The sequence below is a fragment of the Danio rerio genome, chromosome 3, assembly GCF_052040795.2.
Source record: "Danio rerio strain M-AB ecotype USA chromosome 3, GRCz13ab, whole genome shotgun sequence".
NCBI lineage: Eukaryota > Metazoa > Chordata > Actinopteri > Cypriniformes > Danionidae > Danio > Danio rerio.
Genome location: NC_141023.1, coordinates 41,414,762 through 41,481,987, shown reverse-complemented (window position 1 = coordinate 41,481,987; position 67,226 = coordinate 41,414,762). Strand labels below are relative to the sequence as shown.

The window sequence follows — 67,226 nt, the reverse complement described above, 5'->3', positions numbered from 1 at the left end:
AAATTGACCCTGTCGAGCTCCTGACAATGAGTTTTGGTAGAAACAGGAGAACTGAGGAGCACATTTAATTCCGCAGTGAGTTGGGCAGCTGTGGTTTTATTTATTTTTTTGTATACAATCCGGGTTAGCACTGGACATCCCTTTTAGACAGATTCCTTTTGCATCCACAGGTACACCTGTTGGATGTGGTTCGTCCTTCTCAGTGGTATGCTGACATTACTCTGGATATCATGGCTCTTGATACATCACAGAGAATTGCTGTCTTTGTCACAGATGAGCCAGCGAGACGTGTACCAACTAATTATCCTCTTTTGAAATGTCACCCACATGGTTGTGAGAATTGTAAAAATGTGTTATTAAAAGAAATGAAGACTTCAGATGCAAAAACCCTAAATTCCTACACTTAACTCTAAATTCCGTCTGAAATTATTTCTTCTAAAATGAGCCTTTTTGTCAAGCTGCTGTGTTTAGGTTCACTAATGTCACTTTTGTGGCAAATAATAAGAAATTTATTGTCTTTATATACTTTATCTTTACATTGTCTTTAAAGTGAAATAAATCAACATAAACAAAGGAGGCTTGGGAAAAAAAAGTTTAGTTTTGATAGAAAAAAAATCAGATGGCATTTAGAGGTTTTTGCATCTAAACTCTTCATATACTGTTCCATGAACAGGTTGTGTATATTTATTTCTGAGAAGGGTTTAACTACAAAAACCATAGTTTCCAGTGTTGTGTAGAGCTTACAAAAGCCGTGGTTTTTAATCATTGTTAAATTATGTGCTTTATCATTTTATGAATGTGTTGCTTGTTTCTTAGTTTCTGCTATTAAATTCTTTTTTAAATGTAACCATATGGTTTTATTATATTAAAATGCTAATGTTGCTTACTTTTTGCATATAGCCACGCTAGCCTAATATCAAAGTTAAAGGATGTAACAACCCAAACAATTTTGTGTTTAATAGACATCTAATAGACATCAAAATGTAGACAGCTAGCTTGGCTAAAACAAGGCTAAACTTTCGCTGTCAGAGAAAATCTAATAGAGGTCTAAGAATAAAACTAAACTAGTCCTCAAACAGTCAGATTAGACAGACTTTATATGTGTAGTCATTCATTTTCTGTTTATTTGATGACTAGTCTGTTTTGGCCTATTCCTACGTCTGTCAGATTTTCTCTGACAGCCCAAATTTAACCTTGTTTTAGCCAAGAAGACGAAAATGATGATCAACTTCCTGAAGATTTAACAGACAGAAAAATGCAATTAAATAAATGTGCTATTGCTAGTAGACTAATGCCATTATATTTACATAAAAATGAAGATACCGCCCCTTCAAACATATAAATCGAGATCTTCCTCTTCTGTTTGTTTTTTATTCTTCATTTCAATCAGGTCTACTTTATTTTAATGACACGTACTTAAAAAAAATCCGTTCGTTTTGTTAAAAAGTTCTCAATTATCAAACATCGGCGAGTGCAGCTTTAATTGCGCAGTCTCTGCACCTCAGACGAATGAGCAACTGCTCGTATCACATCAGGGATACACGCTTCACCTTCGCCACATCCGCAGACGCTCATTGGAGATGAAGGAGAAACACTGAACACAGCGCGTCCTCTCACTGCACAAGACGAGCGCGCACCTGCTGCTGATGCACGCATATCCTCGGTATGTAGGCTATTTATATTTCTTTCCATCCTCCGTGATTACAAGTGTGTGTTTTTTACATTGCGGACTGAATAAATATAACGATAAATTGCGGAATTGAATAAGCAAAAAGTGATTAAAGTTGCTGAGGCAAACGCGCGGAAAGCTTATATCAGTACATAAAACATCCAGTGCATATCATTTACTGTTTATTCAGCTTGATAAGAGTATTGTGACTCTACAACCTTGAGGTTGCTTTCACGGTTTAATATTGCATGATTTAGAAAGGAAATAAGCAAAAGATAATTATTTGCGACTCCGTTTGCTGAGAGTTCCGTTTTTAATTTCCACTTATACAAAGGCTTGTTTTGATTTTAATTGATGGTTTCTATTGCCAAACTCAAAACTGTCTGAAATGTGAATAATTTAGCAAAATTGTTACCTTGAGCAACATCACACATTATCACACGCAATTTATTCTGCTTAAGCAGCTAATTTATTGTATCAGCGACTGGCTGTGTCTTGCATAATTCACAATTTTATCTTGCATGACAAATGTGGGGATTGTGAAGAAAATTGAAAACGGAAAATTAAAAGATAAGAATTATTTGAAAATATTCATCACTGTCTGGCAGTGGATTTTAAGGCTTACAGTTTAGCCAGTGCAATTGCTGAGATTTCTTGCTATCTAGTAATTTAATTTTCATCCTAATGTGTGTCATGTTTCCGCAGAGGCCGGTTGGCTAAATGATGGATTTCATTACCTCACTCGTTTTGGCTGAAGATGAAGATGCCTTGAGCTTTAGTAATCGACTCTGGGATGTCTGAAGCAGCGTCCGAAGCCTACTACATATCGAAACATCACATAAACCTGCTGAATCTTTAATGGAAACAACAGGAATTATGAATATCACTGCAGGCTTGCTGAAAAAAGAGCTTCTGCTCTCGAACGCCTTTCTGTCCTTGAATGCCTCTTTCCATGGTCTTGAAGACTTCGCAGGTGATGTCTTTCTCCACCAAAGCGGTGAGCTGGAGAGACTGCTGCTGCTGACGATTAAAGAGCCCACCACCATCGCTCTCACAGTGATGTATTCAATATCATTCGTAGTGGGCTTCATTGGAAACCTAATGGCCATCCGAATGCTCACCTGCCAAAAGAGTAAGAGAATGCAGAGCATCAGTGCCACCCGGAGTTTGCTCATCAACCTGGCCGTGTGTGATCTGATGGTGGTTTGCATCTGCATGCCTATCACGCTCGGCCACACCATTTACACCGCTTGGGTGTACGGAGACCTCCTGTGCCGAGCCGTTCCCTTCATCCAGGCTGTGTCCGTGTCAGCGAGTGTCCTCAGTCTGACCGTCATCAGCATCAACAGATATTACAGTGTTCACAGCCCACTGAACTCCCTCTCGTACTTCACCCAGAAGAAGATCTACATCACTATTGTGTGCGTGTGGGTTTTGTCCTCAGCTATTTGTGCTCCTCTGCTCTTCATGATCAAGTTAGACGAGATCCACTTGATCGATATCATCGTGCCCATTTGCAGGGAGCTGTGGCCACAGGCGAGACTCAAGCAAGTCTACAATGTGCTCCTTTTCGTGGCTCTCTACTGCATACCAGTAACATTTAACCTCATCATCAGTTTTTTGACTGGCAGGAAGCTTTGGAGGACTTCTCAACATTTCTCAGACTTTGATCCACACAGCCAGATTGTGCACGCTTCACAGCTGAAGATGCGCAAGAAGATCGCCAAGGTAGTGGTGACTTTGGTCCTCCTGTTCGCCATTTCCTGGCTCCCGCTCTATGTAGCCGACATCCTCATTGACCGCGAGGTTCATCCTCCACACTGGGTTCTGCAAGCTCGTCCTTTCGCACAGTGGTTGGGTCTCACCAACTCCAGTCTCAACCCCATCTGCTATTGCTTCTTAGGAGATCTGTACCGTTCTGCCCGAGCAGTCAGGTCCAGGTATCAGGAGAGGATGCTCTCCGCCCTCAGATCCTCCAGCACTCTTAAACTATCCAGTTTTCTGTCTCTCAAAAAGCAGAAATCTGGCCAGCGAAAAGCCGCCGTGAGTCAGGTGTCAGTGGAGACTCTTTCAGATTGGTGTTCAAACAACAGCCAGATGGTGTCTCTCCAAAGCCTGTCAGAAAAGATAGCATCTACAAGCAATCCCGAGTTATCAAATTTATAGTCAGGATGTCCTGTGCATTATCTGAAAGGATTCAGGTAACTTTAAAGTGATAGTTCACTCTTAGTCTATAGAAGTGGTTCCCAAACTGGGGGGTTGGAGCCAATGACAGGGGGACGCTTGGTGATTTAAAAAAAAAAGTCAAATAAATGTTATTAAACTGTTAGAATGATCATATTTTATCCATAACCCACAGAAGATAAAAATTGTAAAATAGTAAAAATCAACAACATGCAAATTAAAAGCCATCGACCTTTAAAATATATATTTTTTAGGATCAGTGTGTTTACATTAGATTAACAACACAGCAAAAACGTCAGCTGCCGAGGATTGAATTTATAACACCAGGTTAAACTTTCTGACATCTTTATGGCAATCAAATACATTTAAAATATACAGGCCACAACTGAATATTAAGAATGATCTCTGAGTGGCGGTCTCCAAAATTAAACCAAGAATAAACCAGTCTCATTAGTTGAGGTTAATTCATTCATTCATTTTCTTTTCAGTTTAGTCCCTTTTTTAATCCGGGGTCTCCACCGCTAAATGAACGCCTAGTTGAGGTTAATTTATTCATTCATTTTCTTGTCGGCTTAGTCCCTTTATTAATCTGGGGTCGCCACAGCGGAATGAACCGCCAACTTATCCTGCACATTTTTGCGCAGCGGATGCCCTTTCAGCCGCACACCATTAGTTGAGGTTAATATTAAATTAATAAATGACTATAAAAGTTAAATGGTTGTTGGCCTGTTGCACTTTTTTGTGTTGTCAATATGCTCATGTTTATATTGGCGTACTGTTGTGTGCACATTGCTTGTATATTTATAATCATCTGAGAGGAATTTGGGGGTTGAGAGCCACTGGCATTTTTATTTTAGGGGTCATGGGCTGAAAAGTTTGGAAACCCCATGTTCTATAGAAGAAAAGAAGTCATATAAGTTTTGCGTGAGCAAATAATGACAGAACTGTCTCTTTAATTGTTGTAAATCAATTGAAAATGTACTAACTATTTATTCTCTCTCAAAGGGTTCCAAAGCGTTATGAGTTTCTTTATTCTATTGCACACTAACAAGGATATTTTGAAGGAAACACAAATACTGTGGAAGTCAATAGTTACAGGATTCCAGCATTCTTCAAATTATATTTTTTGTGTGTGTTCAACAGAAGAAAGTCAAACAGGTCTGGAACAAGGAAAGATTGAGTAAATGATAACAGAATCTTTGTTTTGGGGTGAGCTCTCCCCTTTAAGACTGTGACCACCATAGACACTGAAATGTTAAAAATGTGGACAATTTGGACTTTTGACCCAACTTGGAAATGTCCAAATTTTCCATAATTTGAAATGTACTCCATTACAAAAAGATCTATTGAAAGGGTTGCAAAATGTTTAAAAGGTTACACAGTTGAAGTCAGAATTATTGGGCCCCCTTTTAATTATTTTGTCTTTTTTAAATATCTGCCAGATAATGTTTAACAGAGAAAGGAAATTTTCCATGTATGTCTGATAATATTTTTTCTCCTGGAGAAAGTCTTATTGGTTTTATTTAGACTTTAAGGTATATATTTTTTCGATAGTCTACAGAGCAAACCATCATTATACAATAACTTATGAACCTAGTTAAGCCTTTAATTGTCACTTTAAGCTGTATTAAAATGTTTTGAAAAATATCTAGTCAAATATTATTTACTGTCATCATGGCAAAGATAAAATAAATCCGTTATTAAAACTATTATGTTTATAAATGTGTTGAAAAAATATCTGCTCTCTGTTAAACAGAATTAGGGGTAAAAATAAATAGGGGCGGGGGGGGGGGGGGGGATGGGGGGGCTAATAATTTTGACTTCAACTGTATAAAAAAAAAAATTATATATATATATTATAGTATATATATATATTGGTCTGTCAACACATCAGTTAGCCGATCAAATTAATATAGGCAGGGTTTACAATTCACAGAAGCAGAGTGCAAATTCCACTGTAAAGTGTTAAAGCGAGGTAAGATTGGACTATTTAATAATAAAAGTGTTAAAGAAGTGCAGGTAAAGAATCTGGTGAAACAAGGAATGTTTCTCATTTTCAACATATTACTCATGCAAAGTTTGAGTGAATGTGTGCAGAATATTCCCAACCAGAATTCAGTCAAAAATTTTCTTCACCAGTCTACTTTCATGTACTATATAAAAGTAAAACATGTTCAAGATGGTTACATCCTTGGTTCAAATACCATAAAAAGGGCACATGACTGTGTGATTCGATGCAGCATCAGCATAGTGTGTGTTTGTATATAAAACCTGCATTGCATCACATCGCATCACATAAATTGTACATGAAAAAAGTAGCTTGATGTAACATGGGGCTTTCTGTAAATAAAACTGTTTTGTGTAGACGTTACTGATTGTACAAAAAATGCTGGGTTAAGGCCTGTTTTCACACAGTTGCAGAAATTTGGTGCAATAAACATTTGAACTTGAATGAAAATCAAATGCAGTTGTTGATCTAATCTCTAATCAACCGATAAGTTTCATGCTTTTGGCCAAAGAAAATGCTGACTTTGTGGCACTACAAATTATTTTGTGACCTGATACTAAATATAAGATGAATCAAGAACTGATTCTTGTTTCTGTAATATTGTATTAAATATCTGATGATAAAAAGTATAGTAAAAACAAAATGTCTTGTAAATACTGTTCTTTTCTTCACTGTGATTTCTGACAGTTGTTAGCCAGGACAGCCAGAGTAACCAAGGTATTTCTGTTTTTCTATAAGCCTATGTTATTTTCTGTAAACCACAGTGCTTGTCCAGTTACCGTAAATTAGGTTCTGAGACCTAAATTCCTTTAAATGGTAACACTTTAGTTTAAATACCAATTCCCACTATTAACTACTGGCTTATGACTTGCCTATTATTAAGATATTGAGTGTTTATTACTTTTTACCCAATAACTAAGCCCAACTATTACCTTACTAACTATTAATAAGCTAAATAGTAGTTTATTGAGATAAAAGACTTTGTTAATGGTTTATTAATAATGGAATTATTCATTTAAATAAAGTATGACCTTTCATATATATCAAAACTTGTTTGCATTTATTGTTTTTAACTCCAAATAAAGCATGAGATTTGTCAGCGAATATAATGAGTGCAGACTATTTTTGTTATGTTTTTCCATAAGCGCTATACTATCTGATAGTACCTCTGCATATTCTTTAAAGGGAATCATGAAAACCATGAGAAGAAATGTGTAAACAGGCCTTTGCTCATAAAAATGCAGGAAAGATTGTATTTTAAATCAGGGGTTTCAAACTGGGATCAAGGTCACCATAACTGCGAACTGAATAATAACTAATATATCAATGATATGACTTCTATTGTGAAGGATGTGGCTTTTGGTGCATATTATATTTAACAAATTTGAAAAACCTATTTAACATACTTAACTGAGTCCTAAAAACATCAGTCAGAAACATTTTAGAGCTTTTCAAATGAAACTATCTTACAGTTACTGTAGAGTGTTTTTATTATTGTTGTGATTCTGTCAATTTCCCCTGCTCTCGGCCATAATGGAGAACCGAAAGGATCGGACAGAATTCTACAACTGAATTATTTTTTCTCTGCTTATTTATGCTGTCTAAACCATGGTGGGATGACACTAAATCATATAGAGAAGGATGAGGTGTAATATTATGACAAAATGAATTTAATACGCAGTATTCTTCTAGATTTGTTATGATTTTGGCAGACTTTAGTACTCTAAACCTTTTGTTTTCTTTGTTCTGACCAATTAGTACAGGCCAAAACATTATTGGTTATAATTAATCAATAAAACATTTCAAGAACGGCAGTAATCAGCAAAATATGCTCAATTTAGAGACATTGTTTACATTCCAACGTGGCCGACGTGTCATGATACAACACTGTAAACAACACTGTAGTGATTGATGATGAGATTAAACATCAGTAACTTTAAACACATTTAGATTTGGTAACATTTAGTAACACTTCACTTAAAGGAGGGTGTTCATAAGACATTATAATTATGGCATTACACATGAATGATATTTTATACATGCTTATGTTGTGACGTCTAATTAAGTGTAATTAGTTCAGTTATGACATTTTGATTTAAGATTGTCTGAAATGTCTTTTTGACAACTAAATACATCACAATATGTCTTTGTATTTGCTGTGACAACTTAACATTACAATACAGCACAACATGTCATAAATCTGTCATTAACATGTGTGTCATGAGGCCATTATAATTGTTCCTTAAACATTTTTTTAAACAAAATTAATTTGTATTTAATAATTTGCCAGTATAATATAATTTTATAAGAGTTTTATTGATATTTAATGATAATTAATAACCTGTTAATGACTAATTCAATTTGCATCACTGTAGTAAAAATATTAATCACACTGTTAACAATTCATGACACACAACACAATTAAAATGCCATCATACAGTATGTATCATGTTATATATATATCAGGGGCATAGATTTAGCATGGACCGAGGGGAAGTGTCCCCATCCACCGCTTACTAAAATGTCCCCACCAATAATTTAATTTGTGCTATCAGTATTAACATAGACATGCAAAAAGGGTTAAATCACATTCTGTTTTTATTAATACTGATAAATGAGACATGTTTCATTTGCCCTATGGCTAAAATAAGCAGAAATCTTTATTAAACTTTTTATTAGTTTATAAACATTCCTTTAACAATACACTATTTCATTTCATTTAATAAATTGTATGAAGAGATGATTAATTAATAACATTTTATTTTAATAGCATTATTATTATATAATTTGGGGGTCTAATTCATCAATGTCAAGAGCAAACCTACGTCCTTTATATATATATATATATATATATACATTTGATTGTTGTTTGTTTTTATTGAGGATTTTTATTTAAATAAAAACAAACTTGCATTGAGTATTATCAAAATAATCTTCTTTCAAATGCCTTGTTTAAAATGAATGCCACTGTTGCTTTTATCCTGCAACTTCAAAGGCATTATTAGCTCATTTGATCAGATGCTTTATTTTGCGAGTCTTCCCTCGCAATTACCATATCTGCGTGATGAACCTTTTGAATCATGAAAACCCCTGCTTTAAATTATGTTGGACATGGGAAAATTGAGTAATTGTACAGTGTGGTACATTGATTTCCAGTGCTTCTGTGCATTATTGTGCATTGTCATTGAAGAAAATATCCTATTTTTTTTCTAACGTGCATGACTAAAATGAAAAACAGGCAGAATGTACAGGTCCTTAAATGCCTTGTGAAGATTCAAAGCAATTCATCTGAATTAAATGTGCTGTGCTTGATTGTGAATGATCATTTGTGCTTGCCTTTTTCAATGGAAACTGACAAGAATCAGAGATGGTTCACTAAGTAGGTCTGCCCTCAGATCTTCTGAAGAGGAGAATATCATGTACTGTACCACATCAAGCACAAATACAGCCTCTTCAATTCTGTTATCGTCACATATTACAAAAGATGGACAAACTGAGAACATATTAGGTTCATCCTGGGGACATATGTGGAATGACGTAGTGGGAAAACTACCATAAAAATATTTAAATAAACTTCCTAGCAGGCACACTGTTGTCAAAATTATGTCAGATTAACATCCAGCATGATGCCAAAAACACGTCAAATTTTGCTAATTGATCTGATGTCAAAACGTTGACATTCGTTTGACATGCACACATGATGCCCCTTTGACCACTAAAATAATACCACAAAAAGTATTATAAAATACGAATAGTTTCATTAACTGGAAAGCCTTAATTACAAATATACACTGAATTTTGTATGTCCAACAAAGCATGTAACTACACTGTAAAAAAATATAAGCCAGTGCACCAACAAAAAAGCATAACTCTTATTTCCTTTTGCTTTTTCCTGTTCACTAAACTTTTAAAAACATCAGCTGCACTGACCTAAAATTATTGTCAGTAGTACAAAAAAAAAAAAAAAAAAAAAACATTTAGTTTGGTTAATATAAGATTATTAGTTTTCTGGAGAGGTAAAGTACTCTGTAACAAAGCTTTTTTCAGTTTTCAGTTGTGCCAACTGAACATGTTTTGTCTGCAGAACTGGAATGCCTGAAATTGAGTGAACAAAAAAACATAATCCTGATTTCCTTTCATTTTTTTCTTGTGTACTCAACTTCTGAAAACTTCAATTGCACTGACCTAAAATGTCTGAAGTTGAATGAACCAAAAATTGGAAATAAAAAATAATACATTATCAGAACAAACAAACCTAGTTCAATTAAAAAAATAAAATAAAACAGAAACAAATGTTAACAAAACATTTACTTGACACAGAATAAAACAGGACAGGAGGCAAAACAACAATAACGATAAACATGACAAGGATTAAAACATGGCGGGACAAACACAGGGAAAAACAAGATTCAGGAAAAAGTCTGTGTACGAGATGTCTTTATAGTCCTAGTAATCAGTCCATCATGAGCCTCCAGCTGTGTGTGTGTAATCGGGAGACAAGAAACTAATTCCTCCTGTTGAATTGTTTGAGCATAAAAATTAAATATCAAATACATTTGATTTCTCATTTGAGAACACATTTTGAGTTATTATTTGACTGTTTGAGCATTTGATTTATCATTTGGTTTGTTGTTTTGAAAGTTTGGTGTATTATTTGATCTTTTTTAGCATTTGAATTTTCATTTTGTAAGGAAAAAACTTCCTTATATACAGTTAGGGTCAGAATTATTAACCCCTCTGTTTATAATTTTTTTCTCCAATTTCTGTTTAAAGGAGAAAAGATTTTTGCAACACATTTCTAAACATAATAGTTTTAATAACTCATTTCTAATAACTGATTTTGTTTCAAGGCGACGCAGTGGCGCAGTAGGTAGTGCAAAAAGGTTGCTGGTTCGAGCCTCGGCTGGGTCAGTTGACGTTTCTGTGTGGAGTTTGCATGTTCGCGTGGGTTTCCTCCAGGTGCTCTGGTTTCCCTCATAGTCCAAAGATATGTAGTACAGGTAAATTGGGTAGTCTAAATTGTCCGTAGTGTATGTGTGTGAATGCAAGAGTTTATGGGTGTTTCCCAGTGTTGGGTTGCATCTGGAAAGGCATCTGCTGCGAAAAACATGTCCTGGATAAGTTGGTGGTTCATTCCACTGTGGCGACCCCTGATAAATAAAAGGACTAAGCTGAAGGAAAAAGAATGAATGAATAATTATGTCAATTTGGCATGAAGGTGCCCGCTGCGTTATATCCTCATTCAGACCTTCATACTCTCAACACAAGCTCCATCTTTGCCTTCCACAGACTTGCAATCAAAACACAAGCAATGCACTTGATATTCATGCTAATTCTGATTAGCAACTGTCACATCACTCGATATATGCAGAATAGGGCTTGATTAGCTGATAATACACAGTGGTTTTTCACTTAGATCGAGCGACTGAGAGCAGATTTGGGAGGATGATGAATGATTCTTCTGTTTGGGAGAGATGGAGACCGCAGGCAGTTATTAGCCCGAGCTCAGTGGCACGTCTTTCACTGGAACGGGGTGTAATAGAGTATGAGAGAGCTCTTGGATAAAAAAAATAAATAACACAGGATCAGTGATTATCTGAAAGATAGGAGATGACTATAATCCCTCTATAGGTGCACTGGCATCAGATCTGTTATATATTTGACCTAAAGAAAAATAAATGAGGGTTACAGCTACAACTAAAAGGATCACCAAAATATTTTTTTACAATACATTTGTTATATTTCAGGAGTCTTTGTTGATGTCAATAAAAATATAGCTCTTTATGTTAATTTGGGCATCATAAAAAATGTTAACAGATAAAATTTTGTATTTTAATTGATGAATTTAGTAAAATACAGTACATTTTAATTAGCATAAAAAAATAAACAAATACATTAGAACTGTTGGTAACACTGTAGTTTAGGTCACAATTCATGGTATTAAACCATTAACTAACATGGTATCACTTTAAAATAACAGTAGATGTGTTAATATGTAAACTAAACATTACTTTATTATGAATTAATGATGAGTTAAGGTGTGCGCCAATCATGAACTAACTTTAACTACAACAAGAGTCACATGAGTCCCTGTTTGAATAACGGCTACTTTAATTACTTGTTAATTCATGTTGTTAATTAATGTATTAATTAACATTTATGTTTTAGCTAAATGTAACCAACATGGACTCATGAGCTGTTAATGCTAATGCTGTTAAAGTGTCATGACTTTACTTGGAGGGGCACATCACCATTAGCCCATCCTTAACATGTTGACAGAACACTTTTCTATTGTTATTCAGTGTTATTGCACTAGACAGATGTGAACAAGGAGTTCATATAGTTAAGAATGGGTTAGTAATGATGTACCCCTCTGAGTAAAGTCATGGCCTAATTATAAATATATACCTCATAAGTCACTACCAGCTAAATGAATTATTAATTAGCTGTTTATTAGTTAGTAAGGTATAATTTGGGTTTAGGTTTTGGGTAGGATTAGGGATCTAGAATAGGATCATACTTAATTACAGATATGTCTACTGAGAACATGCGAGTCTTTTAAAGAGAAATCACACACTTCCGCAGTAAAGTGCGTGAAACCACAACATGGTCTAACACAAGAAATACATGGCCAGCAGGGGGCAGTTATGTAACATTGTGAGCACACTGTACTGATGTACAGTACAGTATGTGTGCATGTGAGCTACCTGTAAACGGTGTGAAAACAGTATTATTTATGCAGCTGTGTGTGTTATATTATATAGTTTAACTTAGGGCTGCACGATAACAGTAAAATTGCTAATCACAATTAATTTGCTCAAAATGTTAATCATGATTATTAATGACGATTATTCCTTTGTTTATATGTGTTAGGGATGCCACGGTTCTCAACATAATATTGAACCATACGGTACGACCTCCACGGTTCAATACGTGCTTGTGAATTAAAGTTTTCTCGGTTTTGCGTTTAAATCATTTATGTGCATTTTATATCTCCCCGAATTGACTGTGTGTGCCTCTAAATCCATGAGCTGAGATGAGGAAACTCCTTCCCGCGAGTAAATATCCAATCACTATGCTCTAAAGTTAGGGGGCGCTTGACCATCATTCCACACTTTAACATTGCGAGCGGCGATGAAATGAGGCTGAGGCAACAGTACAAAGAAGCGCCGGCGAAGTGAGGCAACAGTATGAGGAAGCGCCGGCGTCTTTCAAATCTGCGGTGTGAGGACATTTCAGTTTTGCCGGTAAGCATAATGCCAATAAAAGAAAAAACGGTAAACAAAAATAACTGTGTGCAAACATTGTTTTACACATATAACCATGACTGCACATCTGCAGCGCCATAACCCAGCAATATCACTGTCTGAAGACAGAATAGCAGAGAAGGTAATAAAGTCCTCCAAATAGCAATAATCCCACGCTGAATCATTCAAGCAAACATACCCAACTGGTTAAGAGAGACACATAAACATAACAAAGGCAGTGCGGGTGTTTATTTCTAAAGATTTGCAACCGTTTTCGGTGATTGGAGATGCAGGCTTTTGTCATTTTATAAAAGCACTCGATCCGCATTACAGACTACAGTCTCGCATTTTTCCAGCACCGAGATAATTAAGATGGTTTATTTATGCTTACCTAAGTACAAATATGTTTATTTGAAATGGCCAATTTATCTTTATTTACTTCACATGTATGTTTATTTTCAAAGTATAGAATTTTATGTGTGCCCTAGTTTGTACATGGGCTACCAGCATGGGCTACTACCATTTTTTTTTATACAATACACTAGGAACTAGTGAACTTTTCTTGGTTTTTAAGTAAAACAAAATGAGTATTGCAATAAATCGTTTTTATTTTTTTTTCTCTTTAACCTCTTACTGTTCCTATTGCCTATAGGATAAAAAAAACACACGTGTCAAGCCATAAGAATCGAACCGAACCGAAATCCATGTGTTAAAAACCGAGGTATGAATTGAATTGTGGGCTAACTGTATTGTTACATCACTAGTATATATATATATATATATATATATATATATATATATATATATATATATATATATATATATATATATATATATATGTACTTCTAATGGACAGTTATGTCCTAATAATAGTCAGTTGGTAAACTAGTACTTAACAGCATGAATTGTGGCCTAAACTAAAGTGTTACCGAACTATTATGTGTGTGTGTGTGTGTGTGTGTTGTGCTCTTTACAATGTAGGGGTCAAATATCCACAAATTTTGTGGGGACTATTTTTTTTATTTATTATTTTTTTTTTTGGTCCTCACAAGAAAACTGCTTGTGAATTACACAGAATGAAGTCTTTTTAATATTAAAGAAAAAAAATTTAAAAAATGCAGAATGCTGCTTGTGAGAGTTCATTTAGGTGGATAGATTATAGTCTGTACAGTATAAAACATGTTGCATTTATGTAAAGTCCCTACAAAGATAGCTGTATGTGTTTGTGTGCGTGTGCATGCATGTGTGTGTGTTTTGACACAATTCAGATTTCATATTAACGGTCACTAATGAACGCAGCAAATGTGTGACAATACTCATCATGTGACTGCACAGAGTGCCAGATACTCAAACTAAAGATTGTGTTAGGATCATCTGAAATCATGCAGCTCTCAAACAAACTAAAGACAGAAAATGTAATACTGAAACATTATAAAACTCCTCGCTGGAACTGTTATGCTGATAATGTCATTTCCATGAACAGAATGTTTTTAATTTAAAAGAAAAAGAGGAAGTCGGGGTGTGAGGTGAGATCTGCTTCTGGAATTATCTATAACAAATCAAGAGTGCCACGATATAAATATTTAATCTCAGCAGAGTCTGTGCCGTGTTGTTGTTGTGTATTATTAGAGAGCAATGACTAATTACCCAGCAAATCCTCTATTCTCTAGTCGCTGTCCAACCCATGTGTTGCATTTGTTTATCTCATTTTAATTATGCAGTCCGCTAATTCCATTTACTCAATCTTAGCATGGCTCAAATTAAAAACACAAACAGGCATTCAAATGCATCCTCTGCACACATTATACCTAAGAATGTTATAGAGTTAAACCTGCTTCACATACAAACAACATGTTAAAAAAATGGTAATCATTAATGCTATTAAAAGATTCTGATCAACTGTTTATGTGTGTAAATAATTGAAATAATGGCTAAAAAGTAACACAGACTATTTTTTTTATCAAGTTTAACTTTTTAATTTTCGAAAATGGGCTATATGCAAGAATTATGCATCAAATAGTTTTATATTGAGGAAAACATTTTTAGTATTTTTCTATTATAAATAACATAACTATAAAAATTGGTAAAATATTTTAAATATTGTGTGGTTTTTAATTATTTGTTTTTCTGAACATTAAATTTAGTCACTAGCAAACCAATGTATGCACAATAATAGTATCCCCCCCCCCCTCCCCCCCCCTGCAACAATATAATAAATCTAAAAACTATGTAGTAATTTCAATTAACCTTCTCAATTTTCTCAATGGCTGAAACAACAGCTTAGATAAAATGGTTTTGAAATTATAGTATGAGGCAGATGCTATGCATTGAATGGACAGTGGAAGCGAGCTCTTACAGTGAGAATATTGGTAAATCTGCTTAAATTATAGGTGAAAATTATATTTACTTGGGGTACTTTTGTAATGCAATAGTGACTGACAAAACATTCATGTATTGGAGGATTAATTAAGATCTATAAAGTCAACAGTTTTAAATGACGTCTTTGAATTGCAGAGTTTGTTCATTCATCTTCATATATCGTCACCTTGGATTTATAAGGTTCTATCTGCGTTCTGAATGATTTTGAGATACTGAGCTTTAAGCGTTTGTATGTGTGTAACATTTGTTTTTTAAATAAAACGTCTTGAAATGTAAACAACTTATGAAAACATCCCATAATGTAAATAAGTTGTCATTTAATAAGAATATGTTAATAACTCAATTTTGACAGAAGTGTCAGATAGAACCTTATAATTCTAAGATTACAATATATATATCAAACAATTTAATGCAGTTTTTTACCGTTTTTTTCTCAGCAGTCCTCTCATTTTTACTATCTGTTTTGTTTTTTCTTTTGTTATTAAGAGGAAGGAGTACAGCATATACAACCAAGCATTTATTAGTTAATTTTAGCTCAGCATTGAGTTAATTGTTTTCGATTAAATTTAAATGACAAAATTAACCAAATGCTGAGTTTGTCCATATCTGCGACAACAAACCCAGCATTTTTAAAATAATATCTTTATGTATTCATCTAAATGATCATCAGTTTCACCTTTACATTTAACCTGTTTAAATCATGCTAAACTATCTTTAATGGTTATCTCTTGCTATATGTCAGTGGGCTCTGATCTACTGAACTGATCATTTTAAACCTGCGGGTATTAAAAAGCTGATTCTCCCAACTGTTTCTACTTGGCCTTTTTCCACATGATGTCAGATGATGGCTGCAGGGATTTGCTGGCATTCAGACAGTCGGCATCAGTGCACTGATGTTAGCTGATGGGGTCTGGCTCTCTGTCATTCCAATAATTCATCCTAGAGGCCTTCAGAGAGGATCAGGAGGGCGGGGGACAAGTTCCTTAGTTAAGGAATTATTATCAGTTTACGAGGAGTTTATATGCTGTCTGAAATTTTCATCGAAAATGAATTTTTTTTTACTTTTAAGACCAGGATAATGACTTATTCTTTGCCATAACAGTGATATTACTAAACATACACACAGGAGCCTGATAAAAATGCTCATTTTAGAGGAAAATGTCAGATGGCATTTAGGGGGTTTTGCATTTAAATATATATGAATACATTAATAACAATGATTTGTTTCTGTAAACAATTGAAAATAATATTCCTCAAGGGGGGTAAGAATGTTAACCCTAGAAAAAATATATATATATATTTTTTCTAATTATTCCAGCCAATAAAACACATAATATAGGCCTCGTTTGATTTGTTTTTTTCTTCAAATATTTGCCAAATTATATTCAATTCAATTCAATTCAGCTTTATTGTATAGCGCTTTTACAATGTAGATTGTGTCAAAGCATCTTCACATAAATGGTCATAGTAACTGGAACAGTTTAGTTCAGTTTTTAGTGTTTCAGTTCAGTTCAGTTTAGCTCAGTTCAGTGTGATTTAAAGTCATTACTGAGAGTTCAAACACTGAAGAGCAAATTCATCGATGCGCAGCTCTACCAATCCTGAACCATGCGAGCCAGTTGCGACAGCGGAGAGGGAAAAAAAACTTCATCTGATAGGAGTGAAGAAAAAAACCTTGAGAGAACCAGACTCAGTTGGGAACGACCATTTTAATTTCTCCGCTGGCCAAAAGTCTTGTACAGAGCTTCAGTCACCGTGGTGGAGGCTTATATCTTATATGTTTTATTTTGATTGGAATATATATATATATATATATATATATATATATATATATATATATATATATATATATATATATATATATATATATATATATATATATATATATATATATATTTAATTATTTTAGGATTAATCTTATTACCCCCCTTGAGGATTTTTTTTTTCAGATTGTCTACAGAACAAACCATTGTTATACAATGAACTTGCCTTGCTGGTTCAAGCCCCAGCTGGGCCAGTTAGCGTTTCTGAGTGAAGTTTGTATGCTCTTCCTGTGTTTGTATGGGTTTCCTCCGGGTGCTCCGGTTTTCCCCACATGTCCAAAGATATGCGCTATGAGTGAATTGGGTTATTATTGGGTTGGAAAGCTAAATTGACCCTAGTGTATATGTGAATAAGAGTGTGTGGGTGTTTCCCATTGATGGGTTGCAGCTGGAAGGGTATCCACTGTGAAAGACATGTGCTGGATAAGTTGGTTCATTTTGCTGTAGTGACCCCAGATTAATAAAAGGACCAAACTAAAAAGACAATGAATGAATAGTACGTCCTGTCATAATTTCTGTTATCAAAAATTAGTTATTAAAATTCTTATATTTTAAAATGTGTTGACAAAATCTTCTTTCTGTTAAACAGAAATTGGTGGACAAAATATACATATATAATAATAATAATAACTCAAACTTTAATTTACTTGATATGCTAAATGAAAACATTAAGGATGTTTTCACACCGATAGGTCGTTTGCTTTGCTCTGAAACAGAGATTTATGTTACATTGTTATAATTTCTTCTTGGTTAAGTTCAGGTGATTTTCCAATCAAACCAAAATTTGTCACATACAAGTAAACGTTCACGTCATTTGTCACAGCACTCCAGTTTGTGTTCGGTTCATAGTTCAGTTCAGTTCATAGTCCAGTTCAAATCAGTCACCTGTCATAATGAATAGACATCAGCCATGGGCTTATTGTGGCTTTCTTTGTAATGAGATGGGGGAAATGTTTTCAATGTAAATCTCATTTCCTGCATTTACATCAATTTAAGGACTATGGTGATGCAAAATACAGAACATTATTAAGTTCACCAAATAAACTTTTATTTTAAACTAACTTGAAATGTAATAAATATATATACATTTAAAAAGTTTCTGAACACAGACACATGCAGATTATCTTCGTTGTGCTCAGTTCTGTTCTATACACTCCCATGTGGCAATGATTATTTTTTTTTAAATCATTAAAAACATTTTGACACAAATGAGATTTTGAAAAGTAGAAATTCTGTAGTAAAAGATGTAGAATTTAGTAAAAGTTCCAAAGAGTGCAACACTTGCTCTACAACTTATGAACTTGCATTCATTCCTTTAAAACAATGACATTTTAGCCAACTTTAATGACACAAAGCTTGATCTGCGATGAAGGTATTGAAGCTTTTAAAGGTTCGTGTATGCAGAGCAAGTGTTGAAACCCTTATGCATTTTTTCATGAGCAGAAATCTCAGAAGTTCAAAGAAATCTTTTGATGTGGAAACCTTTTTAACATTATAAATAGCTTTACTGTCCCTTTTGATCAAATTAGAGACAGTTGAAATGTAAAAGGAAAGCTTATTCAAAAATGAACATTTTCTGTCACTCTCAGGTCATTCAGTAGAAGATTACAGATGTTTGACTTTCAAATACTTGGTATCTATTGACTTGCATTTTACCAAGGAACCACACTTTCAAATTAAAATCTTATCTAACATTTTCTATGAAGTCCATGCTTATAACGAATAATAGTTATTTAAATAACGCATTAAGACACAGCAAGACATATACTGTAATGACAGTTAAAGGTAAATTTATAATATTATTAATACTTATTAGGCACATGTTCATAACACATGGATTTATAAGTATTATTCAGTCATGATTGCATGTAAAGTACACATGAACTAGAAGCTGTGACTGTTTTTTGTTTTTGTTTTTTTCGTATTGTGACGCAGTTTTCTTAGAGAAGTGGACTATCAAATGAGAAAACAGTGGGTATGGCTTTTTTTTATTTATTATTATTTATTGCGAGCTGAATAAATGTAAAGTAAGCATTTCATTCAGAAAGATGGAGAAAAGTGTTTGGGAAGAGTTAATACAACCTAACAGACTCCTCCTGCTCACTATTTCTGCTTGTTGTCAAAACTGACAGTTGGAGGCGTGGTTAAATATAGGCCCAAGACCTAAGATATATGTAATCTGACAATTTAACTGAAAAACAAACATTTTCAGATTTCAATTAATGACATGCACAGATGAATTGTTCATCACAAAACTAGCAAGGTGAGCTAACAAAATCATAAGGTTAGTTTTGATTTCATGTGAACTTTGAGTAAATACATGATACAATGTTCCACATGAAGATAAGCTCATTATTGTTTGTTAGTTTGTTTGTTTGTTTACATTTGGGCAATGCACAATAATCAACAGTACTGTAAAATGTGACAGAATTAGAATAAAATAAAAAATAGAAAGTATAACACAAAATAAAAATGATAAAAAAAAAAAAAAATATATATATATATATATATATATATATATATATATATATATATATATATATATATATATATATATATATATATAAACACAAGAGACAAGGAGGCAGCACAGTGACGCAGTGGGTAGCACAATTGCCTCACAGCAAGAAGGACGCTGGTTTGAGCCTTGGCTGGGTCAGTTGGCATTCCTGTGTGGAGTTTGCATGTTCTCCCCATGTTAGCGTGGGTTTCCTCTAGGTGCTCCATGCCCCCACAGTCCAAACACTTCTGATACAGGTGAATTGAATAAGCTAAATTGTCCGTAGTGTATGTGTGTGAATGAGTGTGTATGGATTCATCCCAGTGATGGGTTGTAGCTGGAAGGGCATCCACTGCGTAAAATATATGCTGGATAAGTTGGCGGTTCATTCCGCTGTGGCGACTCCAAATTACAAAAAAAGGACTAAACTGAAAATGAATAAATTAATGAATGAAGGCACATGGAGATAAAGCTAAAAATGATTATGCATTCATGGTTTATTGCAAATATGACTGATTTTTTTTACTTGTACCTTTAAACCTAAATTCATTCATTCATTTTCTTGTCGGCTTAGTCCCTTTATTAATCTGGTAGAACGAAATGACAACCTACACAGCACGTTTTTTACTCAGCGGAGGCCCTTCCAGCCGTAACCCATCTCTGGGAAACATCCACAAATACTCATTCACACATACTGATACACTACGGACAATTTAGCCTACCCAATTCACCTGTACCGCATGTCTTTGGACTGTGGGGGAGACCGGAGCACCAGGAGAAAACCTACACGAACACAGGGAGAACATGCAAACTCCACACAGAAACGCCAATTGAACCAGCAGAAAGTCATATGAGTTCGGGAACAAGTGGAGACAAAGTAGATGATGACAGAATGTTCATTTTTTGGGGGGTAAACCTTTCCTCTAATGTATCCTTGCTATAAAAAATAAATAATTTCTTTGAACTTATTGAGCTGGTAGCATATATAAGGAATAAAGGGTCACAGCCGCCTGCACTCTCTTCAACATAAGAGTGGAAGAAAGCCCTTGAAAAGCTTTCAGCAGTAGTCATATCAAATACCCTTAAACATGCATTTAGAAACTGCATTAACATTATTCAGATGCATTCAGATGTATTCCTACAAACAACAAAAGAGTTCCAAAGCTATCATTCAATGAAATACATCAAACATGTTGTATAGAAACTCTGATTTTAAATAAATGTATTGAACAAAGACTAGATTGTGGACATAATGGGAGTCTCTAGTGGCTCCATTCTTTACCTCATCATCATCATCATCATCATCATCATGTTGGATTGACCTCTATTGATCCATCCAGCAACAATCAGTTCAACGGATAATAAATCCTCCTCGTTCAATGTGCAAAAGTCACTTCTATGACTCATTTTAACCTTGATTTCACTTCAATTAACCCCACTGAGTCCATACATATAATTATAGACATTCACACGTCATCCATACAATTTCATCCACCAAATTACATTCAATACCATTCATTTGCAAAGAAGATATCTGCCAGAAGTGTAAGCTCATGCATGAACATGCTTTGAAAAAATTATACTTTGAACTATATATCAGCAATATATCAACAAATTATTGTTAACGTGATAATGATAAATGCAATAACTTAATTTTATGTACCAAGCATTTGTTTGCTACATAGGCAGTTTATCTAAATGTGACCAATCAGATAGGACCTTTACAATCTTTATCCCCACCTAGGTGCTGTTAGGTGAACATAAACCTCAAAATAAATATTAATACCAAGAGAATAGAGAGGTAAATGACCAAAATCTGAATTTTCTCCAAGATTTTGAGTCATTCGTGGTGTTTTACAGTCTAAATGTTTGCGCATGGGAAATCATTTTTTAATATATAATTAGCACAGAAAAATATCTATTAAAGGTGCAGTAGGTGATCTGGCAGAATGCTAGCATTAGCATGATAGCTTAGAACACTGAACACTGCTGGGTGAAACAAAGTCTGGAAAGCTGACCAGCCCCAGAGAAGACTTGGAGGCATTCTTAAAAGAAACCCACAATGACATCTTCAGAAACCAGGCCCTGGATGCTAACCCAGACATTGAAATCATTGATACACCTGTAAAGGAGCTCAACATCAGCGAACCCTCCTGGAAGGAAATCCAACAAGTGGTTAAAAGGCCAGGTCAGGTTCTGCCCCCGGACCAAGTTTCATACCCTATAAGGCACAGGTGTCAAACTCAGTTCCAAAAGGGCCGCAGCTCTGCACAGTTTAGTTCCAACCCTAATTAAACAAACCTGATCAAACTAATTGAGTCCTTCAGGCTTGTTTGAAACCTACGGGTAAGTGTGTTGGAGCAGGGTTGGAACTAAACTGTGCAGGACTTCAGCCCTCCAGGAATTAAGTTTGACACCCCTGCTATAAGGTATATAAGAAGTGCCCAATGCTCCTGCGGAGGTTATGGAAGCTGTTCCAGATAATCTGGAGGAAGGGCAACATTGGGAAAGGGCAGAGTGCTTCTTTGTACCAAAAGATGAGAACTCCTCAACCATAGACCAAATTAGAACAATCTTACTGCTAAGTGTAGAATGCAAGATCTTCTTCTAAAAGGGTGACCTCATACATGACTGAGAATGGATGCATTGACACTGCTATACAGAAAGGTGGAATCCCCGGCTTCTCTGGATGTCTGGAACACACTGGTGTTCTTAGCCAGATGATTCAGGAGACCAAGGCCAGCAACGGCAAGCTGACCGTTGTTTGGCTGGACTTGGCTAATGCCTACGGGTCAGTCCCTCACGCCCTCATCCATGTGGCACTAGACCATTACCTTATCCCTCAGCACATCAAGGGGTTGATCATCAGTTACTTTGGCGGAATCCAGCTACGATTCAAGACAAGCCAATTCACCACCAAGTGGCAAAACCTGGAAAAAAGGGATCGTAACTGGATGTACAATCTCCCCCTCCTCTTCATCATGGGAATGTACCTCAAAATAACAGGAAGGAAGCCCGAGGCTCAAAAATGCAATCGGGTATCCAACAACCCCCAATCAGAGGTTACATGGACGACCTAACTACTCTGGACCACATGGCAACGTGGGCCAGAACGAGATTTAAGCCAAATAAATCCAGGTACATAGTGACCAAGAAAGGTAAACTGACAAACAGAGTCATGCTGCATGTGCAAGGGGAAGTGATTCCATCGATAAAGGAAAATTCAATTAGGTGCCTCAGGAAGTGGTTCGATGATTCACTTAATAACAGGAACAACATAAGCAGTACAGAGAAGCAAACAGAGGAATGGTTGAGGAAGTTTAAAAAATCAGGGCTCCCAGGTAAGTTTAAAGCATGGCTTTACCAACATGGATTGCTGCCAAGACTCATGTGGCTTTTCACAGTGTATGAAGTTCCCATGACAAGCGTATAAGGAGTGAAGAAAAAGATCAAGCACCTCTGGAGGTGGCTGGGAATCCCTCCAAGCTTCACTTCAGTAGGCCTTTATATTCCATCAGGGCAGCTCCAACTTCCTCTGTCATCCGTGGTGGAGGCATTTAAGGCAAACTGCATGCTCATAATGACATACAGAGACTCCCAGGATGAACAAGTCAGGCAGGCAGGTATCCTTACAAGATCAGGATGCAAGTAGGCAGCTGACTCATCTATTGCACAAGCTGAAAGTATGTTGAAGCTACGTGAAAACATGGGGACACCATGCACAGGAAGACAGGGTCATGGAACATCCCATATTCAGCATTGAAGGAAGGCGGAATCCAAGGATAGAAGGGCTATGATCCAGGAGAAGGTACGGAACCTGTAGGAGGAAGGGCGAAGGGCAAGGGCAGTGGAGCTAGCATCCCAGGGAGCATGACCAAGTGGGACCTACCCAAGAAGAAGATCACATGGGTAAATCTGTGGAGATTGGAACCTTTCCACATCTCATTCATGTTAAGATCAGTGTATGACACCCTCCCAACCCCCACAAACTTGCACAAGTGGGGCTTAAGAGAAGACCCATTGTGCAAGCTGTGTGGGGAGAGGGGAACCATGGCACACATCCTGTCAGGGTGTAAAATAGCACTCACCCAAGGGAGATACAATTGGCACCATGACAAGGTGCTCATGACACTCGCTAACACCCTGGAGCAAGAGAGACGCAAGAAACACCAACCACACGGGAGAGCAACACCAGAAATCAAGTTTTTAAGAGCTGATCAAAAGCCACCAACCACAGCAACAACATGAACCAATCTGCTACATAAGACCCAATCATGGGAAATGAAGGTAGACCTGAGGAAAAGACTGCAATTTCCCCCGGTTGTCCAGACAACCCAGAGGACAAAATGAAGTACTGTGGTCTGCAGAGGCAAAGAGGATCATTCTCTTTGAACTTACAGTCCCAAGGGAAAAGGGTTGTGAGCAAGCGTTTTTAGAGGAAGAGTGCCAAATACCAGGACCTCTTGCATGACTGCAGGGAGAAAGGTTGGCAGGCAAGGCACTTCCCAGTCGAGGTCAGCTGTAGAGGATTTCCTGCCCAGTCAGTATGGAGGATGTTTACAGCCATTGAGGTGATGGGGAGGGAGAGAAAGATAACTGTTCGCAGTATGGTGGAGGCAGAAGAGAGAGCTTCTTGCTGGTTATGGAGCAGGAGAGAGGAGCTTAGCTGGAAGTCAGGGGGAGTTGATGGGCAGTGATTTGGCTACCACTGCTGACTCACCAATGTTGAGGGTGTTGCAGCTTAGGGTTGAAACATCCAATGATCATTGGGTACCGCCTGATGACATCAGCTCCTCCTGTCCAAGGCTACATTCACCAAAAGTGAATAAAGGAGAAGCATCTTTGGATGCAATTGTAATTAGAAATTTTACAACCATCCCCTGCCATCCAAAGCCACGAAGATGCTGTAAAAAATACTCCATGAACTTGAAAATAGCCGATCTTTTGGCGGACGATTTCAGTGGCTGAACAACACCACCATCCATATAAACCCATTCATAAACAACAACACAATCTACATAAACTTTGTGTGGCTAAAATTGTTTTAAAACATCTAAAGAAAATACTTTAGCCATGGTGTCATCCTTCAGGTCGTTGTTTAAACTGCAAAACGTCATTGCCCTGCAGTGTCCAAAAGTAACTCTGATATTGATTCAGGGTTTAGAAAAGTTGATGCTGCATTTTTGGCAAAAGCCCTTTCAGAAATCTTTTTTTCATGCATTCAAGGCCACATTTGTTTTTCAGAACGAAGTTTAGGTTGATGCAGAGTTTGCCAGATGACGTCTCTCTCTGTGGTAGATGTGTGTTTTACGTGTGTGCGCCAGTGACATATCTGTTTGCTTAAAGAAGCTGCACAGAAATTTTAATTTAAATTCGTTGACAGGCAGTCTGAGATATCTGTCGTAATTGAGTTATTTTTGAATCTGACAATATTTAACTGGATGAACAATTTTTAAGTTTTATGTCTTATCCAGAATATAAAAATACATATAAATACATTTACATCCTTTACTTTAATCATTACTATTGGAATGTGAAAACTTTCAACCAACACAACAAAAAAATGTTTCTGAAGACGATCACCTACTTCACCTTTAACTGTTTCTTTTTGTAGTTACAAAAAAAAAAAAAAGATTTCTGATAAAACAGCAGTCATATCATAAGAAAGAAAGTAATCACAACACTCAAAAACAATATTGCATGTGACATATTTGCCCAGTATCGTGCTGCCCTTTAAATCAACCTAATAGAAGTAACTGTCATTTATTGCAGCTAAGTATTTTTGCTTTTCTCAAAGTATGATTTAACTTTGGTTCAAAGTTTTAAATTAAATTTAATCTAAATCAAAAAAAATATGTATTGTGGTCAAGAATAAAAAAAAACTTTTCTCTTTTAATATAGAAAAAGAGATTGTACTTTAAAGTTACTTATTATTATTGTTATTATTAATTCAATTATTTTTCTTCGGCTTAGTCTTCGGCTTCTTTCCCATTAGTCCCATGCAACCCATTTCTGGGAAACACTCATTCAAACACATACACTACAGCCAATTTAGTTCATTCAATTCACCTATAACGCATGTCTTTGCTCTTTGGACTGTAGGAGAAACCGGAGCACCTGTAGGAAATCCATGCCAATACGGGGAGAACATGCAAACCCACTAGTATTTTGCAGTATGGCCATAAATGTGAGGTAAGATGGCAATCAAACTCATTATAAACAAAACTGAATGACCCATAAGCAGTATCTTTTTTTTCATGTGGTCATATGACATAAAAATCAGTTTGTTTATTTGTTTGGTTTTTTTTTTTTTGCTTAAAGCGTGATTAAATGAAACAGTTTAAAATCAGAAACCATGATTTTTCCACAATCCAATATAAAAATTTACAAGAAAATGAAATGCACAGCAGTTACACCATATTTCGTGTGGCTTGAATGCATTCTCATTGATGCACTGTAAATAATTCTGGATTCCACACAATTCCTTCATGTTGTACTAACACAAATTGATTAAGTTTGTTTAATTTCTTTTTTACAAATTTAAGTAGATTAAACATAAAACAATTAAGTTAATTTAGTTATATTATGCTATTAAGTTGATTCAGCTCATTTCAAATGAGTAGTTTAAAAAAGCTGCAATTTTATTATTATTTGTTTATTATTATTATTATTTTTTTATTTTTTTTATTTTTTTTTTTTGAGTGTGATCTGTCCACTCTTTTCCACAAAAATACACAAGATAAATAACGGCAACAACATAGAGCTCATTTGTACTAATTCTGTGCTCCATGTATGCCCTTACAGGACATTGCACTCTATATGCATGAGCTTTTGTATCATATCCATCAGTGGTATCATTATATACAGCTAATACAGATACTCCAGGAGTAGATCCCTAGAGCTCCTCTGCTTTGATCCATTAGTTGTGTCATATCAACTGGTGGCCACAAATCCTCTCAAGATGTCAAAGGAAAGACCGGTGGGAGAATAAATATACTAGGGGATGGAAGCCGCAGGATATATAGTTAGGTAAAGATTGGGCTTCTGGTATATTTGGATTCAGTCAGGTGACTGATGACTTCATCTGACTGAGATGACCTGAATCTCCAGGCTGAATCATATCTGGAGCGATAAATCAGAAGTAATGCAGTTTAAGTGCTGTTGAGTGAGATTTGAAGTTTGGATGAGCTCTTCATGATGAGAGATCAATTAAAGCCCTGCAGTTTTTCTGAAGGATGTCATGTCATGTGTTATAGATGGAGCGTATGTGAAATCCATTTAGAGACGAGACCTTTAGGCTTTGTTATTTTTGGGGTCAATGACAAATGAAAAGGTCAGGGATGAGAGGGATGGGGGAAGGCATCTTTGATTTTTGAAACTTGTGTTGTGAAGAGTTATTTTTTCTTTTTAAATGTTTTGCAAATTATGTTTAACAGAACAAATATATATATATATATATATATATATATATATATATATATATATATATAAGATGTTATTTCTTATATGTTTTCTTCGTGGAGAAAGTCCAATTGAATTGAATTGAATTTTTGTATGACAGATTTTAAACAAATTGTTAAAAATTACAAGTATTGCATACATTTTAAAATAAACCGTCAAGGATAAAAATACAATAAAGCCCTGGGCTTGTTTCCATTGTGGTCCTCTCTGTTAAAAAATAAAAGTATGGCTGCAAAGTAAAGTTAATCCGTAAAACAAACACTACCTACACATTTTAAAACAGGAGCGAAATTATTCACAATACAATAACATAAAAAACATTATCATCCACCATGCAAACTAACCATCATCATCTGGTGTATAAACAACACACTACACTTTTAAATTTAAATAAACAAATATTAAAATTATAACCCCTAATAGTATAAGAATGCTGTTGCCTCACCATTTAATAACCACATTATTAAACGTTTCATATTTCTTTTAGTTTGGCTGAAGAAACATTTTAAAATAATTTACAAGTACACTAAAAATGAACAGTTGCAACTGCTGTAGTTTTACAGCACAATTGCAATTGTTAATTTACAATGCACTTGTAAATTTTACAGTATTACTGGGAACCAAAATTGTCAGTAATACTTTAAATTTTACAGATTTTTTTACAGTGTAATTAAGCCTTTAAATTGCATTTTAAGCTGTATACTAGATCTTACAAAATAGCTAGGTAAATATTACATACTGCCATCATGGCAAAGACAAAAGAAATTATGTTTAAAATTTTGTTTAAAAAATTATTTTCGATAAACATTTGGGAAATATTTGAAAAAGAATAAAAATTTTACTATGTTAATAATAATTTTGCCTTTAATAGGATGATGTTAAAAAATGATACAATACATGATATAAAAAAAACCTCATGGTGTTGTAGCAATTAACAACAACATCTCCTTACATTTTTAATCATGTTTGTTTCATTTATTTGTAATATTTAATGTTTTATTTATTGGAGCATTTTGACATGATTTTTCAGTATATTTGAATATATTATTAATGTTTTGCAAAACATTTCTTTTTTATTGTGTTCAAGTGGAGAAAAGTAATATATTATGGTGCATAATCAGTCATTCATTCATTCATTCATTCATTTTCTTTTCGGCTTAGTCCCTTTATTAATCTGGGGTCGCCACAGCGGAATGAACCGCCAACTTATCCAGCATATGTTTTACACAGCGAATGCCCTTCCAGCTACAACCAATCACTGGGAAACACCCATACACTCTCATTCACATGTCTTTAGACTGTGGGGGAAACCGGAGCACCCAGAGGAAACCCACACGAATGCGGGGAGAACAGGCAAACTCCACACAGAAATGCCAACTAACCCAGCTGAGGCTCAAACCAGCAACCTTCTTGCTGTGAGGTGACAGCACTACCTACTGTGCCACCGCATTGCCGGTGTAATCAAGTAAAATAATTTTCAGATAAACAATTTTAGGAATGATTACATTTTTTTGTAATGTTATGCTAAACTACATTAAACAAAAGCTGTTCTTTATTTTTTACAATATGACAGCTCATTCTGACCTCTGTTTACCTTTTAACCCCTAAAACATCATTATATCCCTTTAACTGCCTGCTCTAGCAAATGGTTGACCATATCTTAACTGTTTCAATTAATGACTGTTAAAGTCATTTAAAGAATGACTGTTTTAAATAATGGTTTGCACACTCAGCATTGTTAGTCTACAAAAAAACAAACAAACATAATTCTGTTGCACTACTTGATGTTGTTGATTTTAGTCTTAGTGTGAAAAAACAAGAAAATCTGAAATATTTTATGGCATACTTTAGTATTCAAACATGTTTTATTTTGATTATGTTTTTAAATAAATCGGTCCTACAATTCATATGTTCGGATGTTTTATAGTATGTGTATTACTTTCGGTACTTTTACCAAAATACGACATATCTATCATTTGGTAGAGGTTGATATTTTAGAAATTATGGGATGTGTTAAAAAGAAAAATCCATTAAGTGTGTTAACAAGTGACATTAGGAGTTAAGAAATGCAATGCAATTTTTTTTTCTTGGTGGGGCAGTTGAAGGGTTAAAAAGGTCTCATAAATAGATAAATAAATAAATAAGATCTGTATCACCATCGTTTTAAGCATAAATAGCATTTCTAGAGACCTTCAAAAGAAAATGATTGTCACATCACTGACCCCACTGCTGTAGACACGATTTCAGCATTTTTTAGAAAGCTGTTGCACCGCCGTCAAAAAGCATGTTTACAGGACACTTATGTCCTGTGGAGACAGCAAAGTGACAAGAACTCCATCAGCTCCTCTGCAGCTCTGACTTCAGTGCCATGGCAGATGTGTGATGGCTTTAAAGAGTGAGAGAGAGAGAGTGCATGTAAACATCTGCAATCATCTCCTGGGGTTATTTATCAGGAGACATGCCAGCTGGCCTTGTCAAAAATAAAGAAATAAATCATAAAAAAAAAAAAAATAAATAAATAACTAACTGCAAGGTCAGCTAACATGCACCTTTATGTAAGCAAAGCAACATTCACATATAGAAAATCTTCCTTTAACTTTATCATTTGTTTGCATTATTTCAATACTGTTATCAAATTTGCTTTAAAGTTTGGTTTAGATTTAGCTTATTTTATTGATTGTTTGTCAGTTTAAGCTTTTCTTTTGTCAGCACATTTCTTTTTAGTTTTTATACATTTAGGTCCAGTCTTAGTTTGAGTCATTTTAGTTCAGCAGATTGACAGGCAGATTGGTGCAGTGGCAGCAGCAATGCGGTCGATTTACTGATCCGTTGTGGTAAAGAAGGAGCTGAGCCGAAAGGCAAAGCTCTCGATTTACTGGTCAATCTATGTTTCTACTCTCACCTATAGTCATGAGCTTTGGGTCATGACTGAAAGAACAAGATCTCGGATACAATCGGGCGAAATCAGTTTCCTTCACAGGGTGAACCTTTATGGATAGAGTGAGGAGCTCTGTCACACGGGAGGAGCTTGGAGTAGAGCCGCTGCAACTCCACATCAAGAGAAGTCAGCTGAGGTGGCTCGGGCATCTGTTTCGAAAGCCTTTTGGATGCCTAGGGAGGTGTTCCAGATATGTCCCACCTGGAGGAGGCCTTGGGGAAGACCTAAGACATGCTGGAGGGCCTATGAATGCCTTGGGATCCCCCCGGAGGAGCTAGAGGAAGTGTCTGGGGAGAGAGAAGTCTGGGGTTCCTTCTGTACCCGCTGCTGTCCCCGCGACCCGGCCCCGGAAAAGTGGCAGAAAATGAATGAATGAATGAATATGTTGTCAACCAAAGTTCGATGTTTGGACAGTTCACATTAACTCTTGTTCAAACCTCTAGTAACATATGTCAAATAATAGATTGACCAAACTCTGATTCCAAAACCACAGAAATGCAACTTGAATAAAAGACAAGACATGGCTGGTTCGAGCCCCGGTTGGGTCAGTTGGCTTTTCTGTGTGGAGTTTGCATGTTCTCCCCGTGTTCACTTGTGTTTTCTCCTGGTGCTCCGGTTTCCCCCACAAGTTCAAAGACAAGCGCTATAGGTGAATTGTGGCGACCCCTGATTAATAAAAGGACTAAGCCGAAAAGAAAATGAATAAAATAAAACTAAACTAAATAATAAAAGTAAAATACATACTAGTCCTGAGTAGTTAGTTTCCATATTTGATCCTTGGTTTACTTGAACAGCAGATAAGAGTGAGTGACTTAAAGCAAATACTCAAGGAACTGCAGTCCATATTATCAACACCTCCAGACAGCAATTCTAGGCTTAGCTTAGCTTAAAACTGGATGTGGTTCACAAAAAAAAAAAAAAAAGTGATTACATTCGAAGTAGGGCATGACAGTTTGATGATTTACCTTGGATGTGAGCAAGACTGTATGCCATGTAAATGCACTGCAATCAGAGCAACAATGAGCACCTTGCAATCAGCTTTTTCAGCATAAGAGGCAGTTTGCAAGCCATGCAATGCACATAAAGTAAACGCAAGTGTAGTTTACTTTCATACTAGCACTACATAAATAAATTCAAAACCCGATATTTGTTTTCTGCCATGCATTGTTGATGACTGCAAATGCACTATGGTTCAATGGAATTAACTTAATATGATTCTGCAATCTCAAAAACTGCAAGGCACTCAAATATGAAAAACAAATAGTTCTACAAATTAAGTTTTTATAACATTAGAAACCATACCTTTTGGGATGGACCAACCAAGGTGCAAATATAGTCTTATTTGTGCATCTCATGAAAACTGACCCTTTCAATAGATCTCAATCAGAGTTTCACCATATTTCATTTTTCAATCGCCTCTAATTACCACTTCTCCAGTCTCAAGTAGCTCTTTTTTTATATCCGATGGCACAAACAAGGTAGCATAGTATTAGGTGCTCTGTATAAAGCAAAGCCACAGTTTGGCAAGCCTCCAAGGTTAGCAAAAACAAGTAAACAAGATCACAGGCTATTTTTTGAATAGATGTCAGTAGAAGAAAGTCCAAAGACATGCGGCACAGACGAACTGGATGAAGAAAAATGGAGGGGGTTGCATTACTTACTGTACCCTCAAGGGCAGGAAGGGCATCAACCGGTAAAACATGTGGCTGAAGGAAAGTGAGTGAATTAAGTCATGCTTTTTTGGGTGTTAAATAAAAGCACACATACCATAGGTTGACTACCACTAGTTATAATGGCTGCATGGTTCATGTAAATACTCTTATAAATTTTGCATCTGAATGTGAAACTCCTACAAATGCATATGCAACATAATAATTTTGTTCTGCATGTCTTTTGTAAAATAGCAATTTTTATTTATTTATTCATTTATTTATTTATTTCTTCACTTATTTATTCAATGATTTATGTAACAGAATAAGCTTTTGCCTGTTCAATCTGTATGTTATTACAATCCTTTGCCGTGTACACTCATGCTTTTTTTAAACAACATTTTAGAATAAAACCGCTCCATTTCCAGACTGGTGTTTTATTGCATTTCAGAATAATTGTCCATCCGCACTATACAACCTAAGACATGTTACATGACCTTTCTCACTCACTGTGAAAAGTGGGCACTGTGAACATTGGAAAACTTTTTCACACTCATGTGGGCATTCACACATTTCACCAGCATCTGTACTTCAAGGCTACCACTTGGGTAATGACCATACGAGTGAGGCTTGACAAATCAGGGAACAATATGAAATAGTCCAGAGGACTAGTCACACCTCCCTTTTTAGGTCTGTATTTCAGTCTGTCTACCTGAAATGCAACACCATCGCTTCCAAACTGAAAACAGGGTCTTTAGCATTCTTAAAGGTCTCGTAAGTATTAAAATGTATATTTATTTTAGAGGTTACTTTCAGTCTGTTAGTTTTAAGGATATCTATTAGCCAGATCACTCCAAAACAGTAACAAAATTCGTTTTATGAAGATATAAAACATGTAAAGCTTGCACTTTGTCATTTACACCTAAATCGATCATCGATTAGCTTCACATCATCTCATACTACATTTTTTATCAAATCTTAACAAATCAAATACTCTCTAACATCTGAAATGCCCCACCCCTTTCAAGATGATTCTCATTTGATGCACTTGAGCTCAACCGCTCTCACTGGCAGAGCTATGATAAAACAAAACAATATTTTTTAAAAAGGGGAGGAGCTACTCTATGTCCCACCCTCTCCACATTTTTTCAGTTGAAATTACGTCAAACATTGAATAAAAAGTGCACATTTCAAAGCACTTCACGGGTTCTTTAAACAGCTGTTATTCACATGCGAAGAAGCCACAGTAGTTAAGTTTCAGTTTAGTTTGCACCAATTCAGGGTTTTAAGTACCATAAACGTAGCTCAGCTGCTACATAATATCATGTCAACAAAGAGTGGTAAAGTCAAGCTCTCATGTTACCTAAAACTCAGGTTTGGTGCAAACTAAACTGAAAGTTAAAGGGAACCTATTTTAACCCTTTTTTAAGATTTAGGTTTGTCTTTTGTGTCTTCAGAACGTCTGTAAAGTTTCAGCTCAAAACACCCATCAGATTATTTATTATGGCTTTCAGAATATGAGAAATTTCTGCAGCAGTGAACACAATACTGTTTTTGTTGCCTTTGCCTTTAATGCTAGTTCTCCCCGTCCACTGTTCCCACATGCCTGTCAGAGTTTTTATTATTTTTTAATTTATGCTTTGAACAACACGCAACAATTTAGTGAACAAAATAATGCCAGGGTCATAGAAGGTAAATAATAATAACTGCACAAAACTAAATAAAACAAACACAAACAAGAGTATACATAATTAAATGAAATTCTTACTATCACAAACAAGCCGGACCTTTACATTAATCAAAAATTTGAAACTACATCACAAATGGACAGTTTTTAGGGTGCTTTCACACCTAGACTTTTGTTTCTGAACCTGTCTCGTTTCCCCAGTTAGCGCGGTTTGTTTGGCATATGTGAAACCAGCAACCGTACTCGAATCTGTGCCAAATCAATCGGTCTGAGATTGCCTGAATAAGGTGGTCTCGGCTCAATTGAAATGAACTCTGGAGCTGATCGATTGTAGTGACAAAGCAAAACGATCCGCGCCCGGCTATATCACAGTGTGTTATGGATATAGGCATATATGGCTATATGAAGAGGGAATTATAGAGTAGGGTGGGATGTCATTTCTACCGGTAAATGTGTGTTTCATGTTAAATACGAAAGTGAAAGCATGCTGAACGATTACCAAGAGCTGTTTATCCGTTAGGAACATTAACCGAGCTGCAGTCTAGCCAAGGTGCTGTGCATGAGAGAGTCTTACCTCTGATTTATAACTGGTGACGATGTCTGTGGGCGTCGCCATTTAAAATGAAAGCGCAGCTTTCCGCTTATAATGTCTTATTGCTCATCGACATAAATTAAAATAAGGACGCATGACAGCTGAGCGGGACTCGGCCAAAAAAACCATGAAAATCTGACCAATGTAAGAAGAGTAAACTCACATGACTTGATTTAGCTTATTTGGTCCTTTTAGAAACTTTGCCGTGTGAAAGCGAACCGCACCAAGAACAAAGAGCAACATTTGTAACAATTTTAATCCCTGTTTTGGAACAACTGAATCAATTCACAGGTGTGAAAGCACCCTAAATGACCTTTCTATTAGCACTATGGTGAATAGTACAAATGTATTTTTTTAGTTCCTTATAAAACATTTTTTTGTTGTTGTTGGAAAATTTAAACATGAATATGAAACTTGATCAACAAATTAAATATGTCAATAACAAAAATGTCGTTATTCAAATTACCATAATTAAAATATCCAAAAATTACAATTAAAAAAAAAAGTACCTTTTTCAATAAAAACAGAAGCATCATACCAAAGACTTTTAACATGATGTGGGGTGCAGTTTCCAAATGCAAAGAACGAAAAGAGCGATTTATCCTTTTTAAATTTACTGAGGAAATGTTATGTACCTGTCAAGAGTGTCTCAATCTTTGCCTCGACTGCGTCAGATAAACAATACAATGACAGACATTAAGGAAGCAGATCTCACGTAACGTTTGTGAAAAATACTACAGTAAGAATTTTCCCACTTATTATTACCTGATGTATTTGTTGTGGAGTTAATTCAAGCCTTTCTGCAATGATGAGTCACACACAATGTCATTACAAAGTTCACGCACACACAAAGCACTTGTTTATCTTTGCACTGTTTTTGCACGGTAAATATGACAGGATATATATTAATATCCACTGCTGTATGGATATGTTAATGTACAAAATAATCCTAATTTAAAGTCCACAAACCAGAATTGAAGCGCCTTCTTTTATAATTGTACTGACATGCGGCTGTGGTGATGAAGTAAAGATGGTAAAATCGCGGGTAAACTCGTTCTTGATCACATTTGATGATGATTGATGATTACAGAGAGCTGAACAGATCTTTTAATCCCGGTTGCTTTGCGGGCTTTTATCTTGTGGAGTTGATTATACATGTTACTCGGAAGACATGTTAATATGTGGCTGTCAATCAAATTGGTGGGCGGGGAAACCACACTCCTACATCACGTTCGAGTAAACGGCACCTAAGAAAACATTAGCAAACTGAGAGAAGCTGTTCAGAAAGGTCTTACATAGAAATGATTTAGCCACATTTTATGCAAATTACTTACATAATAATGTTACTTGTTTATATATGGAACAATATAGTTTTATAGTTCTATAGGAAAATGTTTTCCCACACGCTGCCAGCAGCTAAAATTACACTTGTTGTGACATTAACATTTACCAGGCCCTTTTCAGCTGATCTAATTCTAATTCAATAAAAGAGCAGATCTTTGCTAGACACCACTGATTTCATTGTGAAGGAAAAACGTGATTGGCCAGACTTCATGCCCTCAGTCCACACGACCTATAAGCAGACCATTTCCATTAGCATTTCTCATTAAAGTTCTGTTGAAAATTATCATTCTGACATGCACGGACATCACCGACTTTAAAAAAAAGTGTCCACATTCATTAAAGAGAAAACCCTAAAGCTCAAGACAAAAATGGAGAGGCAGGAAATGAATTGGCAGTTCTGATTTAATTAAGAAGGCAAGCATATCATTTTGATGTTCCTGAAATTAAAATGGCAATCACTTCACAAAACCCTTGGCAGGCATCTCATCTTCTGTTTAATCTGCAAGGTCTGCTTGGTGGCGGGAGTGAAATAGATCTAATTGGCCTTGGTGTTCGAATCATGGTGAGATGTTTTTATTCTTGTCAATCCCAAATCACTTTCATACTTGATTCAAATTTGCCTTTGTGCAACTAAAGTTATTAAGTTCACCAAGACAAATGTGACCCTGTACCACTATTCACAATTGAGGAAATGGAGCTTTATACATCAATGGAAAGCTTTTTTAATTGTTCAACTTTTAGATGATGGGACAATATTAGGTCGACAGACAATTATTTTAAAATATGAAACCTGAGGGTGCAAAAAATATTGAGAAAATTGCCTTTAAAGTTGTCTAAATTAAATTCTTAGCTTCATATTGCTAAAAAAATAAGATTAAATATATTTAAGGTCTAACTTTTTTTGGCATAAAAGAAAAAATGTATAATTTTTATTTGTACAATGTAATTTTTGGCTATTCCTGCCAATATACCAATCCAAATCATGACCAAAATAAAGGTCTAAGGTTACAAATTTGACCGTTTTATGTAGGCTTAAAGGTAGAATGTTTTCTGCCTAAAGCGCTTAGAAGTTATGTTGGATCTTAATGTTGAATCAGATTAAATCTAGAAATCTAAAGTGCAAATTACTGAAACAGAGAGACACTAGATTACTAGGAGTTTCTAACTGTACTGCTAATGAGTTGTGTGATGTTGGTAAAGAGTTACCAGGATGTACTGTGTGGTCTTAAAGGATCCACGTGGGTCTAAAAACCCAAGGTCCAACCAAAGTAGACTTGGATCCAAAATTTCAATGAGAAAGTTATACAGTAAAGGTTAAAGTAAAAATAACCTGCAAAGTTATTAAATGTAATGGGGTTACAGTGAGCATCAGTATTAAACAGTGCCAGACCAAATCAGCTAAATCAGACAGAACAAAGCAAATCCAATTTGAACCACTTGTTTTCATCAGCTAAGCCACAGAAAATATTACTCTACAATAGATATGTACAATTAGAAATAACTTCTACCTACCAGTAAGGGAAGCCAATAAAATAGTGAAATAATAGCCTAAAAAAGTAAATAAATGAAAGTAATGGAGCAGTGCCCAATCAGTCAGCAAGGCACCAGGATGTTTCCTTACTGACTGCGACTACTGTTTATGTTAAGGTCCAGATAGGTTTGAAAAATAAATACTGTTGGTTTGCACTCAAGTTTAACACTGCGTCCCATAGTTATACGTATGTCCTAAAATATGTACATTTTTGTTCTGGAAAAGCACATTCTTTTGAGTGTGTAGCAAAAGAGTATTTACTTTCTGGGACATAATAATTTTTTTTTTTATTCTATTTAGGACGCATAGGCGCATTTGGATGCAGCATAAGTTTATTAGATCTATCTCGGGTAGGTGTATTTTTTACATTTTTATTCATTTATGCATGTGAGCTTCAGGTAAGAATGGTTCTGGTTGATTTGGAGTGAGTGACAAAATATAGATGGGATGCATGGTATTTTGGACAGAGTGAAGTCAAAGTTCTGTTGATGAATGAATTGCGGTGAAAAAATATTTATTTTTTATTACTTTTGTCTATTTTTTTTATTAGAAAAAATGTTTAGACTAACAACAGATTAATCAACCTCTTGCTTGTACCATGTATTAACCAAATATACTTATTTTTTCCTACCATGTTGCATATTATGGAACATTTCGTAGAAGGAACTTCAAACAAGATGAAAATAGCAAAGAATAAAAATAGTGCAGAGGGGCCTTGTTCCAGACTTCCTGCCACAAGAAGTCTAAACGTGTTTACTGTCACAAGGAGCTGGATGTTTGTAGAAATATAATGAAAGTGCACTTAACTGTTCAGTTCTGGTATGTGAAGAAAGGTTGCTGAAAGAGGAAGTATGTTTGGGTACAAGAGCCAAAGGACAGCAGAATGATTGACAAGTAGCGCTACACCAAAACTCCTTAATATCAGCTGTGTATAAATGCTGGAGTTCTTTTATTGCATTGGTGTAACAAAACCCAGAGCTCTGTCTTCGAATTATTCATTTGTATCTAATAAATAACTAATATTTTTGACGTTAAAGAAAATCCTCTCCTGACCTTTTTTATTGAACACGCATCAAATTGACTAGATATTCCAACAGAAATGTATGTCTCTGAATAAATCCGGTCAGTCAGTAATTTAGTGACCCGTTCAAAGATTCGGTCATCTGCTTGAATGAATAAATCACCCATTTGAACAAATGTCACTTCAATGATAATAGTAATCATCAAAATATATAATATAAAATAACATAAATTTGACATGATGACAGATTTAATGAAGGTCAAAAGCCTTCCTTTTAAAAAAAATATTGTCGCAAAGACCAGCTAGTGAAGTGCTGTGCAGGTAAACCTCACTCCTCTGACCTCTAAAAGGTGCTCTAGCGACAGACGCTAAAGGCTATGGTCTTTAGCCTCCTTGTTAGAGCATTCGACTCCCATGCAAAGAATCAGAGGTTCGATCCCAGCTCAGACCGGGTTGGGTGCAGTAGGACTCGTTGATTACATGTGGGGGCTCGTAAGGGATAGGAGTGAGGTTTAGGGGGGTGAATACAATGGAGGCCAGCTAGCAAAATGCTATGCAGGTAAACCTTACTACAAGGCCATGATCATTAGCCTCCTTGTTTGAGCAATCAACTTCTATGAGGAGAGACGCCAGTTCAATTCCAGCTCAGAGCGTGTTGGGTGAAGTTGGACCGGTGCATTACAATAATAAAAATAAAACTATCAATAAAAAGATGCTATGAAAAGTTCTTCAAAAGCAGCTTGGTATGTTGAATAGGGTCGGTATGTTGCTTTTAACAGTTGTTACGCAATTGCTAGTACAAATCACATTAGCGTGTTTCAAATGGATCCGATACTGGATATATAGACAGTTGATTGCGTAATTCAAATGTACCTTATGTATCTGCAGCAAATAATCAGTCAGATTTCTAGAAACCAAAGCAGTTTTGTGAATCCAGGAACAGAAATGGCTCTGGAGGCCTAATTAATAGAATAAATATTGATTTTTTTTAGGCTATATAGCACAGTGTTCGTTTAAGCAGATAACAGACTGTTTTAATTAATTTTATTTACTTTTTTAGCCTGTGAATGAAAACAACTTGAAAAATTCTGCTGCATTTATCTTCTCTTCCACATATCTGTAGGGTCTGTAGCCTAAGATAAAACGCTGCGGCTCCGCATACAAATCATCTATAAATTGTGATTCCTGTCTTTGTTGACTACTGCAAATCGCACTATAATGCTAACATCTGTCCCATTACTAGCGTAATCGCAAAACACAGCAAATAAGGCACTCGCACCTCTTCGTGTCAGTGACTAGATATTTCTAATTTGCTAAAAGCCTACAGCTAGAACAAAAAATAACAGTAACACTTTCGTTCATGACATCCCTTCCAATTTGTATTAACAGCTGTAAGTGATGTTGACGGATGGGCACAAATATTGATCATATTTGTGTTGGAATAAAGGGTGAGAAAACCCTGTCTTGTCTAAACCTTTCATGGAGGGCTTTCTAAAGGAAAAAGAAAAGCTCAGTCCATCTGTGACCACACCGTTCCACACACCGATCTTTCCTGTCTGCGTCAGCACTTTGCTAATACCTACAAAACATAAAAGAAGCCTAAAAATACCAAAGTGAGTCTGAACAGCTTTCCTATTAGGTATATTATAGTACAACACTGCACATATAGGTTATCAATGGGTATTGGGGAATCTTTCAAAAAGATAATGTAGGTTTAGAGCAAGAATGACTGAACGCTGTCATCACATGGCCAGATTGTGAGGACTTTAAGTGATTGTTTTGGCTTGTTCCTTTAACATGCAGTGAATCTGTGTACTTCTGTGCCATCTAGTGGTTATGAAGCATTCAACATAACATTCTGTAATATTTTAATGCCTTAGTGATGCACAATGCATAACACGTTATTTAAGAATTTATTTTTACCTGTATCAAGTTCACACTAAATATATAGTTTAAAAATATGATGTATTCTACATTTACTCAAACTCAAAACTAGGCCCACACAATCTGTGCGTGCAGAAATCTGCAGAATTCCACAGCCCATCATTGAGTATATTTATTTAGTTGTGTGTAAATTATATATTAATTCAGTTTTTAAATTAATTTCAGTAATATTATTGTCTAATATGAAAATGCTTGTATGATTTATTTACAATAGATTTTGTAAAGTAATATTTTCTGTCTTTTACTAGATATATTAAATGAGAGACTTGCTTTGTTTACTAAATAAGTGAATCTAATTGGATTTGAGTTGCAAACATTAAATAAAAGCAAAAATATATATATTATTTTTTTTATTTTACATATTAAGTTTCTTGTTAAGATACTCCTGAAATAATTCCTCATAAATCCACAGATTTTTGACAAAATTGTGTGCAGAAATAGAAAAAAGAAAAAGAAAAAAAAAAGTCAGCAGATTCTGTCTGGCTTTACTTAAAACTCACTTAAACTAGTTTAAGGCATCTCTAACTTCTGTATACTTCAAGAAAATTCTATTAAAGAAATTAGAGCTTCATCTACATTGAGTTTAAAAAAAAAAAAAATCTGTCAAAACCTATCTCTTCTTTTTTTTTTTTTTTAGGACTCACTTTTACATTTATTTTTATTATTTAAATTTTATTGCAGCTTATTTTGTCCTGTCTCTCCAGTTGTTTATTATTGTTGCCATGTGTTGTTAAGCACTTTGATCAACATTCATCTTGTTTTAAAGCACTATATAAAATTTAAATTTATGAAAGTATTTTCACTAATTAGTTTTGATGGATGTTTTTCGCTTTTGCTGAATTATTTTGAACGGAGTTGTATTTTAAAAGTTAAATGAGATATCATGTTACCCTGATGAAAGCAAGTGTTGCCGAAATGCGTATGTGCAGTTTTAAAGAATAGCCATGTTAATAAATAATACAAAATAATAATTCCTTATACACCTTTTTAGAGCTTTTCTGGATACATTTTGGAAAGAATCTCCTCATCCATCACAAGGCACATAAAGGCTTTTCAAATTGTTTTATATTATTTTGTTTTCTTCATAAATGCCTTATTCAAAGAGCAGAAACATGTTAATTACCCCTGAACTTTTGGGTTGAATATGTTTTTAAAAGACATCTTTTAATGTAGTGATAAGCATACTGATACTTTTCTGCCAGGACATTGTCAGACTTTGCAAAAGCACAACTTCAATATAAACCAGACCATGAAACATAAATCAGTGTAAACTAAATGTTTATTTAGAGTCAGGTTATTATATAGTCAAAACCAAAATTACTAACTTAACATTTACATTTACATTTAGTCATTTAGCAGATGCTTTTATCCAAAGCGACTTACAAATGAGGACAAGGAAGCAATTTACACAACTAAGAGCAACAATGAATAAGTGCTATAGGCAAGTTTCAGGTCTGTAAAGTCTAAGAAGGGAAGTATTAGTAGTATTAGGAATTTATTTATTTTTTATTTTTTTTAACTCCCCTAGCAAATTCTTTTGCTTTTAATCAATCCGCAAGATGTCGTTGTTGTTTTTTTTTTTTTTTTTTTTTTGTTTTTTTTTGGCTCTGGAGGCCTAATTAATAGAATATTGATTTTGACACAAAAATCAGTTTAAACCAATGTGCTTTTAGAGTCAAGTTGTTACATATAATCTTGTGAAGGTCGCAGGCAAGATTATCGGTTTTAACCAAACTGGTCCTATGGTAATTTACCGTAATTGTTTTAAAGAGAGCTCATGGTATCTTATGCACAGCGGATCACCCATTGTATTCTGCGTTTCAGCCTCTGCCATCAGGACGTCTTTTTAGGTTTCCTGTATGCAGGAAAAATAGAATGAAAAATTATTTTATAATAGTGGCTATTAGGACATTAAAGGAGTCAGGCGGGGAGGGAGATGCATCTAAAAAATATTGTGTGTTGTTTGGCAATATTTTGGTTATGTGTACATGGAACTTTGCCTGTGTTATTGCACCTTGCAGCAATTTTAGTTTCCTTAAATGGGAAAATAAAGTTGAGTCCGAGTCAGTCAAGACAATGAAATAGCCCTCAAATACTTTTAATCAACAAACAAGATTTATTTTATTTTTTTTTTTGTCAGGAAATGCCACAAGCATCTTCCAAAATATAAGACAATGTACAAGAAGCATCTTTGTGGAAAAAAATATCTCTCAGGTTTTGTTAACATTTTAACAAAATCTTAATGTTAGCATTTGCAGGGGTATGAATAATTTTAACCTTCACCGAATATTCTAATTATTATAATAAGTTTTATACATCGATAGAAAAAATAAAAACAGAGAATAAAGACAGATGAAGAGTTACAGTGTTTGCACCATGCATTAAACTTGAATTTAATGCAGTGCTTTTTGTCTGGTCTGAGACTCACTTAATATCGTATATCAGGCACAGTAACGATCAGTTTTTAAATGTGGCAATTTTGTAATGGAAAGACAGTTCACAGATAATAATCAGTCCGATTTCCAGAAACCAAGGCAGTGAATCCAGGAACAGAAAGGTCTCTGGAGGTCTAACTAATAGAATAAACATTGATTTTGAACATAAATCAGTATAAACCAAATGTGTATTTAGTGTCAGGTTGTTACAGTTAAGACCAAGAAGTTATTCATACCCCTAATAAATTATTTTACATTTAATCAATCACCAAGATTTATTTATTTATTTATTTATTTATTTATTTATTTATTTATTTATTTATTTATTTATTTATTTATTTATTTATTTATTCATTTATTTTTATTTTTTATTTTTTGTTTAAATACCACAGGTATAATAACAAATATAATAACATGATGCGAGACATGGGACGATTACTGTTTTCAAGGTATACCCTGGTTTGGAAAAGTCAAGGTTTTATAACCGCCAAAGTTTTCTGTAATACCGTTCCTAAGGTATGTAACAGTATCTCCAGTGGAAAAGATATCCAAAGATGCAGTTTTAAATTGTAATAAATTCAGTGTTTTTGAAACTAATGAAGACAGCAAAAATCAACAATTATTTAGCCATTTAGCCTGTTCCAAAATATTATAAACGTTACTCAAAATAAAATATATTGTGTTTAAAGGGGAAAAAGGTGTTGTTGTTTTTTTTTACTCAAACATTTATAAAGAATGTATTTTAGAGCAGTAATCACAATACCATGAAACCGTGATATTTTTATCTAAGGTTATCATACCGTCAGAATCTTATACCGGCCCATGCCAAGATGATGAACAAGAGAAACTATTGTGGAATAAAAGGTTTCTAAGCTTTTACTTACATTTGAACAACAATTTAATGTCAGAATTTGCTAAATAATTTAACCATGACTGAATATCTCATACATCAACAGATAAAATAAAGACAGAAGAAGAGCTTACAGTGTTTGCACCATGCATTAAACTTTATTGACCTTTTTTTCTCTTTTGAACTTCAAAGCATTAAATAATACTGTAATAAATAAAATAAGAGCTATGTACATTGCCCAAAGGGGGAAACAAGGCAAAACTCAAGAACACATTTTTAGACTAAAACCTGATTTAATGTGACAAAGATTTCCCTTTTGCTTTCAGCATGATGTCCCGACAAATATTTCATGCAGCTAAGAAATTCCTATGACTGAAAGTAGAACTTAAAATTGGCATCAAAACAATCACAAAACAATAACACTTTTTTTGTACAATGTGGCACCAAAGACAGAAACCAACAGCATAGGCAACTGCACGTGTCTTTTTTAAACCTGTGATTTATATACTGTGTATATAAAAAAAATGCAAACAATGCTTAACCAATTGAACCAACGTAACAATTCTGAACAGCACAGCCACAACTGTGGCACACATTAAAAAAATTGAATCTTTCCTATGATGCAACACGTTAGCATTACTCTTTATTTATTGGTTTTCTTTTAAGCAGGAGCTTTAACTGCAAGTCAGAGAGCTGCTTTACAAAAATACTTTGTGTAAACTTTTCTCCAAAGGCACTGCTACCAAATGGGCCAAACAGTGCACCGATTCAAAATGGTGGTGTCCGGGAAAGGCCAGGCTGAAATGTGGCGTCTCATTCTCTCCGACCCCTCACTTTCACAACAATCATGCTACACTTGTGCTCCACAGTATAATTCCATACAACAATATACAATCCATCTTCCTAAATCCTCCCGCCTCTCATGCCTAAAGGAGTTTTATACATGTGATCCAATGTGCAAAATGCAGCACAAAAACACGATGAGGGAAAGCTAAAAGAAACACTTTCTCGGTTAAGAAATACCATAAAAATAATCAGGATAAACCCTTAAATACTTTTTTTTTTTTTTGCACATGCCCACTTTCAACTCACAGCTAGAGCAGAAACTACAATATAAACTAAATGACATTTGTGAACTAAGCAACACCAAACAACTCTTGCTAAGAACGAATTATAAATACCCTGTGCCTGCAATGATATTCCTATCAATTTGCAAAAAGCCTAATAGATCAAAAAACAATGAATTTAGTTTGCTACAGTATTTTGTGAGTGATGCATATTTATGAAGGACCTCAAGGCATGCATGCTAACATCTATAGCATGCTGCAGATCAGAGGACGCGAGTCCCTGCTACACACTTATAGAAGAAAAGGATCAAAATGATGAAAGGCAAGACTTCTCTACACAAGAACAGGCCATAATCGGAATACTTCAGTCTCTGTTACAAAGAAATATCTTTTTGATGTCAGCTACTCCATTTACTTGCTTCACTGCAGAACACTGACAATTTTGTGCAATATAGAGACCGTGAACTACTTTAAAAGGTTGCAACAATCCAGGAGGAAAAATAGGGAAACATAAAAACTGAGGTTTCTCTGTCACAAAAGACACAAATGCCTTAAAAAGAAAGAAAGAAATCGCTGTGAGCGCAGCAGCAGATCCCTTTATGATTGTAATAAAAATATGTAAAACTTCTGCTTGCATTTCAAAATGTATATCTAGCTTTTTTTCCGAGGACAAAAAAAGTGCCTTCACTTTTCACATTTAATTGTAAAAGGTTACAAAAATATTCTAAAATACTCTAATATGTGCACTTGCTAAATGTACAATACTTTTTTTTTAAACTCTTATTTTGTATTTTGGTGGTTGTTTAGCTAAAACAACTTAAAATGAAAGGACAATGGTGTTTTGCTGGGATTATCACATACTAAAACAATACATAATAACACTGGTGAGCATACCTGTCAACACTGAGATGTGAAAATAAGGGATAACCTAAAAAAAAAAACAACAACAAAAAAAAAACAGAAATTTCCCAAATTACTAATTCTGTTCATCTGGAGCAGTTTCATTGTGAATAAAGAGTTGAAATGGTCAGTAATAATTTAATCAATCTGATTACAGAGCAGCGAATGAATCCCTCATTTAGATTTTTTTGGTTTGATTACATTAAATGACAGAAGTGTCACATTAATAAAATGCACAGATCTAAAAATGAAAGCTTATTTGACTACTTCCTTACATATTATGCTTATTTAAGACTAAATTTGTTGTTTAAATGAAAACCTACCAAGATCGACATGTTTAGATATTATTATTATTATTATTTGTATATGTCTGTTACCCAAAACCTAGAGAGTCTAATTATTGCCACTCTTCATAGAAAGATTAAAAACACAGGAGAAATACGGGAAAATACCTTTACAGGATGATAGCGGGATAGAACTGTAAAATACAGAAGAATCCAGGAAAAGCAGGAGGGTTGACAGGTATGCTGGTGAGGTGAGTTTGTTTCTTTCAAACACTGTTCAGAATATCAATAAAAAGTAAATTGTGCAGGTTTCATTGAGTAGATAACCATTAAAATCTCTCTCTCTCAATTTTCCTTGAGGTCTGTACAAATAATAGTAACACACTTGGGGGAAATGGACTGAGCAAATGTAACCTGTGTGCAAGGAATGTATATTCACTACTGTATCGCTTTGAATGCCCACAAAGACCAAAAGACTCTTTCACAGGACTCGATGCACTGAACAGTGCAACAAAAGTGCAGCCAATGACTGCTTTTCACACTTTTTACTGTGCCAAGAGTTGTCTCCTGCATTGAAATCTTCATCTAGACCATGTTTTGAGCCTATTACATGTGCTGTAAGATCATAGCAATGCTCATTAGCTAACAGCATCACAAGGTCTTCAATCCTTCACTACTGACTATCATGAGCTTTGATGTCAAAGGCAGCAGACCAAGAAAAAACATCCAAAACCCATTTCACTGTTTTTAAGAGCCCTTCAAAAATAAAAAGCAGGCACTGGTACAACATATAATCAAATATTTGCAAAACATCGATACTTTTGTACGGACATGATGTGGTGGGGGGAAAAATGTTCTCATTCACTTCCTCATCACTGTCAAATCAGTTGTTTAATCATTTAAGTTAAATCATTGCCACATTATATTCACAAAATGTCTTGCTTTTTCAATTTGGTTCATATCGTAGAACTCATTTTCTAATTTGTTTTTTTATTTGAAATATGGTCACATTTTTCTCATTTATTCCCTCGTTTTACTCATATTTTCCTAGTTTTGATTAAACCACAGGCATGAGTGATTTCAATGTCTTGTGTTTTCTGTATACCATCTGCACTGTGACTGGCTCAATCAGTTCCACTTTGTTTTTATACAGGGCTGTGTGAAATATATGGATTCTTTGATATCACTTTATCACCAATTTAACAAAACATGGAGGACAAAAGAATCTCTGTCACATCCCGTGTAGACAGCATCCAAATATCTTGCCCTGGGTAGATCCTGCGACAACACAATGACCCTGCAAAGCCACTTTAGCTATAAAATATATATATATAAAATATATAAAATAATAATAATAATAATAATAATAATAATAATAATATTAATGTTCAGTTTTTTATTATTATTATTATTATTATTATTTTAGACAATGGTTTTATAAAACCGTTTTGAATTACAAAGCAGTTTTATTTCTTAACCTGTAATATAGACATATGCTGATATTCAATAATTCAATACATTGTGATAATAAATCTGCATAATATTGTGGGCACTATAAAGTTTAAATAATAATTCACAGTATTTTGAAGTGCTTTTTAAGAAATAAGAATATTAACACTGTTTGCAGAAGTGCTTACAACAGCAGCAAACACTTGAAAACTTCATTGGTTCGCTGAATGGTTCAAACATTTTCACTTGTTATGATGTTTCACATCTATTCATGCTGAAATACAGTTTAAAAGTTCTGGGACTATTTATTGGGCTAATGTTAACTATCATTTAGTAAACATCAGTTAATTTAAATAAACTCCACATAAAAAGTACAAGAGCTTTTATTAATCGTATGTAATGTTAATTTTAATGCCTAATGCCTTGAAATTGTAATCTGATTACAAGTCTTAACTGTTTCATTAAGTGTGGTTAATAAAATTTAAAAATTAACATTTTAAATGAAATATTAAATATTAATATCAGTCATTATATTACTGATATTGAACCAAATCCATATGAAAAATAATCAAATCACCACATTGGTCACAACACCTAGTTCTACTTTACGTTCTCACTTTACAAAGTAAGCCAAGAAAAGCTCAGATCATGTCACTGGCTTGCACATACTTATTTATAATTATAATAATAGCGTCGCGTGATCGACGTGACTCATGGCATTAGCCTTGTGTGCAGTCATGCATTTATACTTCTGCATGCTGTTTGTGTTGCTCTGCAATAACACTTCCAAAACGCTAGCTGGCAGTAGGCTTTTATGTTCCTCTGTGTCCAGTTACATCACTGGTGTTTTGTTTTTTCCTGATTGCTACCTTAATGTACAAGTGGCTAACTGCGGGAACTGGCAGACGTGCAACAACTTTAATCATAAGGTAAACACATAAGTCTCCATCTGGACCTCCTTCACAGGACTCGACACTTGTAAACACTCGCTCCACTGGGCTCGATCACACTTGTCACAGCTGCCCAAGCTTACCAATAACAGAGCTTGCACTACGCATCGTTGCGACATGTAGTTAAATTTTTTGAGAGGTGCGCATCAGCGTTAGCATCAGCCATGGCAAGGGCTATGCGAAGGCTGTGCCGGACCATACGCGTGCGCTTGACGCAAAAGTATAAATCAGCCTTTAACAAGCATTGTGTAGAGAGAGGTTCCCTGTGAGGTTTTTGTCTCAGAGTTTTTCATTTAATTACTTTGATTTGATTTGAACCACATTAAAATAGACATCATATGAGTGCAAAATGGCTTCAACTAAACTTAAATGAGTAAACTGTGGCCATGATTTAACTATGAGGGAGGGAATGAATAATTTGTAAACATATTCTAAATTCATGGTTATAATAACTTTTTTTCCACGTCACGTTCAGGAGGGCACTGCACTTTTGAATGGCAAACAATGGAGAAAGCAATGTCTGCAATTACAGAACCTATCTGGAGGAGCTAACTGGATCAATCTAACTAATCTAACATTGACCCTTCGAACTGGAGTCATGTGAAAGAGCCTTCATTAACAGCATCATGTGAAAGAGCCGCACATTAAGAACCAGGCAGCAGGAACTCCTATTGCCCCTGTTGATTGTGCTGTGAGAATCGTTTCAGCACCCTGATAAAGTTGATGATCAATGCATTACTCATGTAAAAGCTTCTCTGGTTTGGAATATCCAAACAGTTTAAAGTCAGCTTCATAGAGCCTGTACAGCTCTTTTCTGGTTTCTAAAGGTATGTTGGCGAACCAGTCCTGCTCCCAACTGCTGACCGTTCTGTTGCGATGGCTTTCTGGGAACTCGACGATATTGTCTACGCGGAGAATACGCAACAAGTGCTCAGCGTCCTCATCCAAAGTCTCCAGCTTCCCCACGAAATCATAATTTATCTGGCAGGGATGGCACAAACGGTACATTTGTCTCCAGTGCTCGTTGAAAGGCATCTCTTTCTCAGTGCTAGGATCCAATAAATACTGAACGAAATTTGAGAAAGACGGTCGAATTCCTGCGGCAAAGGCGTCCACTACTGATGCCGGTGGATCGGTGTAATTGCTGTATTTTTTTAGCATGACATGAGCGAATCTCTTGTAGAAGTCTTCGTTCTCTTGTTCGAATTTGTTGCGATAGGCAGAAATCAGTCGTACAAAAGGGTCCCGCACAAACAAAAACTTGGTGTATTTCTTGAGCTTGATTTTCATGAGGTGCCGTGAAAACTTTCCATAGCGCTTCCAGAACTTGTTGAAGGTGAAGTGCAGGCTACTGTTGTGGATGAGCTCCTGAGGAACATCTAGAGGGTCTTGGTAGGGCACACCATCCACTAGCAGGCTCTCACTCAGCACAATCATAATGCGCTTCCAGTTTGTGCAGGCCACCTTGGGAACGTAACAGTAGATAATCCCATGCCTGTCGTCCACGATGAGGTGATCCAACTCTTTATTGGGAATGTCGTCAAAAGTTCTGTTCTTTCCGGGGAAGTCAAAGACGCTTTTGTTGCCGCACACATCCTGGATCAGCTGCTTTCTATTTTCCTGCTTTTGCTTTTTCTCAGGATCAATGGGGGACAGATGGATCTTCCACTCTCGTCTCGGGACAAATTTCTCATCTGATTTCTCAGAGGACTGATTGTGAGGTTCTCCAGGAGGGGGTTCTCCTCGCACCTGTTCTGTAGGGTCTGCGGTTCCTTCTAGAAACTGGTTGACAAATGCATCTATGTCCGTCAAGAACGAGCTCTCCTTGTCTTCCTCTACTTTCTTTTCAGGCCCACGACGGCCCTGTGGAGAGAGGCGTGACGGATGGGGTCCGGAGATGGTAGTGTGCAAGTAAAAATTAGAGGCCCCCACATCATCCCAGTATATGATTATAAGAAGGATCATGAAGACGGCACCCACAATCATGAAAATGCGGAATAACCTTGACTTTCCCATTTTGGTAGATTTTGATTGAGAAAGAGCCATTCTCACCTCAACTCCATTATACAAGCGACTGCCCAGACTGCATTCATCATTCTCTGAAGTAAAAGGAAACAAATCAGAAAAGGGAAGTCAAGACTGTGGCTGACATATGTGGCACAATCTTGTGGTTCTCATTACACAACAGACAACTAACATTTTAGATTCTCTTTATATGATAAAGCATTCAAACTTCCTTCTGACTGGTTAATCATGACTGAGCATTCTATTTTAGTATAATAAAAAACTATATTTCATCACTTACCATGAAAACACAGTGGTGCTGTGTCAATTTAAATTGTTAGCTTAAAAAGCTAGAATAAAATAAAACACACATATTTTACCTCAATTTAAATTCAATGCTAATTGCTCATTTTAGGTGGTAAGAGTTGACAGATTTCACCAGAAATTGAGGAACATATGACCGTCTCTGATCATCTCTCTCACCTTTTTGTTTTTTCAGGTGAAGACAAAATTTCATCTAGTAGAAAACATTAGACATGTTTAAAATGTTGAGGCAAAATTAGATCACGTTATATCATCAATATTTTGTGTGTTTCATAAAAACAAGGCACATGATCATACCTGAGGTGGCTGTTATTCTCAGTCGTTTTGTAGCAAATGAAGCTACATTTACACTGTTGGTTCAAATAAGATTATATGCGTATACAAATGGAATCTTATGTAAACAACTTACTGTCCAAACTCTGAATCATATGGAGCCAGATCAGTCTCATAAAAGTTTTACAAAATAATTAATAAATTCATAACATAATTTATAAAAACACAAATCCAATTCAGAATAGACCCTTTACTCATTTCCTGGTTTCTCAGTAGCAGAAGTAGTCATTGTTAGGTAAACTTAGAGTTGAGCTAATTGGAGAATACAGCAATTTTTTTTTTTTTTTACAATTGTATTTGCTGAAATAAAAGAAAAACTCCATGATGGTGTTAAGACTGATGACGGCAACCAGACGACAGAATAACATCAAATTTACTCACAGCCCCATAAAAACATTAGAAACACCTCACCTAAGTGATAATTACTTTTTTTTTTTTTATTTGACACAAAGGTGATATAATACATTCATAAATACAGATAAGTTCTAATGTCTTTTTTCGAAAATCTAATTACTAAAATCTTTCAAGGATTTAAGATTATGATGACCGTTAAATGCGTCATAATAGTCTTGTGAAAGGGTCCATTTCAAAATCCAAGTAGTAAATTCAAAACACAGTTTATCAATACATAAATCTAATTTGTAAATTAAAAAAACTGTTCATAAATACACAAATATAATTTGTAAAGTTAAAAAACTGTTCATAAATACACAAGTCTAATTTGTAAATTCAGAACAATTCATAAATACACAAATCTAATTCAGAATTTCAAAATCAAATTCATAATTCAAAACACAATTCATAAATATACAGACTCAATTAATTTGGGCAAATGTTTATTCCTTTTACTTGTGAATTCACAAATTGGTTTTGTGCATCTATGAATTTACATATTGGATTTTGTACATATGAATTGTGCTGTTACTTTTGAGACTGATCTGGCTCCATAGCATCACAATTGTTAAAAACTTAATTTTGCATCCTGAGGTGCACTTTTTCTTTCCCGAACATCTGAATTGGATTTCTGACAATGGTACTGTGTTGGTATACATATTATACATTTTAAAAAAATTCAGAAACAATGTTTGCAATGCAGACACTATCTTACAAAATAACATGTTTCCTTTGTGCTGGATGACGTCTCCTTAAGCAGCAGCAGAAATATATAATGCTAGCATGTGCAGCTTCATTTCCTGCTACCATCTTCAGTGGCCTAATTATTCTTAGAGCTTTATAGACCACAGACAAGCAACTTATTGTAACTTTCCACTCAACTTACAGCAAAAACACTCAGCATGTTTTCCTAAAATAGTGTTTGATTATTTTACATTTTATGTAGTGTGAGTCAAAAATTAACAGTACCCAAATGTTGTGCAACAGATTTCCAGAAATATGACTTAAATATTATTATAAACCACATATGATTGTAGATTCTCCTTGGATTAAAACAAAAGGCAGAGAATCTGAAGGAGATTTTTAGGTGGAAAGTGATTTTTAAAACTGTGTAGTATTTTCTAGCCTTAAAGAGAATGTGCTAATTTAAAAATAGAAACGTGGAAATCCTTTAATTTACTCACCCCTCAGGCTAAGGCTGCACGATATATTGTTTCAGCATTGATATCGCAATGTGTGCATCTGCAATAGTCACATCGCAGGATATGCAATGTTGGTTTGGATTATAGTTGATCAGCACCACAGTTAAGAATGCCTGAGAATTGTTGGGTAACTTCAAAGTGTAACTAAAACAGAGTGAAAATGTATCATTTGCATGTGTTTTGAAAGCATTTCAAGAGAGATTGAAGCATTTGGGGAGAAAAAGAACAACATTTGTAACTTTGAAGAAACAATAATTCTTCTTTTTATTAATACAATAAAGTCTATACATTGCTATTTAACATTTTACAATTGATTTGAATATTCTGTACTTGAATTCTGTTTGACACTCCAGAAAACCATAACGCTGTTTGTTTTACTTTTTTCTTTGCTCTATTACCACCTCAGAAAAAAAAAAGTGTCTCTCCATGTACCACCATAATGACCAATATTGAAATACAGTAGCGTAGTAGGCCTTATTAAGCAGCTAAAGCTCTGCAGAGTTCAAAAACCAGGCAGATTAATTACTATTATTATGAATACTTATTATTGTGAAACACTTTAACCATTATAAATAGTTTGAACATTAACACTGTACTGTGCTTACAGGAAAAAAATAAATAAAATGTCAACATTTAAATTAAAATGTGCTTTTAAAAGTTAATAAAAAAATAGCTCTGTTCTTAAAAAGTAAAAAAAGAAAACTTCTGTGCGTAAATGTAAAGTATTATCATAAAGCAGCTTATTCATCAAAACCTGCAAATGTTCCTTGGACCTTATAAATATAGGCTGTATGCCATCATATTCATATATAAACTCTTTTGAAATCTAAACATTAGTGTGTATTTTAAATATACCATTTGAATTTAAATATTTAATTTAGAAATTAGACCTGCTCACTGAGCATAAGAGTAGGCTTTGTGTGCCAGAAAAGCAGGTGATTAAACTAAACCCATCAACATTGGGATTATATATAAATACGGGATGTGCCCCCAACAACCGTTACAAATATGGGGAGGAAATTAGCTTCAAATGATAGAATACATTAGAAAAATTTTAATAAAATAAAAGGTTTATCCTTTTAAAATCAATTTGCTGATCACATCGGTGTTAGTATACGCATTAAAGGGTTAAAGCGTGTTTATTTTTTACTTTAATTATTCAGTGATTCCTCTGCGTACCACTAGAAGGAAGCCTGTGTACCACTGTTTGACAACCACTGCTCTATTGTATACATTGTTGCTTGCAATTTGTTTATTTTTTGTCCATGATTCATTCCCCAACAAAACCACCATAATCAGTCTAAATTCAAGATTTCTTCCCCAAAATAGTGCTATTGAACCATCTGTTAAAACTGCATTCATATCGCTATACATATCGCATAAAGATATTGCAATGTCTGATTTTATTAAATATTGTGCAGCCCTACCACAGACCATCTAAAATGTGGGTGACTTTCTTTCTTCAGTGCAACATTTATTGTTTTGAGTGCATACAGTACAAAATGTAACAATGATGTAATAACAACAATGTAAAGTTTCCAGCATAAAACATTTGTTTGGCTTTATAAGACCTCTGTGTGTCCTCATTTATTTTGTTTTGCCTATACTTTTTATGACTCTCAGAGTGTAGGTGGTCATTGAGCTGGATTTTATGAATCACCAAGGACCACTTTCAACTAAAATTCTTCTTTTATGTTCCACTTAGGGGGGGGGGGGGGGGGGGGGTATGGGAGACATATTGGATGGCCTGGGTGCAAATAAATTACTTGTCTATTATTTGTCCATTCACATGGGCTCAATTATTTTATATTTTTTTGTGATTTTCTTACCAAGTCTACAGACTTCTCCATCTCTTACAGATTTGCTACATTGCAGTGTATAGTATGCGGTCTTTGCAGATCTTTTACTTAAGGTAAACATTTGAACATTCATGCACATATTTATCTGGGAAATATCAGTCAGGCAGCTGTTATCACAAAATAAACTCAGGCAGGGTTTGTTTAACCATAATAACTGGCTCGACTGAACATTATCCCTTACATAATGTAGAGGGATTTTTAGTTTAAACAGATTTATTTAGTAAGTAATGTAACCCCTACCAAGAGTTACTCCGCCACAGGGCTTTTAGATGACCCAGAAAATGTTTACAGGGCACTCACAGAATAACACAAAGACATCAAATATTAATGTGATTATTATCTTACTTACAGGAAAGTGCAGGGGGAGAATATGAACACATATTACACAGGAAACCAACAGCAATTTCCACCAATCATAGTATTGTTGAAGAACAACCATCTGGTGAAAACTGGCGTGTGACAGAAACCAAGGCACTGATAACTCATAACTATTGGCTCATTTGGTGAATGGCGTCACGGCACAACAGAATGATGATGCTACTACAAACAAAATATGCGTGCGTAGTAGCGTGGCGTAATAATCATTCAAAAATACTGACGTAAATGCAAACGCCTGCGGATTTTTTTTTTTTTTTTTTGATTTATGGTCATGTGTGTGTACACATATACAGAAATCCAGGTCAATTGTTATTATTCCAAGGACTGAAATATATACAAAGCGGCTACACATTTGCCATGCTCTCGTGCTCATTTCAAAGGCAAAGGCGACCCCTCACATTCAGCTGGACACAATGCAGCTCTTTGACACCATCTCTGACTGTGGGAGGAAGCTGCAAACATTCGAGCTTATCCGCGAAAACTACGAGCGAGCCATTCATGTATAGATGCCCCTTTTCCTTTCTGCTGATTTCCGTTAAACCGGAAGATGATTGCTTTTCCACTGACAATACGAAGACATCAAATCAGATCTAGAGCAAGTGCAAAGACGTGCCTTACGCCACTTTTTTGTTCCATAGGAAGTCATGAAGCTACTCGTGCCAGGTATTTTCTTTTTTCGCTCGGCTGTGATTCGAGCACACACATTTAAACGAGTATTATGTTCCATGTGATATGGTCGAAATGAATGTGTAACGTGTCAAATCATGGCTGTAATGATCGTGGTCTCACCTCATAGCATGAGTCTGATTTCTCGGCAGGCAGGCAGACGGCGTCAGCTGAGGAGGGATGTGCGCGGGGTGTTGACACAGCAGCGCTTCAGTGCTCCGCGCACATCTCGCGAGATTTCCCAGCGAACGCGAGATTCTGCGTAACGTTTACATTATTGATGACTTCTGTCAGCATATACTCTCACTTTTAAGAAGTGTGTTCTTCACTCGTTCTTTTTAAATATACATAAGAACATGATTGCATTTTGAAAGGTGCCACAGAATATTGTAGGGGATAAACTATTTACTACAACTATTAAGGGATAGTTCACTGAAAAAGGAAAAGTGTTTCATCATTTAATCACCCTTGTTTGCCTTTTGTCTGTTAAACACGAAGACGTTTTGAAAAAAAGTTGAAAACCTGTGACCATTGACTTCCATATTATTTTATTTTCCGATTATGGGTGCCAATGGTTGTTTTCAACAGAATAAAGAAAGTGGAGGGAAGTAAACTGAGTAAATTTTCTTTTTTGGGTGAACTATCCCTTTAAATAACATTTTTTGACAATATGTAACAGTTAAAAGTAAGAATAAAATAAATGCAAACAAAATAAAACGTGAGTTAGTAAATAGTATGTCATAGGAATTGAAATGGTCGATATAAGACTTAAAAAATTGCAAGAAACTAAATGTATAGAGCAACAGGATTTAAATGATCAATAGCAGACAAGAGGTTTTCAAAATAAACAGTAGTCCGCATTTGAAATGGATCAAAAAAGTTCCTCAGAAATGTTCTAATCTAAGGCAAGAATGGGAATTATAGGACAACTTCGATGAAAGGTTTTGATAGACCTCAAATATTGACTACAGTATTTCCTACTGTGTGTGGAGACAAAAAGATAACTGGAAAAACTTCAATCAATGTCAAAGTTATTCATCTTTAACACAATTTGTTCCCAATCCAAGTCCTCGGAATCCCCGCTCTGCACATTTTTTATGTCTTCCTTACTTAACGCATCAGATTCAAATGACCAACTTGTTAATGGCAAGATTCATGAACTGAGCCTTGCGTGTCACATACAAAACATACAAAATGTGCAGGGCAGAAAGTCCAGAGGATCAGAATTGGAACCAACTACCAATTATGGGAATTTCATCCAATTAAAAAAAAAAAAATGTGTTTTGATCATTGATGTGTATTAAAATAATATACATGCATACATACATAGATACAAACACATTTTAAACTAATTGGTAAATATATAAGGTCTGAAAGTGAGACCCTTTGTATGGATTTCATAGCAGTTTTAGTAAAAATGGCTGAAGTGCAACAACTGATACAGTATTACAAACTATATAAATGCAGCACAAACATGTGTTATTCCTGTCTGAAATAAGCTCATCTTAAAGTTAAACAAGACAAAACTGACTAATTATACATTACAAAACATTTGCAACCGTAAGCATCCTGTCAGCTTGCTTCAACAGAAGAAAAAAAAAAAAACACAACAAAAGTTTGGATTTCAGTTAAACTTTATTCCCTTGTTGTGCATTTAATATCAGGTAATCTGAATGGAGGAGGATACAGACCACTGTAGTGCCATTTTCGCACACTAGAGTACAAGTTTGCCTTTGGGAAAACCTTAGGAAATGAAATGTTTTCCTTCAGTGAGATGATGTAAAAACAGTTTATGGCATATTGTGCCATGGTGACACCCTTTTGATGAGGTAGATCAACCGACGGCAGGAACAAGAACGTGTTATGATCAGATCCACCGAGAGCAGGCCAGAATGATGTTGGCAGGGCGGTTCCTCTCAGAGCTGGATGATTTTTGTTATTAAAAAGCAGCAGTCAACAGTGGCACAAAATTCTCCTTCCCCAGTGACCAGTATTAAAAGGCACTTGACTGATGATAACAAGGAATTCTCTTATAGGGTGATCCCTCAATTTTTTCTCCAATGCTTGTCCACACTCCAGTAAAAACGAATTCTGAAGATAACAAAACATCAGGTCAGTATTACCGTGCCAAGGTATGTCAAAGATGTGCCATAACACTGCACACATTACCTGCTGTTGCAATTACAGATCTCCGATGGGAATAATTTCTTCATTGATGAAAAACTCAATGGTCTCTTCCTCCCAGTCATCAACATTGCTGTCCAGCTCATCAGTGTCCACGCCTAGAAAGCATAGAAAAATCCATTGAGGACTAAAATCCCATTCAACATATGTACACCTCTAAGAAAGGGCCGCTACAAACATAACATTTTTCACATGGAACTGATCACAAATGTCCAGCTGAAACGCACTACCATTTCCAACTGATATCAACATGTTCAAATGCATCTCATGACCACCTGTGTTTGAATTTTGTCAAGATATTTTATTATTTCGTCACTTTCTGCTTCACCTTTACAAAAGCAATCTGTATTTTGCACGTTTCATCCAGTCACAAGTAAGACTAAGACCATCATGAATGAAATTTCTGAATTATACAGGGCTAAACACTATGGATTCTTTTCTAATGACCCAGTTAGGCTAGTTAAAAAGATTTGTACCTGCTTTAAAAAAAATTTAATAATAATAATAATAATAAAATGAAGTTATTTCTTAGCTGTATACATAAAAAAATGTGCAAAACAATCAAACACTAGTCGTACACAAACCTTTTTTTAACTAAATTATATATTTTTTAAATGTATTTAGCTAGGGTGAGTAACAACAAGGTTGCATAACTAAAAATTAAACTGACTGCAACTGAGTATAATGATCAAGATTAGATCAAGAAACTGCAATTAGGCAACGTGGAATAATCACAAAAAACCTGATCTAGAGAAAAGAGAAGTGCACTGAAACCCTGTGCTTTCTGAGCAAGCTGCTGATGGATGAATTAAACTCGACATTGGACATCATTACCTCCTCTGAGTTCGAGGCGGAGAGGTCTCTGCTCCTGGTACATGTCCATGGCTCTCTTGCGGTGCTTGCGATACTCCTCCATCATGGTACGTCTCTTGTCCACCAGTTCCTATAAAGCACAAGACACTCAAATCTAAAGAGGACCACTCAACTTGAAAATGTGTGCATCCTAGTGTGGTAAAAATAAAAATAATCATTTGAAAGTAATAATAAAGATGCATACCTTTGAAGCCTTGGACTGGCTGAGACGATCTTTCTGCTCAAAGATCTTGGAGTATTTCTTCAAGTCCTTCTTAATGAGCTGTGGGATTAGAAAGGCGAGGAGGGATTAGAGTCGACAGTGAAGGGAGCTGAGGAAGTAATGAGAGTGACCCTGCGTCTGACCCCTCAGCTCACCTTTATCTGCTCTTGAGTCAGGAGAGAGGGCGGACGAGGCCTCCATAGCAGCTGGCAGAAACGCTCCTTGTTGTTCTTCTGCAGCAGGCGACCCTGGAACGTCCACAGCCAGAAGGCATTGTCCACCTATAGCAAAACAAGAAACATTTGATTTACAATACCTAAATCTTTTACATTTAATTTGATTTTTAACGTGCAATTTGATCCTGTCATTTTTCAGCATCATTACTCCATTCTTCATCACAAGATCCCTCAGAAATCCTTCTAATAAGCTTAACTGATGTTCAGGAAATATATATCATCATAAAACGTGAAAAGGAAGTGCACCTTAATGTGGTGCAATTGCAAGTAGGTTATTTGATTAATGGAAAGCCTTTTATTTATAACACATTTTGCAACACGGCAAATGTCTTTATATTTAATTCATTTAATGGATGCCTAGCAAACAAATGCTCTTCTTAAAACACCTTACTGAATTTTAAAACAATGTATAACAATCATTTGACGACATATAAAGGGTTAAATACAGTTTATTTTTTATAAGGCACTCATTGAAATACTAATTTGTTTCTAGTAGGTTTTATAAGACTTCTATTATTTATATAATCAATGTTAATAAAGTAACTTTATATGGTTCTTTACCTGATAAAGATCACAGTGAAAGCCCCAAAACACAAATCAAATGTCATTATAAGTCTCTCTAATCTATTCTATGTTTATTTTTATTTTACCAAACAAATCAGAATAAATGCACTTGAACGATGTTGAAACATTATTTAAATAATATTTTGACATTTTATTTTAATTTCAATAATACAATATTTTAATCTACATTACTTACTGCTTTGTCTATTTTGCATTTCTATCTCTATAAAATAGATTGTAAGATTAATTTGATGCAAACAGCAAAAAGGGAAATATCGTCTTGAACAAATTTTCATTTGGACCATATTAAAATCACCTTGTGACTCCACCAAGAGACAGATGTCACGACGAATCGTCCAGTGGGGTCCCACTCCACATCTGAAGCCATGTAATGCTCGGCGATGTTCATCATGGTGCAGTCTGAAGTGTCCACAAAAGCAAGAGCTCCATTCATGCTATTGAGTGAAACATAAGAAAAGCACAAGTTAAAAAAAAAACAATCTAAAACCTGAAACATTAATACAGCAGAGTATATATTGTAAACAGACCTCCTCAGTCCAGCCAAGACCAAAAACTGCCCCTGGGGACTCCAAAAGATGCTGTTTGCCTGTTGCTTGTCGAACATTTCTAAAAACAACACATTTTTGGTTTCATATTCTGAAAATTTGACATTTATTAAGAAAAATCCATTAAAAATCACTCACTAATTAGGTCGATTTTTCCATTGCTCTTCACATGGTAGAATGATGAATTGATTCTAGGAGATTCTCCATGTAGCACAGCAAATTTGCTTCCATTTGGCTCCCAAGCAAAGGCAATAATGCTGTCTGTAAGATGAAGCATTGGTAGGTAAAGACAGTAATAAAAAGAAAAACACCTCTAAATTCTTAACAAAAAAATCCCCTTTTTACCTTTCATCTCCACCACATCAACAGGTACCTGCTTCTCTCTCATCCTGAAGATCTCAAAGTTGGTGACAACACCCTGAAGTAGAAAAGTAGAAATTGAGAAAATCCCTTTTTATTTTAGTGTAGCCTGAAAGTGCACTTTCAAGGCTGCTCTCATACCTGTGTTCCTTTGGGTGTTCGATCCACCTTCACACAGAGATAGTCTCCATTCTTCTGCCAGTGAAGTTTGCAGTCTACAACATTAAACAGGTTGCGGACTCTCATCTCATTCCTAGATGGAAACTGCATGAGCGTTACTCTTGCTGGGATGTCCTTATCCTCAGGGACCCAGAATGCAATGATGTTATCACCAGGTGACCAGGAGAAATCCCTGTGGAAATGAGAAAAAAAAAGTCATCAGTGCAATCACAAAAAGTTATTAGTGTAACTCTCAGGAGGCTTTTTTTAAGGTAACTTTGTAAAAGTTCCAAGTTTTATTTTTATTTTTTAAATACTTTTACTTAACAAGCATGCATAAAAACATCAAAAGTGAAAAAAATGTTTAACAAAAAAATCTGAAACATTATTCCTGAACAATTATAAATGCCTTAAATCATATTTGATACTATATAAAACACCCAAAAATACAAATATTTATGCCTTTAATTGTTTAATATTACTCACTTAATTCCGTTTATCTTCAAACTCTTCTTCTCCAAAAGACCCATCGACTAGAAAAGAAACAATTTTCGATTGAGAATCCTCAGAGATCAGCTGTTTAAATAACAATCTCATGTCTAAACCATAAGAGACTTACTGGAGTCTCGTAGATGCTCAGCATGTCTTGGGTCATTCGGGCGAAGAATTTCCCATCTGGACTCCACCTGAAGACAACAGGTTTCCGCGTAAGTTATTATATTCTAGTTCAAATGTACTCAAATCAGGAACATGTGCTACGAAATTCGACTAAGGTCACACTTACTTGAAAATTGGCCAGTGGGCAGAGCTTTCACAGTGAAAGCCTCTTTTCTTCTGTCCTGTGAGAACATCCCAGATAATGATGGCCTGTGGGTCGTCTTTAGTGTCCATAAGAGGGCTGAATGTAACAACATACCTGCAAAAAAAAAAAAAAAAAAAGGATAACATTAAAAAAGGTTTACTAACCTGAAATAAAAATTACTAATTTGACTGTAATAGAAAATGATGCACTGAAAATGCCCTACTAGTTAAATCAAGTAGTAACAAGGATGATTTATTAGTCATTACTTGGTTATTTTGAATTATCGTTATGAAAGGATGACCAGGATTATGACTGTTAACTAATGTTATCACTAACGATGTTAACCATTAGTCAACTTCTCATTTGATGCTCATTTACTCAACCTCAACTGAACCACTGAAAACATCCCGCAGAAGATTGGCTATTTTCAAGTTCGTGGAGTACCGATTACAGCATCCATAATATAATCGGTTAAGTAGACCTGAGCATTTGTTTAATTGTTCAAGTAAAAAAAAAATGAAAACAAGCAATGTACGAGAATCAGCGAGCACAATTGAAAATGACACTCATTGTCTTGGTAACATAAATGTAAAAGGATGACAGGATATTTCTGTTTTTAGCACTCATTTTTACTGATGTAATTTTTATTTAGTTTAACAACAAAACACAAGTAAATGAGCTCTTCCGATCAGCTATTCAGCTTTACTGAGGCGAAGTTTGATTTATATTCACACATTTGTTCATTTTTGAACATTGACAGCCTGTGACACAGTTTTGGGGAAATTTAAATCCTGCAACCGCTGGCCGGTCAACAACTATGCTTGATAAAGTTTGTGTCCATAGAGTTTTCTAACTAGTGAATGACATGATCTAGTGTTATATCTAATCAGTGCGCGTTTGCAAGTTCATAACTTAAGGAGGCGTGGCTTTGGACGGCAGGGGTCGTAAAATTTCTATGCTATTATGCTAATGCTAGCATTCTGGCAGATGACCTACTGCATCTTTAAGGTGAACTCTGAGAACTTTGTCCTATGTCACCATTTTTCAAAAATGGCTTTTTCATATAGAATTTGATTTTTTTTTTGCTAGAAAGTAAAATTGTTTCCTGTGAGGTTTGGGTTGAGGATAGGGTGATAGTACGTACAGTATAGAAACAAAAACATATGGAATGTTTATTTGAGTCTAAATCAGGGAGCAAAATGTGTTAAAATACAAACATGAGGCCATTTCTAAACAGGAGAACATGACATACCTCTCACAGGGAGAGAAGTCAATGAGCTGAACCCCCTGATGACTGAACCTCTGGATCTGCTTGAACTTCTCCCCACCCCACAGAGCGATGCCTCTCTGATGGAATGTAGCCAGATACGTGCCTTTCGGAGACCAGCGCACGTATGTCTCAGTCCAGCGCTACAAGTAAGATACAAAGAAAAATACTGATTGTCAGAGCATGCACGTCCACAATATCTATATATTCTTACAGATGAATGATAGTCTTCTATAACATTACACTTAACTCACCGCTCTCTCCTCCACTTCAATAGGCTCCTTGACATCATTGGCGAATATGCCCGTTCTTTCACCAGAGTCATAGATAACGCTGTACTGATCACGACAGTCAGGATCCTCCATCCAGTGGCGCAGATTACCCTGTAAAAGAAACACCAAATATTAACATTCATTAATTTTTGTAATAAAAGATTTTCAGTAGGTTATGACGACAATGACAATCAAAAATATTATTAAACTCACAAAATCTTTAAATGGCTGCTTTTCAGGAGCTTCCCACTCATCACAGATTGACATGTACCTATGTGGATAAAAGACTTTAGATTAGTGATCAGTTGATTATTAATGCATCACCTGATTTTCTCTTCCATGTTATTGTATGTGCCACATTTTTGCATGTATAGCAAAGTATGTAGGGCTGCAGCATCACAATGTATGCATCTGCAAGTCACATCACAAGGTATCAGGCAGGAATCCCAAATGACAATGCACCATCGGTCAGGGGTGCGTTTCCCAAACAACGACGTAACTCGCAGCTGAACTATCATAGTACGTTGCATCGTTTGGGAAAAGAACGATGTCGTGACAAATATTTCCCAAAACTCGTGGTTTCTCTGTCGCAGATCCATCGCTTGAACCACGTTAGTTTTAACATAAAACGCCCATAATGATGCTCTAAACAGGGTGGAGTAACTACATCTTTAGAGAAAAACTCAAATTCTTTGTGCCAATTATATTGTTTTATACACACATGCATTTAAAATAAAATCCAATATTAGAGTTGGAAAAAACATGCACTTGTTTTTCATTTTTACTGAAATCTACATAAATGTATATGTAATATACATTAAAATTCATGTATTAAATGCATAAATTCTGCTTTTAAATAATAGGTCTCCCACAGCTTTCGTCATGAGGCTGTGTTCAAAATTATATCAATATTTTCAAAATGCACTGCGAAGGTAGCACATTTGTAAACATGAAGATCGCTAAAACTGAACCGTAAAAATAGTTAGAAAGCAAATTACACCTAAGAGAGATGACCTTAATGTTTTTTTTTATTTTTAACAATACCAACTTTTAATATTAGAATGTTCTAAATGAATAGCGCATAGGGGGATAAGTGGGAATAGAACACAGCCAGGAACTATGTTTCTAACTACAGCTCCAGACAGTGAGACTTTTCATTTGTACATTTTGTTAATGCCTGTTGCTGTGCAAACATTCTAACAGATTAAATGCATTTTGTTTACAGATTATAGAATATGTAACATATTTTAAATTGGATTATGCTCTGTCCCTGAATACTGTCAAGACTGCCCAGAAAACAAGCAATGTTTCTTTTACTTCGGTCTTTGTTTTATTCCATTAATTTATGATTTGTAATTTGATATTATTTATATGCAGAGTTACTCCTCTGCAAAATCACCCCAGTCATTCAAAAATAAAACATTCTTTTCTAAATAAAGATATCCTGTCAAATTGTTTTCATATTGCAATAAACATAGAATCTAACATTGTAGCGTCAGTTATTTCCAACATCATGCAGTCCAAGTAGTATGCTTTATTTAAAAGGAAAGTTCACCCAAAAATAACATAAATTCTCACCATTTACTCTCCCTCATGTGGTTCCAACTCTACAGGAGTTTATTTTTCGAACATAAAATATATTTTAAAAATGTTGGATAATGGTAGCCAATGCCTTCCATAGTGAAACAAAAATACAAGTCAATGACTACCAGTTTTCAGCTTTTTGCAATATATCTTCATTTTTGTTCATCAGAAGAAAGAAGCTGAAATATTTGCTTAAAGCAAAAGAAAGGCGACAATTGGGGTGAAATATCCCAAAAGGTATCAAAAAATTACATTTTAATATTAATCTATTAAATATTAATAGATTTTTTTAATACTGATATCAGCATCTGCACAGCCCTGATATATTTCAAGCTAAATTGAGAGACGAACTGATCTGCCCTAAATGAAGTTTGAGGCATTAGAAACAGCTTGCCAAAATGCATTCTGGAAATGATAGACAATACTGAGTATAAATTATACAACACTGTAAAGGTTCTTTCATTAAAGCAACCTATTGCAGTACACTACTGCAGACCCTAAAAGATAACTTACTTGTCAAAGTCAGTGAACAGATTGACACGGAAGGTGTGCTGCTTGTCCAGCTTGTAGCCATCAGCGTTTTTTACCGCTTCATGAGCGTGACTTGGTGCAGAATACTCTAGGAAAATGTACCTGTAATGATAAAGCATGGAAAATTATTATAGACAAGTTTATATCTATAGCACATTTTATACTCAGTGGTTATTCAAAGTGTTTTACATAAACAGGAATAAAAGTATAAGAAAATAAAATCAACAAAGAATAAATAGGTTTTAAAAGAATGAAAAAGAAGACATAATAGTGCGATCTGTCAATACGTCCTATAATCCATAGAAAATATATACAACATTGCAAACATGCCATTAATAACTAGTACACATATACACTTTAAAACCTTAACAGAAACCTAAAAACTAATACAGATAGTTTGTGCTCAACTCATTTTATTAGACCATAAAAAAAATGTAAGGTTTGTGCCACAGCTGCCCTCTTTTTTTCTGTAATGGTTAAACCACCAATACATTTAAGCCTTTTAGTCACACACAGTAGTACTTGTAACGTCAAATTAAAATAATTGTTATCTGAGAACTTCCAAATTTACAAGAAAGACTTGAAAGCATATGTTTAAAAAAAAAAAAGAAGCACATTAAGACCATTTATCGAGATGCCCAATAGCAGTTAATTACTTGCAGATTTCAATATGAAGATAATAAGATATGAAGAAAGATAAGTTATATTTGTGCAATGTTACAGTTTTCTGCAAATGCAGTTTGTGTTTTGCTAATAAACATTATTGGTTTTTAGTTAGTTTTAATGGCATTTGACAGATTACTTAAATATTTGTTTTCTTTTATAATAAAGTGTCTAATGAATTTAAGAGATAGTTCAAGCAATATGAAAATGCTGTAATTTACTCGAGCACCAGAGAAGAAAATGTCTTGAGGAATGTTGGAACCAGCAAGCCATAGAATCCCATAAAAACGTTCATACTACGGATATCATTGGTTAGTTTCCAACATTCGTCCAAACAATTTTAGAAAAAATAAAAACAAGCATTTAGAACCAACTTCACAGTGACTAAATGTTGATGCTTGGGTGAACTACCCTTACGTATTGCATCAATTATTGATTAAATGTCACCAATGGTGCATCCCTACATCCCAAAACGCACCAAGCAGACCCAAACATACCCCTTGGTCTTTCCATCTGCGTCAGGGTAGAACTCATTGGTGATTTTGCCAAACTTTGAGAAGATCTTGTGAATGACGTTCTTGAGCTTTTCCAGGCGATCAGGTCCGACCTGAGGCACATTATCAACCACGATGACTGAGTCGATGCCGTCAGCCTCCTGCGGTTTGTCCCTGAGAACATCCCCCAGCAGCTCTGAATGACCAGAAAACACACAGATAGAGTTAGTACAGTTAGCACAACAGCATTTGTTAAAGCAAAACGGCAGTACAATGACGTTTCTGAAGCCAAAAGCATAACAGCTGCTGACTCTATGCTGTTACGACACTAACGTTAGTCTATTTCCCTAAAGCTACTGCTAAGATGCTTTTGTCTAGTTCGCGCACATGCTGGACTTAAAGAGAAGCTTTGACTAACATAAAACGGCATTAACTGTGAAACAGCGTAGTTTATCAGCTTGAAAGATTGACACACAAATAAACCAAAGGATTTTTGTGTTAGCTCGTGGCTGACATGCTGAGCTATGGGGTTTAGTGTGAGACTGGGATCGGCAGGCGCGCTAAAGCAGGCCTCTCTCTCACCCTGATCACTGATGTCATCGTCGAAGTCCTCCGGATCACTGAACGAAGGCTCTTCTTCATCGTCATACTCCATTTCGGCCTCCATGTTCTCCGTATCTCGCATTTAGAGATCGGTTGCTGTGGGTCTGTGCTGGTTAGAAGGTGGTGGTGAATTTCACAGCAGTAATCCAGATATTTTACTCACTCGGCCATGTGCAAAGCAGCCGGCGCCAACCACTGCGAGCGAGAGAAGGACCGTACCATGTGCGCGGAGAGCACCTCAGGGCTCTGTTGGAGCGTTAGGATTCATGTACAGCATAATTGAAGGAAAAGGATAAAAATTTGCTTCATTGGCAGATTATGTGAGCTTAACACTTTTATGATATTTGGTTAAATTGTATACAATGTGTAGTTTTGTTGTGGAATATGACATGGCAGACCCCTTTTAAGTGAACTTGGTCTCGTCTTCTGCTTATCGCTCTCTGAACTTCCTGTTCATGTGACAAGAACCTCCCGTACAAGAGCGCGCAATGTTACCATCAGTTCTATTGTCCATCTCTGGCGACAGACAGACAGACAGACAGACAGACAGACAGACAGACAGACAGATAGATAGATAGATAGATAGACAATAACACTAAGTTAATAACAATCAAAACATTTCTATACTATTATAAAATATGCAAACTTAAAGGCACAATATGTACAATTTTTCTATTAAAATTAAATTCATGTCTTTTTCTTTAGCTCTTTTACAACGTAGACAGTGTCAAAGCAGCTTTACCTAGATAGAAGTTTTAGTAGATTGAAACTCTAAATCCAGTTTTCAGAGTTGAG

At 35.3% G+C, this 67,226-nt stretch overlaps 3 protein-coding genes across 4 annotated transcripts; 1 reads left to right on the top strand and 2 right to left on the bottom strand.

Annotated features, from left to right (window-relative positions):
• Positions 1–1,503: 1,503 nt before the first annotated feature.
• LOC101883165 (QRFP-like peptide receptor) lies at positions 1,504–5,685 on the top strand. Of its 2 annotated transcripts, XR_015480165.1 has the most exons (3): positions 1,504–1,663; positions 2,375–4,345; positions 4,430–5,685. XR_015480165.1 is itself a non-coding variant. In XM_087243464.1 (2 exons), the coding sequence occupies exon 2, from the start codon at positions 2,528–2,530 to the stop codon at positions 3,833–3,835; it is 1,308 nt and encodes a 435-aa protein (XP_087099590.1). In that variant the 5' UTR covers positions 1,504–1,663; positions 2,375–2,527; the 3' UTR covers positions 3,836–5,619. The 2 variants fall into 2 exon arrangements, 1 of the variants encoding a protein (XP_087099590.1); XM_087243464.1 differs by having other exon boundaries at positions 2,375–5,619.
• Positions 5,686–48,622: 42,937 nt separating this feature from the next.
• Positions 48,623–49,998, bottom strand: chst12a (carbohydrate (chondroitin 4) sulfotransferase 12a). Its single transcript, NM_213547.2, is given in 1 exon segment — positions 48,623–49,998. A coding segment is annotated over 1 exon segment (1,311 nt). The 5' UTR covers positions 49,959–49,998; the 3' UTR covers positions 48,623–48,647.
• Positions 49,999–56,687: 6,689 nt separating this feature from the next.
• On the bottom strand, positions 56,688–66,643 carry eif3ba (eukaryotic translation initiation factor 3, subunit Ba). The gene is given in 19 exon segments (NM_001290093.1): positions 56,688–57,162; positions 57,241–57,353; positions 58,090–58,198; positions 58,313–58,390; positions 58,486–58,611; positions 59,447–59,585; positions 59,679–59,757; positions 59,835–59,957; positions 60,042–60,114; positions 60,198–60,408; positions 60,702–60,748; positions 60,835–60,901; positions 61,000–61,131; positions 62,270–62,427; positions 62,539–62,667; positions 62,770–62,827; positions 64,654–64,773; positions 65,832–66,024; positions 66,411–66,643. Coding segments are annotated over 18 exon segments (2,046 nt in total). The 5' UTR covers positions 66,514–66,643; the 3' UTR covers positions 56,688–57,162; positions 57,241–57,252.
• Positions 66,644–67,226: the final 583 nt, after the last annotated feature.

What these genes read in the sequence shown, in the direction of transcription:
- LOC101883165 (XM_087243464.1), top strand. Translation starts at nt 2,528, where the DNA reads ATGGAAACAACAGGAATTATGAATATCACTGCAGGCTTGCTGAAAAAA.